Here is a 71046-nt window from a genome sequence, read left to right as displayed (position 1 = left end):
CCAGTAAGACAAATATAATAAAAAAGACAGGACAGCAAATGAAAAAGAGCACTGCACACCAATCACTTCATGTCTCCATCAAAACTGAATAAACGAATACTAACTCAACATAATAAATGATTAGTTGAATAGATTAGATAAATAATTAAAGAAAGAAGGAAATTATGACTTTCATAAAGAAGTAAATTAATACTTAGTATAAGAAGTAAGTAAATGATGGAGTAATCAGTAAAATTATTACAAAAATGATCAAATATTTGATTGAATTATTACATAAATAACTAAATTAACAAATAAATAAATGACTAATTCATTAAATACATAATTACATTATGCGATAACTCATTAAATGATTAAATAACTAAGTAGTTCATAAAATGAATAAACAAGTAAGTAAGTAAATACATAAGTAAATAAGTAAATAAATAAGTACATAAATAATTAAGTAACGAAGTAAATAACTAAGTACATAACTAAGTAAACAAAAAACTCAACAAGTAAGGAAATAAATAAATAAATAAATAAATAAATAAATAAATAAATAAATTTAGAACTGAATAAATGAGTTGAAAACTACATACATAAATTAATAAAAATGACCTAGTAACTAAATAAAAAATAGAAAAATAACTTAAAAAAATAAATCAACAGCCAAACAAAGAACAAATAATTAAAGAATAAATAATGAATGAAAAATTAGTCAATAAATATGCAAAAAAACACCTCAGTAAATAATAACTACATAAATGTAATTAAATAAGCAGGCAAGAACTAAATAACAAATAAACACTTAATCAAGCCATAAATAATGAAATATCAATAAAATTACAAATAATAAATGACTAAATAAATAAATACATAAATAAAAACAGAAATAACACCAATTGCAAAAGTAATTAAATGATGAATAAGTAAGAAATTAATAATTAAAAAGTAAGAATCTATCCCAATCTGAAATACATAAAAAATAACAATCAATGATACATAACAAATAAATAGTAAATAATACATAAAAATAAACAATAAATAGCAACTAAGAATACACATTAAATCAGAAGTAAATAACACAGAAAAAGTAAAAAAGTAAACACTAACTAAAAAAAAGTAAAAAATGATACATTAGTAAGTAAAGACTGAAAAGATAATGAATGACACTTAATAGAAAAAATAAATCAATAAACTTCAAATAAGTAAATAAATAATTAAATACATACACCAGTAAATGAAAAGTAACTGAAAAGACACATTACTAACTGAATAACGCAATCATAAAAAAGCAAATGAGTTAATAATAAATAAATAAATAAACCACATCAACAAATAATACATAAATAATGTGGTCTAATAAAAGAGTAATATGCAAATTGGCCATCACTCCAAGACACAAGATGGATGCCACATGTAGTCAAAGATGGCTGCCCCATATGGATACAACATGGCCACCACAAGATGGCCTGCAGGGGAGGGCAATTGTGGGCAGTTAGGGGTTACCAGGCCAGAATAGGAGGGCAGTTGGGGGTGACCAGGTTGGCAGAGGAGGGCAGTTGGGGGAGACCAGACTGGCAGACAAGGGCAGTTAGGGGTGACCAGGATGACAGGGGAGGGCAGTTAGGGGCAATTGGGCCAGCTGGGGAGCAGTTAGGCATTCATCAAGCTGGCAGGGGAGTGTGTAGGGGGTGATCAGGCTGGCAGGCAAAAGCGGTTAGGAGCAATCAGGCAGAGGCAGGTGAGCGGTTAGGAGCCAGCAGTCCTGGATTGTGAGAGAGATGTCCAACTGACTGTTTAGGCCCGATCATGGTGGGACCATGCCTAAAGGGGTGGTCAGACATCGCTCAAGGGGTCTCAGATTGGAGAGGGTGCAGGCTGGACTGAGGGACACCCCCCTCCCGTGCATGAATTTCGTGCACCAGGCTTCTAGTAAATAAATAAGAAAGTAACTGATTAGTGACAAGCACATAATAAATAGAAAGTAAGTGACAACCAACAAATAAAAAGAAATTAAAAAATAATACATAACAAATAACTAAATGAGCAATAACTACTAAACAAATAGGAAAAAAATTATAAACAAATAAGTAAATAATGAATACTAAATAAATAAGTAAATAAAAAATGAGAAAAATACAAAAAAAGTACTAGATAAGTAAAGAATAAGTAAACAAATGATAACAATGAGGAAAGAAATAATTAAAATAACTACAGAAATATAAATATGTAAATGAATAGGTGGATGAACAAATTATTAATTAAATAAATGAATATGCAAGGAAAGAAGCGAATAAGTACATAAATAAGTACATAGATCACTACACACGCACATCAATGGAAAAGCAAACAACCAAAGGATTGAACAAGTAAATAGTTAAATAAATACATGGAAACATAAGTTAAAAAGTTATGAAATAAATAGTTACATAGGTAAGGAAAGGAATGACTAAATGAACAAAGAAGCACTTAAAGGAATGATTAAGTAAGCATGTAAAGAAATACATAAATAAATAACGAAACAATAAAATAAATAAATAAATAACCTAAAAAATGAATATGTAAATACATCAATAAGTAAATAACCAAGTAAATAAATACACTAATAAATACTTAAATAAAAAAACAAGTAAATAAGCAAACATTTGAGTAAGTAAAAAAACAAATAAATAAGTGACTACATAAATAAACAAGTAACTAAATAAATAAAAAAGTACATACGTAAGTAAGAAAGTAAGTAAGTAAACAAAAAAGTAAATACACAAATCAGTGAAAAGAATTAGTAAGAAAATAAATAAGTAAAGAAGCAAGTAACCAAATACATAAGTAAATACATAAATAAATAAATAAATAAATAAAGCAGCACATAAGAAAGCAAGTAAAAAAATACAAAAATGGTAGGTAAGTAAGTAAAAAAATTGATAAATAACTAAACCAATAAAGTAACTATTTACTTAATCGATATCTAAACAAACAACAACAACAACATAAACTACTTACATAATGAATAACTGGAGAAAAAGTAACTAAGTGAATTAACTAATAACAAATAAAGTAAGTAACTAAATTAATTACTTCATAAATAAGCAAATAAATGAACACCTAAGTAAACAAATAATTACTACAAATAACTACATAAATATCTGAATGAGAAATTAAACAATACATAAATAATTAAGCAAGCAAATTAGTACATTAAAATCAAATAGGTATTCCAAAAAATAAGTAAATAAGCAAGTAAACAAGAAATTTAATAAGCTAATAAGAATGTAAATAAATAAGTAACTATAAAAAGCCTATGAACATATAATTAAATACAAAAACAAGTAAATAAATAAACTAATAAAAAGTTAACTAATTAAGTAAGAAAATGAATAAGTGAGCAAATAACAACATAAATAAATAAATAAATAAGTAAGTAAGTAAGTAAGTAAACAATCGGAAAAACAAATAACTTTACCGTTAGGCAAGTAAATAAATAAATAAAAATAAAAGGACCAAAAAGCAAGTGATTAAATAAATAAATAAAAATTAATTTATAAAAGTAACTGCAAAATTAAAGAAATCAGTAAATAAATATTTGGAAGGAAGGAAGGAAGGAAGGAAGGAAGGAAGGAAGGAAGGAAGGAAGGAAATCCTGCAGAAAGTAAGTATTTAAATCAGAAAGTAATTAAATAGACAAATAAGAAAGTGAAATGAATTATACACAAATAAATAACAACGATAATAAGTACATGGAAAAGAAAGTAATCAGGGTACGTAACTGAAAAGTAAGTAAGTACATAAATACGTACAGGAATAGATAAATAGAGTCAGACATACATAATTAAAAAAGTAAATAAGCAAGAACATAAGCAAATATGTAAAGACAAAAGTACAGCAATACATAAGAAAATAAATAAGTCACTAAATACATAAGCAAATGAATAACTTAGTAAATACTTAATCAAAGCACAAAACTTAATAAATGAATGAATGAATAAACAAATAAGTACATATTTACGTAAATAAGTAACCAACTCAAAAAATATTTAAATAAGAAAATGAATAACAACATGAAAAAGCAAGAAATAAGTGAATAAATTAGAACATAGTAAATGACCAAATAATAAAATGATGAATCATAACTAGAGAACTAAGTAATACATTAACATATAAAGAAAAAAAAGTATGTAAGTAAATAATAAAGTAATACATAAGCAAAAAAAAAAGATAAATGAGTAAGCGAAACAGGAAAAACAGGTGAATAAATAACTAATTACTTAAATTATAAGTTCAGAGAACTATAATAATAAAATAAGAACGTAAATAAGTAAACACTAATTAAATTAATAACTAACAAAGTATATATGCAACTTCACTGTGCCTCCGATACACCAACAAGCCACACCCACAAAGCCAATCAGGACCAAATATTCAAATAAACCCAACCAACATGGCTCCGGCCACAGAAACCATAAGGGAGGATTGGGTTTCCCCAGCAATGGAGGAAGCCAAGCTTTCCTCCTACCCTTGTTGGCCTAGACCTCCACTCAATGTTACAAAGTTTAAACTATAGATCCAAACAGAAATGGCAGCAGCCACAGAGCTGGAACAGCAGGAGGCTAGGGTTACCCCCAGCAATGGAGGAAGCCAAGCTTCTGCACCCCTGACCAGCCTAACCCTACACTCCAGGCTACAAAGTTTCAAGTAAATAACATACATAAATCCCAACAGAAATGGCTGCTGCCACAGAGCAAGCAGAAGGCTTGGCTCTGCTGCAGGCTACAAAGGTGCAATTGTAAAAGAGAAATAAACCCTAGATACCAGGGCCTATGCTTGGGTCTTTGGAGGGGCGTGGCCAGCCTGCAAACCACCACAGGCACCTTACCCAGACCACCCCATGCCCCAACAGAACCCCACCCTGATATGGGACACACTTCAGGGCAAAGCAGCTGGGCTCCAGCCATGCACCAGCCCTCTATCCTATCTAATAAAAGAGCAATGTACAGCTTGACCATCACTCCAACACACAAGATGGCTGCCCCCATGTGGTCAAAGATCCTGCCCCCATGTGGACACAACATGGCCAGCAGGGAAGGGCAGTTGGGAGAGACCAGGCCTGCAACAGAGTGCATTTGGGGGTGATCAAGCCTGCAGGGGAGAGCAGTTAGGGATGACCAGGCTGGCAAAGGAGGGAAGTTGGGGGTGACCAGACCTGCAGGGAAGGGAGGTTGGGGGGGACCCAGGCCTGCAAGTGAGAGCAGGTGGGGAGACCAGGCCTTTAGGGGAGGGCACCTATGGGTGAGCAGGCCTGCAGGGGAGGGTAGTTAGTGTGAGAACAGGCCTGCAGGGAAGGGTAGTTAGGAGGGACCAGGCCTGCAGGGGAGGGTAGTTAGGGGCAAACAGGCTGGCGGTGGAGCAGGTAGGCATCAATCAGGCTGGCACGGGAGTGGTTAGGGGGTGATCAGGCTGGCAGACAGAAGCGATTAGCTGCAATGAGGAAGGCAGGCAGGTGAGCAGTTGGGAGCCAGCATTCCTGGATTCTGAGAGGGATCTCAGATTGGAGAGGGTACAGGCTGGGCTGAGGGACATTTCCCCCCCACCCCCCCACCCCCGTGCAAGAATTGCATGCACTGGGCCTCTAGCATTTAAATAAGTAACAAAGCAAGTAAAGGACACTTAATCAAATACGTAATCAAACAAGTAGTACTTAATTAGGAAATAAAAAAATAAAGTAGAAAACACTACATAAGTAATAAATAAATAACAGGTAAGCACATAAGAAACATATATTACACAAGAAAATGAATAATAAAAAACACATCAGTAATTTACAAAGAATAAGGAAATGGAAAGTAACAATGAACGGATAAATTAGAAATGAAAACTAAGTAGTAACCAAACAGTAGGTAATAAATAAACGAACAGCAAAAAATATACAGTAAATAAGAAGTAAATTGCAAGTATTAAATAAATAATAAAGATAAGGTAAAAAATATGTCACAAATAAGAAAGCACATAATCACTAATAACCAAATAAATATCAAATAAATACCTAATGAATGAATAAAAACAACATAATTACAGGAATACATAAGGCAACAGTAATTATCAGCAAGCAATGAACCTAAATTAATTAAGAAATAAATAAGTAAATGAATAAGTAAAGAAACAAATAAGTACATGCATAAACACATAAGTAAACAAATGCATAAAGTAAATGAGTAATGATCAAACTGAGATAACTACTGAGAAGTAATAAATACGTATATCAGTAAGCAAAGTAGTAAAATTAAAAATAAAGAAAGAAAGAAGTAAAGGGGAAAACGAAAATAGCAAAGTAATTAATAAATGAAGAAGTACATAAGTAAGTAAGTAGTAATGAAGAAAAGAACTCAATAAGCACATAAATGAGAAGGTACATACATGAAATGACTGAACAATAAATAAGCACTTAAGAAACCTAATCAGTAGGCATGTAAGTAAGGAAGCAAATACATAAGGAACATCAGAAGCCAGAAAATAAATGAAAACCAACTACACAAACACATAAGTAAACAGAATAATAAATGAACAAATAGGCAGGCGAACAAGCAAGTCAGCTGGAAACCTGAGTGAAGCCCCGCAAAAGCAGAAGCTGATAGAACAGACCACAAGGCACAGCCACTAACAGGAAAGCAAATGTAAATGTGAAATGCTGAGAAGACCTCCGAAACACAGTGGGGAAATATCAAAGCCATCATAGATAATAATGGAGCAATGCAAGGCGGGAAAACATGGAAGCGAAATCACTTAGTTTCACTAGGGAATGTCAGTTAAACTTAAAGCGACCAGAAACAGCAGCACACAGAGATCAAAGTGAGAGAATTGGACAGCTGTACATGACGCAAGCACAAGCAAATGAGGAGAACAGCACACAGAACAAAGAACGACAAAAGGCCACACTGCAAAGAAACAACAGCACAGCACATCTAGGAGTTCATGTGTAGCTCATGACGCACAGGACAGTTGAGGTGCGCATGAAAACTCAAAACAATAGGACATGTAAGTTGGGAAGCAGCAGGCTCCTCTCTGCAGGCCTAAGGACAGAAGCACATGCTATGATGCTAAAGCTGCACAGAAAGCACACAAAAAGTGAGGAGCCTTGTGCAAATATCAGCGTAACAGCAACAAAGAAAATCACAGAAGCTTGGCACTCTATACTTCTTTCCACCTCCACACGGAAAAAGAAAAGCTATACATGCAGGACTGAATTGTGGAAAATTAAACCATGGATGGTTTTCCCCTTTTCAGGTTCACTGACCTCAGAAGATGCAGAGGTGACACACTAGGCCGGACACACAACGAGGTAGTTCCAAAGCCACAGCATGCTTAGCTGCCAGAACTACCGTGGCAGGGCGCCATGGTACTTACTGCCGCTGAAAGAAAATGCCCTTCCTCAACGAAAGTCCATAAAAGCGGCACAGAGAAAGCGACAGGAGCGTCTAGGAGGGGGCTGTGGCTCCCAAGACAGAAGTGCCAGCAACAGAGTGGAACCGAGCATGAGCAGCCGCAGCTGGTTTCCCCACCAATATGTCGCCTCTCGCCTCACACATCACTGGTAACGCCTCACGCCACGCGCCTCACGCGTCGCGCCTCACGCCTCGCGCATGTGCTGCACGCCTCGCGCCTCGCACCTCAAGCCTCGCGCCTCACGCCTCGCGCATGTGCTGCACGCCTCGCGCCTCGCACCTCAAGCCTCGCGCCTCACGCCTCGCGCATGCGCTCCACGCTCGCCACACACCTCACCCAACAGTGTATGGTCACGACCACCACGGGGCTGACCTCAGCCTCAGCCTCAGCCTCAGCCTCAGGCTAGCACCCACTGCCTCTCCCTGAGGAGACGGCCTTACACCAGAGGCCACAGCCACGCTGCTCACAGGTCACCACTCGCCTCAGGCCCGCCATTGCCTGCCTCCTCCCTGAACCCCGGGAGGCTGTACTTAGGCCACGCCCTCTGCTCAGCTCCGCACCTTTGTTCCCTCACGCTCAACAGGGCTGTCACCACAGTCTCAACAGGGCTGTCACCGCAGTCCGTGCCGTGGCAAGAACGCATATCACACAGGGAAACCTCGCCCATCAATGCCAGGCCACCTCCAGCATGGAATCTAGCCCAGGAAATCCTGCCAAGCTGTCCAACAGCCTCCTTCATGAAAAACCTGTGAGGCTTAGACTTTGTGTCAGATGTGAACCCTCACGGAGGATTTTTATAACTGACATTTGTTAACCAAAAAAACCATTGAAACCTGTAAAGAATTTTAGTGAGTTTATTTGAGGCAAACTGTCGACATATGCCGGGAAGCAGAACCTCAATGAATTGAGATAATGCTTCAAGGAATGGCGGGTTACATCTGTATTTATACATTGCCATCAAAGGAGGGACATAGGTGGGTTACATGAAATTCATTAGTGACGGAATAAGGAGGTGGGATAAAGTCAAACGGTGGGAAACCCCTGGGATTGGATAAAAAGTAAAATGATGGACACATACTTAGGTGGGTACAGGAACAATTAACATGATAATGAAGGAATTTGAAGTATCTGTCCTGGCACCCACCGCATTTGGTTGTGCCCCAGGGGCTCCAGCATAAGAAGGAAGTTACAAGTTACCCAGACATCTCACAGATATGTTATCTTAGAGGCAAAAAGGCAGATGGGCTCAGGAAAGATCTAAGTTGATCTTTGTTAGGGAAAATATCGGCCTAGGACATGACTGCCCACAATAACCTGTCTGTAGTTAAATATTTAATTTTCAGACCATCTTTTGTGGTTACTTTAGATCTCTGAGTTTTCAAGACTGCAACACAGGCCTCCCCTGAGCTTGTCAGGTTAGCAGGTGGCTTCTTTCGTTCACACGTGGTAAGAGAAAGAGAGAGGAAACCCAACAAGGTGCAGCTCAGTGGACAGACCCTCATCCTGCAGAAGGAAGAATCCCAGGCAGAACTGAGGAGGAAAAAAGGGCTAATTCCAATATAGCCCTCCCTGCTATAGTTGACTACTGATGTAAGTGCAGGCCACTAAACTCGGTGAACATTCCTGATGACCTGACCTATGATTAAGCCACCACCTATTTCCCAGATGTGATCTTGCAGAACCGGTTGCCGAAGCCACTGGAATGTGCACACTGCTCTAGCCAGAGAGAGGGCGGGTGAGTCTGATGCCAGGCTAGACCACCAGATATGGCCTGGAGACCCCCAACACTGGGAGGCCTTCTTGCAAGACCCAAGAAAAAGACCGGAAACATGACCCATGCTTGTTGGACAAAGAGCACAGGTAGGGAGACATAAGAGAAGGTCCCATGCCCATTGCCTCACTCCGATTTGCAAATCTGATCCCAAAATCCAGTTGCGTTATTAAATAGTGTCCCTCCAACTTCCTCACTAGCATCCTGGAGTTTCTTGCTCTTCATGAACAGGATTCCAGGCATGACACACATGCAAACCCTTCCAACTGGATACCCACTATGAGCATTCAGAAGTCAAACAATGCAGGGATCCCTCTGGAAAACGCGGTTTCTGCCTACCCCACCTTCACTTCCTCCCTGAAAACAATAAACACCTGGTTTGTTACAAAATGGAAATACAGTGCAAAGGAGAGGCATCGACATAGAGAAACACATGTATTGGTAGCCAGGCACATCCAGCCACCAGTCAGGGAATGAAGGTGGGAAGGAAAATGCAGCTCCAGGACTTTCTTCTTTGGACAAGGCAGTGCTGCAACCACACAGTATGCCCAGAATCAGACAGCATCGCGCTCAAGGTCTGTCCTGCACACAAAACAGAAATCGACTGCGCCCTACAACAGGGCGAGAGAATATGGCCACAGGTCTCTACTGGAGTACTTACTAAAGACCCCTGAGAGGTGTGCTGAAATAGGAAAAGTACTTACTCTCCTGCTACATCCTCACACCATCGAACAACCCCGGGTACACCTGTGCCGTGCTGCCCCGTCAAGGCAAAACATAAACGGAAGCCCAGGTATACTACGTCCTAACACAGACCCCCACTACTCCTTCATAGGCAGTGGAAACCACAACCAAAAATATGACTCCAGCTATCTCCTCGGCCCTTGCCTACCCCAGGACGCCCTCGCCACGCAAATCCAAATCCAAATCCAAATCCATTAGCACACACCAGGCATGGACAATGACCATCCGAACATCTACTGTGAAGGCCTCCTGGGAAGTAACTGCGGTCACACCTACCAGGAAAACACAGCCTCAGGTTCATTTCTGCACACGGGCCTCTCATACAAACCTTAAATGGGAAAGAGAAGGGAAGTGTACTGGCGCACAACACCCATCGATAATTGGTGTACACCGGCACAGGAGCAGAACAGAACACACACACTGAAGCACAACGGAGCTGAATTGCGCAACGTGAAAGAAAATTCATTCAGGGCATCCTGACCTCAGAACTTACTCAGCCCATAACAAGGACTCCGGGCGGCACAGAGGAAATCACAAGACCCGTCAGGTACACACAGCACACAGTGAAAGCAGATTCTGGAGCCCAGAAAAAGGAACCTGGCACAGCACACACAGCAGATCAAGAACCAACTACAAACAGGACACATAAAGCCAGAGCGTGGACCATAAGCACCAAACAGCTGGCGAAAGAGAAGGACACAGGACACTTTACATGAGGACCTGAGCCCACAGCTGCACATGGGCACCACACAGAAACAAACACAAGAAGCAAGGCACACCCAATCAGAACCCGGAAACAACACCAACACATACCGTCCCACAATTCACCCGGAGACCACAGACACCACAATCGAAACTCAGATCTGCATGCAGGGAGTCAGGTACCTAGTCAGCCACCTCACAACAGAGGAATATTACCAGATGATGAACACAGGAGGTAAACAACATGCCCTCACACAGTGTGAATGGCACCAAGACCTAAGTGTCCAGAACCCCTAAAATCTTACCCCCGAACCATGTAACGGGACAATCCTGTGCAGACAACACAAAAATTGAACAAAGCACAGAAAGAAGCAGCAACATCAAAGAGTGCACAGGATACAAATGAGCAAAACGTCCCCGGAGCAAAGTAGACAGGTAGGCAGCATGACGGGATGTAAAATATAACTCCAAAGAACCACACAAATCAAAGCAGGACCGGCTGCCACCTACGAGTTTCAAAAAGTAGTGTTTCTGCCTCGTTGCAAAATTCCGAGCCCCAAAACAGCAGATTGAAATTTGAAAAGCAGTGCTTGCCAACATAACTGCAACAAACAACACCTAAACAATACAGTCACACATCCTTAGTGAAAAGGCGTGCCATTTCAACCGTAGCCACATGGTGGCAGCAAAGGATCAAACATCACAGTAGGACGTTGCAAAGCTGGAAAGACAGGAGCAACAATTGCAGCAATAGCCACAAGGTGGCAGCAGAACATAACACATCACACGTACACGATCAAAGGGAGAAGAGATGGGAACATTGTAAAGGAAAGGGCCTCTAAAGGGAACCCACAAACGGAAAAGAAAAAGTGCTCAGGCAAGACTAATTAACTGAGGACCCCTGAAGGGGCGAACGGCCGCGAAGGCTGAGCAAAGAAATAGGCCACCTTGCTGCAACACGGCACACACCACTCCCAGGGAAAAAATAAAACTGAAAATAAAAATAAAAAATAACAAAAAACGCAGCCAAAACCAATGGGTATCACTGGATGGAGCGTCATCCTGCGGGATAAGAGGTCCCGGGTGCGACACCACTCAAGTACCCAGGGCTTGGCAGCGCTCACAACCACAGCAATGGGTGTACAGGAGGCAAGTAGTCGCTGCTTGTCTCTCATCGATTTCCCTAACTTTGTGACCCTCTCCCTGTCCTCTGCAAAAAGTCCGCAAAATAAATATTTTCTAAAAAAAGGAAAAATGAAGCGCAGCGAAAACTGTGGCTAAGACAGTCAACAGGAAACACGCACTTCAAGTCACACCCAAACCGCAGTTGGCCAACGCACACCGCAGGTTCCCTGCCCATCTCACCTGGGGACTTAGGAAATGAAGCGCGATGCCTAGATCCTACGTGTGAATGCGACAAAGGTGATCCCCCAGGAAGCTTCTATGTCTCCAAGCACCGCACGAAGGAATCATGCCGGAAACAGGGCGATGACAGGCAATCAGCACAGGGGCCTGCCTGGAGACTTTGGAATCTGAACCACAAAGCTAACCTTAGCTGAGCAATGATCTTTTGGCAGCAGAGTTCAGGCAGCTCAAAGCTGTCCGAGCAACTCTTGCCCTCCCTCCTTGAAATGCCCTGAGGGAGGAATGCTTGAAATCTGCATGTACACAAAGAGCTGGGCCGAGCAATTGCCTTGTGCCAGCAGAGACCTTGCCTCTCCAAGATGTGCGGGCAAGGAGGTACTTCCCTCTTTCCGTGGCCCTGAGGCTGTAGCTCTTTGTCATGACTATCAAGCTAATAGCCCACGATCAGGTACCTCAAGCACGCGCCGCCCCTCCCTGCAAGAGAAGGGAATGCCCATCACCCCGCCGCGGACCCCATCGCTACGCTTTCTGAGCGGAGCCCTGCCCCACACCCAAAATGAGGCACCCAATGAATTCCGTGTAAGGCAGTGATGCAGCCTCATTTTGAGGAGAAGATATAAGTGAGCCGCGCGAACTGCCCTTCCGTTCGCCATGGAACAACTCCGCAAGCCACCTTGCCTGCAGATGTTGACAGAGCCAGTGCAAAGCACTCACTCAGGGATGCACGACAGGAAGAGCAGCAAACACCTTGGGTCCACCAGACTCCTCAGAGCAGAGGGAGCATTCCGCAGCAGCTCACCCGGGAACATCGTGCGGAGCGGGACTCGGTGCTCGGATCCAGCCAAGGGCCCTTGCGCCCGGCCGTCTGCCCGTCGGCGGCCTGCGATGCACCTGGGTGAGTTGTCTGTGGGAGGCACGACATTCACTTCTTTCGGGCGAATGTCGGCATTCACTGTAGCCAGCCTCAACGCTAGATGATGACTCGGGGCACCAGTAAGAGTAAGAGGCAGGGGAAACCAGAGCAAGGCCAATGTGGAGGAGACATGGGTGGCTGTGATTGAATGGGAACATGGAAATGGGAATGAAGCGGTGATAGTGGGAGCAGGGAAGGCCCCAAAAATAAGGGCTGAAAGAGGTCAGCTCCGAAGAAGGAAGGACCACATCCTACCTCCTGGGTGACTCCCTGGTGCCCTTAGGGAACAAGGAATCTCTGGGAGGGAGGGAGTGAAGGGCCAGGCCTAAAGTAGGACGCACATGGTCCTATCCTGGGATGATCCTTCTCGTGAGGTGTTGGTGACTGTCTGACCATGAGGAGCGCAAACAGGGCCCATCAGGCCAGCTCCAGCAGACAGGGTGGCGGTTTCAGACAGCTGGCCGAGAACACAAGGCACGTACCAGGGCTGAATCGCGACGTGAGGGGCAAAAGCCTCCCGGAGCTCAACCCTGAAGCAGCACACTGTTGATAGCAAGCCATCGCAACCCTTGGAAATATAAACACAATGCAGTGAACCCCGGGAAAAACTAATATCTAGAGGGCTAGCAATAACAGCACAGAGGAAATATGAAAGACCTTTAATGTTGCCCCAGGAATGATACCTGAGAATCAATTCCCAAAGTAGACACCTTGAAAGTGCAACAGTGAAAAGGCAGGACACACATTCAAAGTGCTATGTGAAAGGCAGGGAGTCTTTGAGGAACACAAAAGCGTTCCTTGGTCACGACAAAGAAAATGAAGGCGAGCATAAACCGAAAGACATTGGATGCTCCAGCTACTTGGGAAGCACTGCAACCATGAGGAACACTAAAAAGATCCACGGGAGTGCGTGACACCCACCGACGAAAGGCTTCAGAAACGAGTAAGTGAAAACAAACCCCAGGGCCCCACCTTGGGCTCTCCACCTGCACTCTACTGCCAGAAATTCCTTGTGCTTTCTCCAACTCACTGCACCCATCCCCCTAATTTAATACGCCCTCAATGTCTGCTGTAATGATGCTCCCTAATGATGTAACGGGAAATGGGGACAATGCTGCCTTTTTGTTTTCGCAGGCTGATATCACCGGGAATAGCAAGAAAGACATGTCTACGGCGCACATGGAATGGCTTCCCTGGCAATACTATCTGCAGAAGCAGCAGAAGGTATAAACCCCCTGCAGCAAACAGGAGCTACAGCACGAAGAGGTGAGTGCCTCTGCGGGAGCACAAAAGAACATGTGCCCAGGTCTGAATGCAGGTGTGGGAGGGTAGTCACCGGTAAGGACAGAGCTGAAGCATCCCCTCAGGGCAGGAGACAGACAAAGACCTCTGCTCCGAGCTGGGGGAAGAGTGGGCGGAAACTATCCAGGTGCACTGCTAGGGGCGCTAGGCAAAGCAGACAGGTGGACCAAGATACTCTCCATCCAGCAGACAAATCCCCTTTGTCTCCCTGGGGACAAACAAAACAATGACGGGAAAGGGAAGGCAGAGTGTGGGTGAGATGAAGGTGAGCCCGTCAGAGAAAACCCGAGTAGCATTGGCATAAAGCACTGATATTCATAAAATGCTCACCCACTGCACAGGGAAAAGAAAGACAGGAGACCATACTGCTGCTGCTGGGGACAGATGACTGGAGGACGGGCTGTGGAGGCCAACCTTGCTTGGACACCACATCCATCACGGCTGACCAACCTGACTGTTCAGCAGCATGCACATCGACGGACAGCACCACGCATCACCATCCAACTACAGACACAGAAGCCAAAGAGCTCATACGTAATACCCGCTCAACAGCTCAGGAAAGCACACATGGACAAGAAAGTACCCATTCACCCTGCCCAGCCACTCAAAGGATGGCCTCTCCACAATCCCTAGCCCTGCCATGCCCCCCTCACACCACCTTGCGCCACAAGTACTCTTCTGTCCCCCCGTCCACAGCCCCAGCACCCTGGTGTGGTGAGCGTCAATGATTTCTTGGTGGATGAGCGACTCCGACCAACATGGTGAGGGGCGGGGGACACGGCATGTGACAGGATGGACACTGGGAGGAAACGGGGAGCGACTGCAGCCAAAAAAGTGAGGGAATACGGTGCGGGTTTTTGGGGGAGGCAGGGTCACACGTGGTGAGTGGGCAAGTTTATCAGGCAAAAGCAATAGTTCTCGGGCAACACCCAGTAGAACAGTGCTTGGATCATGAGAAAAAGGTGGCAGCTCTCTGCTGGCAAAAAGGAACACTCATGAAGCACACACAGCAAGAGGTAACCTATGGGGAGCGGGACACCAACACTTTACTCACTGATGACATGTCGCTGGGTTTATGGCAGGGTAGGAAGAATGCTTGGGACTTTGTAACGGGAAGGACTGCACACACAAAGGCAGACAGCTGGAGAGCACAGGGATGACGGCAGGAAAAGCAAAGACACTCATGTCGAGGGCACCCTGGCAGAGAACCCAGGAAGACTGCATGCATGACGAAAAGAGGGTGTCTGCTGGCTCCCCACAGTCTGCGGGCAGTTGTGAGGTGAAGGTTGAGGACACAGACAGAAATTGACTCAATCACCTTGCACCCGCATTCCCAGATTTATTTGAATGCATGGATCTTACACAAGCAATAAACAACGGTGAGCACATGCTCACACAGCAGTCCATAGGGGGATGGGGGGAAAAGATACACTGAGGGGATGAATTCCGGGGGTGAGGGGGTGGAGTGGCAGAAATCCTGCCTGCACGGATGGGTGGAAATGAACCGACAGAATAGGCACTCTTCTAGAAACCCGGTCAGCGCTGTGAATGTGAAAACATGGTTACAACAGCCCTAGCACTTGTCTTCACAGTGATCAATGCTCTCAGAAGTGGCTCCTTTCGCCAGTAGATGGCAGCACACATGCACACACAATCACACTTTACAGGGTAGTAGGCATTGGACACAACTGACAGATGACCAAAATATCAGTGACCTACCTACCTCAGCAGGCAAGTGCAAGCAATGCAGTGACATGGGACAGTTCCCACAGCCGGGCCTGTAGGTGGCAGCAGTGCCAACAAGGATAGGGAGCGGAGAGGCAACACTACTGTTGGAGATCTAGCGGGATCAAATAGTTCTGGCTGTACTGCCATAACATGCAGCAAGCACTACCAGTGCCTCTGCACACCTTGGGCAGAAAGGTGGGGTGCTTGGAACACAAAGCCTCCATGGTTGGGGTGTAATCAAAAAAAGCAGTGCCAGGATTTCAGCTGCTGGACAGCAGCAAGAGCAGCCATCCATCAGGGCTTTGCTCCGCTACTGTGCAAACAGAAAATGCACTTACTGCCCACAGACTTCCTGTAGCTGCCCAGGTCTGAGGAGCACATGAGAATAGAGGTCAGCAGAAGCAGGTTCCTAAGGCTACACTGACACAACCTTTGAAGACCAAGCAGGAAGACGGGGCCACTACACTCATGGGAACACTAGGGGAAGGGAACAGAAGGAACAAGGGAAAAGTGCACAGCAGAAACACGGATACACTTAAGGCGGGGGGGGGGAGGAGGGGGGGTTGGAGCTATTAGCACACAGACCTCAGGCAGACATCCAAAAACAATGGGCAGACAAGGAATAGAAACAGGAAAGCACACCACTTGCAATGACAAGCACCACCTTGACATAGTCATCCATACTCACGGGTCCCCAGCTCACAAAGATACCCGTACTGAGCATGCAGCAGTGTCAGGGAGTCAATAAGCCCGAGGAAGGGGTGAAGGAATACAGGTGCTGAGGAGCAGGATGTGCACAGGGTGGGCTCTGATTCCACGGCTCAGCAGCACAAACTCCAAAGAAGAATCTAGACACTAATCGGGAACACCAAAAAGAATGACAATACTGACAGTTGGGAGACTTGTGATGCAAACATGAGAGCTTCAATCACGAGCTTCTGTGTGAATCACATGGTGGAATGGGGAAGGATGAGTTCACAGCACACATGGCCAGAATGGCCACAAAGGAAAGGGACATACTAAGGAACAGCCCTGTTATGTACCTCTGCTTGCTCACACTGCAAGAAAACTGGGTGCAAATGAAGGACAAAACAAATGCTGCCGCTAGCCAATTCTACAGGTGGGAGTGACAGGGGTGAAATGATCTTGCACTACACATGGCACTGCAGATTCAGGGTTGACTCTGCTCTGCATAATGCAGTACCAGCAGGTGGTCCCCCTTGGAGAAACTGCAAGGGCAGGATACTTGACGGATGAAAAGCAGTCCAAAGATAAGGCTTTCAGGACTCAGGACAAGGGCACCAGTGATAGCTCAAGACTAGGAAAATGGTTGGGTTACGGGGGAGATGCACTTTGGTACACTGAGGAAGGGGACAAGCTGGTTTGGTGTCAAAAGCTTCCCCTGCAAGTGCACAGCAAATGGAAGCCCATGGAGATTCACCATCTGCAGGGACTGGGCAAGCAGACAGGAGGCAAACATGCTTGCCATTCATCTCAGCAGCATGGAAAGGGGCACAGCAGCCCAAAGGGTTGCATTGGGGGGCGGGAAACTAGGCTAGGACACCGTAGGGGACTGACACACCACAGCTAGAATAGCACCGCAGCTGCACCAAGCATACACTGACACCTGGGGCTGCCCACCAAAAAAAAAAAAAAAACCACCACAGACACTACATGCTCCAATCTGTTCAACTGACATAAAAAAAGCAGTAAGCTAAGCGTGACGGTATAACAGGAATAGACTGCCACTTAGAAGAAATTGAAGACAGGTGAGCGAAGAATGAACAACAAAGGGACACTTGCAGCATGGGAGAGGTATTGCATACAGGATCACACACTACACATGAAGAATCATGGCAGAAATGTCAAGGACCATAAACTGCTTTTTAGAACAGCATCCTTTTAGTGGAACATGAGGACTGGCATCGGAGAGGCAGAGGCACAATCAATAATCATTACCTTTGGAGAGCAATACTAGAAAACTGGAGGACAAAGCCATGTTCTACAGGTGTCGCACAACTGCGTTGGGGTTAAGGATGGGGGACAACATGATGTCGGTTAAATACAGGATCCTGTAGGCACTGCCAAAGGTAGTACTGTCGGAAAAAATATTAGGGGAAAGGGGTTTGAAGAATGCTGAGGCATCAGCCAACACCTGTTTCAGCCTGATGCTGCATGTCTTCCTCCACGATGTGTGCTGAGTCTCATCCCATCATCCGGTATCTGCTGCTCCCATAGGACCGTGGAGTAGGGGATTGGGGGTGCTTGGGTGCTGGAGACTGAATGTCGAGGAGTGGCAGGGAGACTTCCAGGCAGGACTCAGAATACCGGGCCGGTATTGATAGTGATTGCAGCAGCAATTGGGGGAACAAAAGGAGAGTATACTCAATCAGCCAGACATGACAATTGCACTCTACTGTGGCATCCGCACTGCTCAGAGCCCATGAGGATAGAGAAGGTCACACAGCAGGTGGCTCGACCCACAGAGGTGCTCACACATCCTTTAAAGAGCACCCAACAGGGGGGATACTACACTGTGATGGGATAACTTGGGGAAGATTACATGAGGGAAGGGAAGGAAAAATGATCAGCAAAAGCTCCATAGGCTGTAGGGCGGGGGGGGGGGGGGGGGGGGAGCCTTTGCTAGCACACAGGCCTGAGACATCCATACACAAACACAATGGGCAACCACGGAATGGGAAAAGAAAACACACCAATTGAAAGGGCATGCCCCACCTTGAGATACTACTCAGTACTCACAGGTTCTCAGCTCACACAGAAAATAACCTGCCACTGAGCAGGCAGCAGTGTGATGCAGTCAATTAGATCTAACGGAAGGGTGAGGGGGCAATACAGGTGGGGAGGAGGAGGAGGTTAGGCTGTGACTCCACAGATCAGGCACACAGACTTCCAGAAATCCATACACTTGCTTACCTACAACACCCCAACAGCTTAAAAAATACTGAAAGTTGTATAGCTTCATCGCAGATATCAATACAACCATGAGTACTGCTTCAAACATGGTCTCCAGTCTTCACCAGCTCACTCATGGTTAAGAAAGGATGACAGCAAGGCACAGAGATCCCCAGAGCATGTGAAGGTGGCTCAGAAGATGCACACATCACCAAAATAAACACAAATGCTAGGAAAGATGACATGTCCTGCAACCAACATTTTAGGGACTTGTGGTTCACAATGCACAGTGGGTGGGAGGACGGGCGGGCAGGTGCAGCTGAGGATGTGGACACCACAGATGCTGCTGGCATACAGCTCTGAGGGAGGAAGAGGCTGCTGCCAGCACGACGACTGCAACGAGACGGCAATGCACGTCTAACTGCACTTTCTGGGCTCCTTCTGATTTCGGTCTGCATACTCCAATAGCAGCAGGTCCCCACGGGAGAAACTGCAGACTGTGACGGGATGATTGAGGGATGAAAAGCAGTCCAAACAGGTTTGCAAGAGTGACTAGACAGGGATAGCAGTGATACTCCAAGACTAGGAAAATGGTGGTGGGGGGAGCACACTTTGAGACACTTATGTAGGAAGGGGACAAGCTGCACTTCATATCACAAGCTTCCCCTGCAATAAACCCATGGAGATGGACATACGCCATCTCTTCATGCTGGACAACCAGCCAAGAGGCCATACTTGCCAATCCTCTCAGCTGCAGGGAAAGGTGACCAAGAGGTTGCAGTGGGGGTGGGGGACTACGCTAAAGATACTGTCCAAATTCTGGAATCACTGAGTCTACACGAATGCATGATCTGGACCTACTGAGACAATTTAGGATCATGGATCTATCTGCGTTCCCAAGAATGTGCTTCCAGTACCAGGGACATGACAATGAATGGGACATTCAAACCATCATCCAAGGAGTATTCAATCACACATAAGCTCAGAAAATCAAAATAACTTCTCAATGAGTACAGAACCCAAAACATCAAGGTAAAAAAAGGAAACAGCATATTTTACCCAAATAGGGTTGCTAACATACTTCACTACAAAAAACAAACAACACCATTAGGTGGGTGCAGATGACTTAACACTCAACCATTCAAAGGCTCACAAGACCAATACACACACTTCTGCTCCATAACAGGGGGCTGGGGCTGCGCCCTCAGGGGGCCGGAAAAAAAAAAAGTTCAGTTAATAGCACTTTTCACAACAAAGGTCCTCTCATAGGCAAAAGCACAATAGGCCCACTGAACATGAAATGGATCGTCCTCAGAGAAGAGATTACCCGAAGACATAACTACCCAGGAGCAACCCCTTGCCATTTCAACGTTTGCTTTAAAGGACATCCTTGGGCCTTACTTTAGGTCTCTTCAGGAGCGGAGGCTGCCAAGCAGCACTTCCCTCACTTACTCAGGGAAACCTGCCTGAAAACGATACAGGAAACACATCCACGAGTCACCATACTACAAACACACCCATGTGCTTTCTCCTAACAAAAAGGGGTCAACGCACTTCCATGGCATCAGGCAGTGAGGCTGACTCAGCACTCAATCCTCAGGTTCAAACCACAACCTTGGCGAGGGGGGGGGGGGCGATGGGGGATGCCAGCATGTCCAATGGGAGCGACCACTTCATTGTGCAAACCGTACAGACACCACACACCCCAGGACAGGTACTCAACGCACGTGCTCAAACACCTGCAGATAGGTGGGTATCCAACGTGAACCTGGGGGAGAGGGGGACACGGGGACACAGTGGGTGGAAACAGAGAACATGACCTGTTCACATGCTGAGGAACATCACCTCCCAACGACAACACTCGTTCCAAGGAAACAGCTTCACATGGCAATGCAATCGTATTCTCAATGGATACCACACTAGGACTACACCTCTTCCAAATCACACATCATCTCATTTCATTTCCAATTTTTAAATAAAGAACCCTCCCTCCACACAACCGGCTCCTCACAACATTTCCAGATGCTTGGCTCCATTCCTACACACTTGGGTTGGGACAACCAGAACCTACACAAAAAAAGGCACAGGATCACCACGTGCCTCAGGGGAGGTGCCAAATACCAAAACACCTCTTCCCTTACCAAGACCTCACCTGGGGGGCGCTCTCAGGATACCCCCTAAAACACACACCCGCTACAAAGGGGCACATCTGGCCTCACTGCCCCGTCGAGATCCTCACCTTATGGATCACAAGGAAATCAATACAGAAAAAAAAATGCACAAACATGTCTCCTCAGCGAGGACTTGGCGACACCTGCTGGGAAAGCCAGCCAAGGGATTGACAACTGCAGTCCTCTCAGAACCTTGGACAGACAGGAGGGCTCAAACAGAGGTTCCCGACAGAAAGTTGAAAAAAGCAGGGTGTTCTGCTCTCCTACCTCATTCCATTCCAAGCAACATAGTTTCCATACAAATGCATGTTTGCTTTAAAAAAAAAATCTTATTTTTGTAACATAATAGTCACACACGGAGTGCAACAAAAGAAACTGCCATGCAAACCTTCAGGTTTCAAAAAACATCGCTTCTCTTTCATCCCTTTATTTCGAACAGATAGTACATGTGGACTTTGAATGTCACAGGATTCAGAAAATTCATCAACGACTACGTTTCCACATTTAGGAGACGAAAAAGGACACATCCATCCTAAGTGAACAAATGACAAATTCAACTGCAATGCCTCGGGATGCCACGTACTGCAAACAGGAGCGGGACAACTGGATGATGGACACTCAGGGCAGCTGGGAGGGAAAGGGTTCCGTGTCACATCTTTCACACTCAATAGGACCACTATCCCATTCAGAATCACTGTTTACGGCATCAACTTACATCTTACACAACTCAACACTCTCTACTTGACTTTAAAAGGGGAAAATGACCAAGCATCTTGGTCAGGGGGGCAGTCGCTCACCTCACAATGAACTTACATACAACAGTCTCTGGGACGCCCCTTGCCAGCGATGGTATGGAAGAGGTACACAACACAAAGCAGGAACACTGACTTAGAGGAACTCTCCCTCATCGTGGATTCTATCGCAGCATTCACATTTCTCCCTCCTCTCTCTTCCTTTAGGAAATAATAAAATCACTTTTATAAAAAATATATTTTATTGATTTTTTTACAGAGAGGAAGGGAGAGGGATAGAGAGTTAGAAACATCGATGAGAGAGAAACATCGATCAGCTGCCTCCTGCACACTCCCTACTGGGGATGTGCCTGCAACCAAGGCACAAGCCCTGACTGGAATCGAACCTGGGACCCTTCAGTCTGCAGGCCGATGCTCTATCCACTGAGCCAAACCGGCTTCGGCTAAAATTACTTTTTAATAAAATTAAAAACACTCTGTTTCAACAAATACCTATTCAGCAGAATCTTTTTTCTCCACGCAATAACACCTTCACATTATAAAAAATGCATGAAATACCTCAATCAATAAATAAATCACTGCCTCCACAATGGCGACCTCCAGCTCCATGGATGGCTGCTTGGCTCATGACCACCTGCAAGGGACTAACTGCCTCAATCAGAGTGGCCTCCAGGGGAATGGATGCCTCACCAATGGCCGCCTCTCGCAGAGGAGCTCGGGAACAACATGCTCTACACATACCCATACAACTCCATGAACAGACTAGATACTCCACAATGCTGGCCTCCTGACAACTGACTGCCTCAGGAATGCTCGCTTCAAGGTGAACACCTTACATCCTAAACGCAACGGCTCACCGTGCCAGCGCAACACTCCAAAAAGCATCTCTTGGCAGGAATACGGCAGAAAGAGGTGACACATCCACACCTGTGACTTAAGTCCATTCACCCAGGGAATCATTGCCACCCTGGACAGCCTCCAGGATTGGCTGGGGTTCTTTTTTACCTTTTTTGATGTCCACATGGTGGAGACCTGAAATTTCAGCTTCAACAACAGAAGCACAATGTGTGATTCATGGAATGGCCAAAAGAGGCCTGCAGAGGAAAGCTTGGCCGCTGGACTTCACGGACAGGCAGCGACATTTCACGTTTGCTCATACAACCATGCTCTCTTGTCAGTACAAAGACAAGAAAATATATTGGAAATCCGTTACCACAAAGTGGCAACTTGCATCATGCGCAATCACAGGACTTACGACACGGGGTTAGGTCCCTCCCTACAATTTACCTCAGCCTGCCTACAACATGGACAGCCTAGTTGCTTTTCAACACTTCTCCAAGTATTACTTCTACAAATTGTCAAATTCACACACCGAACCCTCTTTCAGGTGGTTCATACACACACAAACAATTTTTATTCTCTCATCTTACCGAGAGACTGCAAGGAAAAGGATGAGCACACAAAAAACAGATAGAAACATCCATGGGAGGAACACACATCCATGATTCCTTGCCTCCCGGAATCACAGGGGATCAAACCAGAATCCCGCAAACATGTCCTTCACAAAAAATCACACAAGGGAGCCTTCCAGATGCAGGCACACACTCGAACCGATGACCACACCGGACACGACACATTCCTGGTTCCTACCTTACAGCATTCATCACTGCCACAACCGGATGCAACGCCTGGACTCTGCCTCCAGAGACACTGTAAGATGGGACCGCACAGCTCAGTACACAGACAGGAAGGTGCTTCTACACATCCTGCTGTTCAACTGCAGGACGTGCTCCTCAAAAGGGGTCGGGACCATAAGAAAGGCTCCCTAATCCCCACCCCGCCTCTCCAATGGACAAAAATGCATCATGGTTGACCTTTAACTGGAACCTACTATAGGTCAGAGTCCAAATTACAGTTATTTTACAAGCCATGGGAATGAAAATGATCTAAGGACACATCCTCCTCAGCGTACAAAACTTACAGATGGTTTGGCATCATTTCATAAAACTTCTATGCTGATCCGTTCATTTACAAGACAAGGAATGCAAAAACCAATAAGGTATTTCACATTTTCAGAAATGGTGAAACGGGCTGAGATTTAGAAAAAGGAAAACACACTTGCAAGAATACAGAATTTCTAAAAATAGAACCACAAGCAATAGCACATGCACAGCTGGGGGTGCTCAGCAGGCTCCTGTGACCAGCCTTAAGACAGAAACCTGAGGCCTTGACGCTGCAAAGGGCAGCCAAGGCTCAGCGCCATCACCTGTGGCCCCCACCGCTCCTCCGTGACACTGTGTCACCTGCCACATCACACCTGGGGGGTTCTCCTCATGTCCTGCCCAGCCTCTCTGATCTTGTGACTCTTTTCCTGGGTACAATTTTTGGTCGAGTTCACAGGGCTTCAGCTGGAATTTCAGGACCAGGGACAGAGGCACAGCGTGTTATTCCTGAAAAGGCCACAAGAGGGCAGCAAAGGATAGTATTTGCCTGACAGCTTCCTTTTGAGGTCCAGTGTCATAAGTCTATGGTTCCATAGATAGACGTGTACAGTATAATCAGTAACTTACTTGAAAGAAAATGAAAACATTTAACTTATAAAACCACTGTATTACCCTGCTCTATGATTACATTCTGATAAATCACAAAATAAGGAGCACTTACTATTAGCACATTTCTATAACTCCCTGCCGAGAGGACGGCGGCCTCCAACCCCCTGGCTGCCTCAGTAGAGGCGGCCTGCACCTGCCTGCCTGACAGGGTAAAAGCTCTGTGCCCACTACTGGCTGCCTGGATAGCGGGGACCTGCGGCGTACAGAAGGTCTCCGCCATGGCGGCCTGCGGCATAAGGCATGGGTCAATTAAGGCGGCTCTCCCGACGACGACGCTGCTTCTCGCGGGACTCAGCACCTCGCTGTACTGACTGGCTGCCTCAACAATGGCGGCCTGAACCGAAGTCACAGTTGTGGGTTCTTCACCGCTTTCTGCTCCCTCCCTGAAAAGGGAGGCCTCGGCTGCTGCTCTGACCTCATGAACTCTTTGGAAACCTAGAAGCCACCAATATTGAGGCAGCCAGTCCGAACAGAGAGGGGTGAGACCCGAGAAATGCAGTGTGGATGCGAGAGGCGGCCTTAATTGACTCATGCTATTCGCTGCAGGCCGCCATGACTGAGACCTTTCATAAGGCGCAGGCCCCCGCTATCCAGGCAGCCAGTACTGGGCACAGAGCCTTTATCCTAGGATGCTTAGGGGCAAATGGGTTACACATTCCAGATCCCCCTTGGTTTAAGTCCCTCTCCAGTGACATTTTTAAAGTTGAAACTGGTCAGAGAATGACCCTGATCACAGTATATGCTCTTTGTAATGCATCAGCATATCAAAGCACACACCTGGGGAGTTGATGAATCCTCTATTGAGATATTCCAATGAAACCTCCCCAAAAATGGTCACCTTTAAAAACTAAGTAAGCCCTATCCGATTTGGCTCAGTGGATTGAGCGTTGCCCTGCGAACTGAAGGGTCCCGGGTTTGATTCTGGTCAAGTGCACATGCCCGGGTTGTGGGCTTGATCCCCAGCAGGGGGCATGCAGGAGGCAGCCGCTCCATGATTGTCTCTCCTCATTGATATTTCTATCTCTCTGTCCCTCTCCCTTCCTCTCTGAAATCAATAAAAATATGACTTAACACCAGGATATTTTTGTCCATTTAAAGAAATATTAATTCAAGACTCTCCAACATTGTTGCAATGAACCTTATCAGGTTCCTAACCACTCATGGACATCTGCCCCTGTATGTGACACCTCCATGTACAGTGGAAATCAAAAGCTTTTCAAGGAGAAAAAGGACAAATATCAAAAATAGCCAGCTATCCTGAGGCACTGACAAGGCCTGTATACCTATGGGTATTATTAAGAATTAGATGCCTGGTGCATGGATTCATGTGTCGTTGGTGCCCCTCAGCCTGGCCTGCACCCTCTCGCAGTCTGGGACCCCTTGGAGGATGTCGGAGTGCTGGCCTGCGGGGATCAGGGAAACCGGCAGTTCAAGAGCCCCTGAGGGATGTAGCAGTGTGTGAAGTGGCAGACGGCTGGGGAGGAGCCCGAGCCGGGGTCAGGAGTTGCTTACGCTCATCCCGGCCCCACTGCTCCTGCCGCTGCTGCCTCTCAGTAGTGCCTCGCTGCAGCCGCGCCTGCCAACCATGAGCCCAGCGTGTGGTACCCGTCGGTCAACTGAGCGGCGGCACTCCCACTGTGGGAGCACACTGATCACCAGGGGGCAGCATCTGCATGGAGCATCTTCCCCCTGGTGGTCAGTGTGCATGATAGCAAACAGCCTGTGCGTGGGGGACCTCGTGGAGGCTAAGTGTGGGCTCCCGGGCCTGAGGGGTTCGTGCTCGGGGAGCTGGAGGGAGAGCGCCCAGGAGGCCGGAGCAGGCGGGGGGGCGGGGAGCAGGGTCGCGGCCGGGGCGGCGAGCCCAGCGATGAGAGTGCCGTGGGCTCCGAGATAGAAACATCGATGAGAGAGAAACATTAATTGACGCAAGCCATACGCTGCAGGCCGCCATGACTGAGACCTTCCCTATGGCGTAGGCCCCCCCTCACGAGGCAGCCAGTACGGGGCTCGGGGCCTTTACCCTGACCGACAGACTGGCAGGTGCAGGCCTCCTGTACTCATGCAGCCTCCTTCCCCCAATCAGCTCCAAACAGCCACTGCTCCTTTAGCCTAAGCCCTCAAGTGTTGCAGCCACACACGCTGCTCCACGACATAACCCCTTGACACTCTGAAACACATTAGCCTCCAGCTGCTCTTCTTCCATCACCTTCCTCACTATCCACCTTGAACAACACCAGCCCTGAGTTGTCCCCTCTGTGAAAAATCAATGAAATATATATTTTTTAAAAATAAATAATAAAATCCCATATATAATCCCATCAATTAAATCCCATATATCTAATCCCATCAATAGAAATCCTATGGTTTTCATCCCATCAATAAAATACCATGTATCTAATCCCATGTATACAAACCAATGTATCTAATCCCATATATCTAATCCCATCAATAAAATCCCATGTATCTAATCCCACCAATAAAATTACCATGACCAGTTTGGTTCACTGGATAGAGCATCGGACTGCGGACTTAAGGGTCCAAGGTTCGATTCCGGTCATTTACCTTGCTTGCAGACGCATCCCCAATACTTACTGTGCAGAGGCAACAAATCAATGTTTTTCTCTCTCATCTATGTTTCTAACTCTCTATCCCTTTCCCTTCCTCTCTGTAAAAAATCAATAAAATATATTTTAAAAAATCACATATATCTAATCCGATATATCTAACCACATCAATAAATCCAATATATCTAATCCCACCAATGAAACTTTTCCCCGACCTGCGGGGTCTTCTAACGGGGGTACCGAGGCGGCGCACCTAAGAGAATGAGAAACAGACAAGGGACGCAAAGAATGGAGGCAAGACAAAAGGGATTCTGATCAAGCCTCAAAATTTTATTTTTACAGCGTTCTTTATATGTGATTTCTAGAAGGGTGGATGCCTAGGAGGGGTGGGGGCTGACCTAGATAATCGGCTAAAGTCGTAACTATAGATAAAGGGTGTGGCAGTTGAAGGGCGGCTACAGAAGAAATGCTTTGTCCTCAGGCAAGAGGAAGTGGGCCTAGTTTCAGTAACTTACTGAAGGTCAGAGTTAATCCTTTGACCAACTCTTGGTTCCTGACATCTCCTCCCTCTCTGTTTAAGAAACGGGAGTGGGCATTAATCGACCGAGGAGACATTGACCTGGTTCCTCCCGTGGGCTTCGCATACCCACCGTGTGTGGCTCTTGACATCTTTTGGGGAGGAGAGGCAGAGCCATTGTTTTTATCGATGTCAACCTCTATGCAAACCAGGTATACTCTCAGGGAAATCCAGAGGAGGTTGGAAAAATATCCCAACCTTCCCTTGCAATGCTTTGCTCTGCACCCGGTTCGATACCCATACCTCTGGCTCTGGCTAGAGCGTAGGTAAGCATCCCTCTGGTTAAGATGCTGTCCCCGTAGGGAAGGAGCGAGTCTTGGTCCGGAGGTGCTCGTGCTCTTGGTAAACCGAGCCCCACCTATTGGCCATTTCCAGGCGTTGATAATGAATCTGAATGGGTTTTGCTAAAGCTGAATCTATTTGCTGTTTTACGAGGTCGGTTATTTTTCTAAATGCCCAAGGGCCAAATGTAAGAATAAGGAGAAAACCAACAAGGGGACAGGGGACCAAGGATGGGGAGGAGGGTAGGGGAGGAGTCCATTCTTGACGAGGTCTTCTTGTAGCTTCTTGATCTTGTCTCGGACGATGCCAGACTTGTTGGCGTAGAAGCAGCATCGTTCCTGTAGAGCCAAACATATCCCTCCCTGTTCTGCCGTGAGCAAATCTAACCCTCTTCCTAGACCAACGAGTAAGGGGATGAATTGGACAGCCCGTTTACTATGCCCAGCAATGTAATCAAGACTGGGTAAGGGAACAGGCTAGATTCACAGGGATTGCCAAACATTTTTTTTTTTTTTAAGAGTAGTTTCTCATGGTTAACTGGAGGTCCAAAACCGCTGTAGGTCATTGGTATTAGGACCAGCAGTAGGACTTCAATAATTGTTTTCATGACCTGTAGATAAATTTGTCTCAGGGATAATTTCCCTGGATGTGAGATTATTTTTCTTTTGGGGGGTTAATTGGCTTGACGAGGCGTTCAGGTAGCCATCGCGGTCCTTCCTCTTGTGTATCATAGACACAGGCGGACCCTCGTCCCCAAATGAGGACCGGATCGGGACCATGCCACTTAGAGGTTAGTGGATCTTTCCACATAACCTTAGCATATTGATTTTTTGTTTCTTGGTGCCAAAGACGGTCTGCAGCAGATTTTCCATTTCTATCTAGTTGTAGAAAATTGAGGGTAAATAATGCGTGATTAAGGATATTGCGGGGAGAGCCTTTTGTAGGATAAATGTTGTTTGTTTTGAGTTTAGTTATAGTATGTTTAAGGGTTTGGTGAGCCCGCTCTATTATTCCCTGCCCTTGAGGGTTATAGGGAATGCCAGTGACATGTTTGATTTGGAATTGATGGCAGAAGTTTTGGAATGCTTGGGAGGTATATCCAGGCCCGTTGTCTGTTTTAATTTTTTGAGGTTTACCTATAGTGGTGATACACTGAAGGACATGTGCTATGATATTTTTAGAAGCTTCGCCTGCTATGGAGAGTGGCGAAGATGAATCCACTATAGGTATCAATGGTTACATGGACATATTTGAGATTGCCAAACTCAGAGATATGGGTAACGTCCATTTGCCATATTTCATTGGGGAGTAGACCTCTTGGATTAACCCCTAAATGAGGGAGTGGCAGGAGGGTAACACATCCTGGGCAGTTTTTAACAATCTGTCTGGCTTGTTCTCTGGTAATTTTAAATAGAAGGCGGAGCGTATGGGCATTAAGGTGATGGAGAGCATGGCAGTGCTCGGCCTTAGCAACAGAATTTATGGTGAGGGAACATATTAGGCGGGTGCTTTTATCTGCGAGTGAATTACCTTGGGAGAGGGGGCCGGGGAGGTCGGTATGAGCTCTTAAATGCCCAATGTAGAAGGGAGTTTGTCTTTTCAGGATAAGGGATTGAAGTTGGTGAAAGAGAGGGACAGCATTAGTAGACGGTTTAATGTAGGGGACTGTTTCAAGTAAAGGGACTGAAAGTGCTATGTAGGCACTGTCTGTATAGAGATTGAAAGGGGTATTATCTAGGATTTTAAAAATCTGTAAAATGGCAAAAAGTTCTACAAGCTGGGCAGATTGGAATGGGGATTTAGTGCTGTAGCACTGTGAGTCTATAACATATGCTGCTGTGCCGGAGGAGGACCCATCAGAAAAAACCAAGGAAGCTTCTTTTAAAGGGGTGATGGAGGTTACTTTAGGGAAGATGAATGGATGTAGTCGGGTAAATTGAAGGAGTTTATGAGAGGGGTAGTGATTATCAATACTACCCTGAAATGAAGAGAGGGATATAATCCAATCATCTTCATTTTGAGAGAGCCAGTTTATTTGTTCCTTGGTGTAGGGGAGAATGAGTTGGTCAGGATCTCTGCCGAAATATTGGCGACTTTTTTCTCTACCTAATTTTATGAGTTTAGTAACTAAGAAGGGTAGTCAGAGTTAATCCTTTGACCAACTCTTGGTTCCTGACAGAAACTAATCCCATCAATAAATCCCATATATCTAATCCAATCAATAAATCCAATATATCTGGTCCCAACAATAAATTCCCATATATCTAATCCCATCAGTTAAAAAACCCATATATTAATCCCATCACTAAAAATCTCATATATCAATCCCATCAGTAAGATCACAAATAGTACTCCCATCAGTAAAAACTCATATACTAATCCATTAGTAAAATCCTATATATTAATCCCATCTGTAAAATCCAATATATTTCATCCCAGTTCTCAGTCATAGCAGCCAGAAGCATACCACATGTGTCAATTCAGGGGGCCTTTTGTGAGCACAATGCAACTAGTGGGACTCAGCACCTCGCTGTACTGACTGGCTGCCTCAAAAATAGCGGCCTGCACTGTACCCACTAACGGAGCCTGAACGGGCTCCATATAACTACCTGCCAAGAGAACGGCGGCCTCCAACCCCCTGGCTCCCTCAGTAGAGGAAGCCTACACCTGCCTGCCTGGCAGGGTAGAGGCCCCAGGCCCCATAATGGCTACCTCGTGAGGGGGGAGCCTACGCCATACGAAAGGTCTCAGTCATAGCGGCCTTCGGCGTATGTCATGCATTAATTAATGTTTGTCTCTCATAGATGTTTCTAACTCTCTATCCCTCTCCTTTCCTCTCAGTGAAAAATAAATAAAATATATATTTTTAAAAATAAAAAAAGAAAATCCCATATATTTAATCCCATCAGTAAAATCCTATATAATAATCCCGTCAGTAAAAAGCCCATATACTAATCCCATCAGTAAAACACATATATTAATCCCATCAGTAAAAATTTCCCACAGGCTAATTCCATCAGTAAAAATCCCATATATTAATCCTATCTGTGAAATCCAATATATCTAATCCCATTCATCTAATCCCAGGTATCACTCATGGCTGCCTGCAGCGAATAGCAAGATTCAATTAAGGTGGCCTCTCCCATCCACGATGCATTTCGCGGGTCTCACCACCTCGCTGTTCGCACTGGCTGCCTCAATATGGCTGGCTTCTAGGTTTCCAAAGAGTTCATGATGTCAGCGCAGCAGCCCAGGCCTCCCTTTTCAGGGAGGGAGCAGGAAGCGGTGAAGAACCCACAACTGTGACTTTGGTCCATCCAGGCATGGAATGAATGCCGCCTTGCCCAGCCTCTCTCATCTTGTGACCCTTTTTTCCTGGGTACAATATTTGGTCAAGTTCACAGTGTTTTAGCTGGAATTTCAGCACCAGGGACAGAGGCACAGCGTGTTATTCCTGAAAAGGCCACAAGAGGACAGCAAAGGATAGTTTTTGCCTGACAGCTTCCTTTTGAGTCCAGTGTAATAAGTATATGGTTCCACAGACAGACGTGTGAAAGGGCAAAGCAAAACTGGCTATCCTCCATTTTGCGGAAGGACCCCCCCCTCCCTTGCTGGGAGTGGCCACAGGAGTGCCAGGAATGTCCTAACTCCCCCAACCACTGCCTGAGTGGACCAATGAAGCTCCAGAGACGCAGCTAGGTCCTAATAAGGCATAACCACAGGATACTCCCTATACATCACTGTTGACCAATCAGGCAACAATGGGGGACGGCTCCAGCCTCAGAATGTACTGGTCACTACTGGTCACTTCCTGACTTTTGTGCTGTAAGACCCTGCTGAAAAACCCTGGCCTAATAAGGCGATCTCTGTAACCCACGTCACTTCCCTAAGTCCACCCAAATGTCCAACCCTTTATAACCCATCGCTCCCCAGGGGTTCACTGTCTCGCCCCACTGCTGTGTCAGAAGGAGGCTGGGAGCCAAACCCAGGTTTGAATAAAGACTCATTGCTTTTGCATCGGAGAAAAGGCTCCCTGGTGGTTGATTATTGGGGACCCTGAACTCTGGGCATAACAGTGTACAGTATAATCAGTAAGATACTTGAAATAAAATGAAAACATTTATCTTATAAAACCACTGTATAATCCTGCTCTATGATTACATTCTGATAAATCACAAAATAAGGAGCACTTACTATTAGCACATTTCTATAACTCCCTGCCGAGAGGACGGCGGCCTCCAACCCCCTGGCTGCCTCAGTAGAGGCGGCCTGCACCTGCCTGCCTGACAGGGTAAAAGCTCTGTGCCCACTACTGGCTGCCTGGATAGCGGGGACCTGCGGCGTACAGAAGGTCTCCGCCATGGCGGCCTGCGGCATAAGGCATGGGTCAATTAAGGCGGCTCTCCCGACGACGATGCTGCATCTCGCTGCACAGACTGGCTGCCTCAACAATGGCGGCCTGTTCCGTACTCACTGCCGCAGCCAGAGCGGGCTCCGTAAAACTGCCTGCCATGAGGACGGTGGCCTCCAACCCCCTGGCTGCATGAGTAGACGAGGCCTGCACCTGCCGGCCTGCCAGGGGAAAGGCTCTGTGCCCAGTACTGGCTGCCTGGATAGCGGGGACCTGCGCCGTACAGAAGGTCTCAGTCATGGCGGCCTGCGGCATATGGCATGCGTCAATTAAGGCGGCCTCTTGTGAGCACCCTGCATCTGGGGGCCTCAGCACCTCGCTGTACGGACTGGCTGCCTCAACAATGGCGGCCTGCGCCATACCCACTATCTCATCCCGAGAGGGCTCCCAATAACTGTCTGCCAAGAGGACGGCGGCCTCCAACCCCCTGGCTGCAGGAGTACAGGAGGCCTGCACCTGCCTGTCGGTCAGGGTAAAAGCCCCGGGCCCCCTACTGGCTGCCTCCTGAGGGGGGTCCTACGTAGGGAAGGTCTCAGTCATGGCGGCTTGCAGCGTATGGCTTGCATCAATTAAGGCATACAGCATGCGTCAATTAACATTTCTCTCTCATGGATGTTTCTATCCCTCTCCATTCCTCTCTATGAAAAATCAATAAAATATTTTTTTTTAAAAGAAAAGAAAATCCGCCGAAACCGGTTTGGCTCAGTGGATAGAGCATCGGCCTGCAGACTCAAGGGTCCCAGGTTCTATTCCGGTCAAGGGCATTTACCTTGGTTGCGGGCACATCCCCAGTAGGGGGTGTGCAAGAGGCAGCTGATCGATGTTTCTCTCTCATCGATGTTTCTAACTCTCTATCCCTCTCTCTTCCTCTCTGTAAAAAATCAATAAAATATATATTTTTAAAAATCCGATATATCTAATCCCATCAGTAAAAATTCCATATTTTAATCCTATCAGCAAAATCCCATCACTCTGATCCCCTCACCCTAAACCCATCACACTCCCGGCATGAGGGCAACGGCAGACGGGTCACGACTCTCACAGCCCTGGGGCTGCCTGGCTCTGGCGAACCGAGGACACGCCACCCCTCATGTCCACGCGGCTCCACCCTCGGCCTCTCTGCTCAGCGGTCACCGCAGGCTCACTCTGATGGGACGGCCCGTCCTCTGCTGCCCCAGCCCGTGGCCTCGGCCCTCAGGCCTTTCCTCCCGCCCACCCACTCCCTCCCACATGTCCATGTTCCCATGTGGCCCTGTATGTGGTCTGCCCAGCACTCGCTACAATGTATGTATCAGGCGGTGATCACTGCAGCTTCCTTCCTCCCATCGGCTCCATGCAGCTTGGTCAGTTTCATTCATTGGCGGTTTCCTGCCCCTGAGGTGGAAGGAGTGACAAGTCCCGGACACAGTGCACCTGTCCCCGGTGGCCTGCTCAGCGGCTGTTGGGGCCACCCCGGAGTCGCCCCATTTCACCATTCACCGGACGTCCAGGCCGCTGTCTCCTAGTGATCGCGCTGACGGGTTCACGAGTCGCCGGCTGTCCTTATGGCTGAAATGTGGGCACCACGATGTGGGGAAACTTTCGTCTCGTTCAGTGTCCTGTCCCTCCAACGGTGCCCGGCACATAGCAGATGCACAGTTCATGTGTTCTGGAAGTTTCTATGGAATGCCCCATACCATCAGCCTGCTTTCCAACAAACCTGTGACTGTATTCCCAGCCGCACCGAGCACAGGCTGGGCACAGAGGTACTTCCGCTACCTGCCGCGGGGAGGGCAGGTGGAGGAGGCCGGAGTCTCCCTTTGAGCCGATGGTTCCTTTGGATACAGGGTATCCAGCGCCCCTCCTGCCCGCCATCCACAATGCCACCTTTCAGGGCTGCGCAGACAGACCAGCTGCCAGCCCTCAGGAGCAGCGGGCCGGCTCCCACAGAGAGGCCTTGTGCTCTGGGCCCTCCACCTGAACCTGCCCGCAGGGAGGGGAGCCCTCCCAGCGCTCAGCTCTGTCACTGGGACTTAAAGTCGAGTCTGCCTTCGGAGGGTGGTGTGTGGTGATCACAGCTCCCCAGCAGAATGGGCCCCCGTTTTCCTTACAATGCGGCTCTGGTCTGCTCCCCTCCCCCTATGCCAGTGACCCCTGGTACCAGTTGCTGGCCCAGCAGATACCAGAATTATCCTCACCCTCCATCTCCTCACACCGGCGTCCCCTCGGGCGACATCCCGGCTCCTGGACTTCACATCCTCAGTGTTTTCCGGCTCCTTTCTAACGTTGCCCAAGCTCCGAAACTCGGGACCTCTCCCTTGGATATGGCAACCACTTCTCCATCAAAGCCCCAACCCCAGCCTTGTCCCTTCCTCCCCGCCCGCCATCGCACCCTGAACGCCTCCTCCACTCATAACGCTCCCTTATATCCCTTATATCCCTATATTCCTTATATCCCTTATATTCCTTATATCCCTATATCCCTTATATCCCTTTATCGCTATATCCCTTATATCCCCATATCTCCATTTCTATATCCCATATACCTTATATCCCTTATATCCCCTATATCCCTATATCACTATCCCTGGTGAGGATTAACCAAAAAAGAAAAAAATTGCAGCACTCGCCCCTGGGGTGGGTTGTGCCCCGGGGGTGTGTGGCAGCCTCTGCAGCTGTGTTGCTCCCCGCAGGTGTTGTATACAGGCCACAGATGCTGCTCAACACCCTGCAAGGCACACAGAGGCCCCAGTTCCCAAACGGATTATGTGTTAGACTCCTGGGCCCCAGGATAATCTTCTCGGATCCGCCATGATGGTCTGGGACCCGGATGTAGTTCTGAGCCCCGGACAGAGGAATGGGTTGTGAGAGGATAGTTTGAGCTAGGGAGTGAAGTCTGGGCCCCGGGGGGAGGTCTGGTACCTCACCTGGACATCTGGGTTATGTTATGATGGTCTGGGTTACAGATAGAGAACTAAACCCCTGATACAAGACTAGATTCTGTGTTAGAGACCCGTGCCCCGGGATAACCTTCTTGGCCCCGCCATGATGGTCTGAGGCCCGGATGGAGGTCTGGGTCCTAGGAGGGCAGTTCAGGTCAGGGAGAGAGGTCTGGGCCCCGGGGGGGCGGTCTGGTACCTCACCTGGACATCTGGGTTATGGAATGGTGGTCTGGGTTACAGATAGAGAAATACATCCCTGATACAAGACTGGATTCTGTGTTTGAGGCCTAGCCCCGGGATAATCTTCTCGGCCCCGCCATGATGGTCTGGAACCGGGATGGAGGTCTGAGCCCTAGATAGAGGAATGTGTTCTGAGATGATCATTTGGGCCAGGGAGAGAGGTCTGGGCCCCGGGGGGCGGTCTGTTACCTCACCTGGACATCTGGGTCATGGAATGGTGGTCTGGGTTAAGATAGAGAACTACACCCCTGATACAAGACTGGATTATATCCCTAATCCCTTTTGTCCCTTATATCCATATATGACCTATATCCCTTTACCCTTATATCCCTTATATTTCTTATCCCTATATCCCTCATATTCCTATATCCCCTATATCCCTATATCCCTTATATCCATTATATCCCCTATATCCCTATCCCTGGTGAGGATTAACCAAAAAAGAAAAAAATTGCAGCACTAGGCCCTGGGGTGGGTTGGGCCCCAGGGGTGTGTGGCAGCCTCTGCAGCTGTGTTGCTTCCTGCAGGTGTTGTATACAGGCCACAGATGCTGCTCAACACCCTGCAAGGCACACAGAGGCCCCAGTTCCCAAACGGATTATGTGTTAGACTCCTGGGCCCCAGGATAATCTTCTCGGACCCGCCATGATGGTCTGGGACCCGGATGTAGGTCTGAGCCCCAGATAGAGGAATGGGTCCCAGGAGGGCAGTTTGGGACAGGGAGAGAGTTCTGGGCCCCTGGGGTCGGTCTGGTACCTCACCTGGACATCTGGGTTATGGAATGGTGGTCTGGGTTAGAGAAGGAGAACTACATCCCTGATACAAGACTGGATCTGTGTTAGAGACCTGGGCCCCGGGATAATCTTCTCGGACCCGCCATGATGGTCTGCGACCCAGATGTAGTTCTGAGCCCCAGATAGAGGAATGTGTTCTGAGAGGATACTTCGGGCCAGGTAGTGAAGTCTAGGCCCCAGGGGGAGGTCTGGTACCACACATGGACATCTGGGTTATGTTATGATGGTCTGGGTTACAGATGGAGAACTACACCCCTGATACAGGATTGGATTATATCCCTAATTCCTTATATCCCTTATATCCTTTACCCTTATATCCCTATATTTCTATATCCCTTATATCTCCATATCCCTTATATTCCTTATATCCTCTCTCCCTTATATCTCTATATTCCTTATATCCCTATATCCCTTATATCCCTATATCTCTTATATCCGTATATCCCCATATCCCTTATATCCCCTATATCCCTACATCTCTATATCCCTAACCCTGCTGAGGATTAACCAAAAAAGAAAAAAAAATGGCAGCACTCGCCCCTGGGGTGGGTTGGGCCCAGGGGTGTGTGTGGTAGCCTCTGCAGCTGTGTTGCTCCCTGCAAGTGTTCTGTACAGGCAACAGATGCTGCTCAACACCCTTGACCCGGAACCTTGAAAAGTGTCCCCCACCCTCTTCCACACACCCTCCCAACCCCCTGCCCCCCACCACGCCCGCCCCCTCCCCGACCACAAACCCCCAGCGCTCAGCCCAAGGCTCTCCCCGCAGGCTCCTGGGCCTCTCCTGCTGCTGGCATCACTGGCACGCGGGCACGGACCTGGGCCCCTGCTTCTTCTTCTTCTTCTTCTTCTTCTTCCTGTTCGCCTTGGCTCCCCCTCTGGGACCAAGGCCTTGGCCAGTGCCCTTGGCCCCCCCGGGGAGGACGTCCCCGGCTGGAAGGTTGAGCAGGCGGTCGGCCGTGCCCCCTCGGTCCCGGGACTGGTGAATGAGGTCGGCTTCGGCGGGCACCGCACACGCGACCTCCCTGAGGTTGGACTGAGGCTTGGGCCGGGATGGCTCCTGGGGCCGTCGCCGCTGCTCTAAGCTGGTGTGCTTGACCGGCGCCTCTCGCGCGGGCTCCTTGGACCCGGGACCCGTGAAGTTGGGGGCACTCTCGGGGCCCCGTTGGGTCGACGCCGCGACCTTGTGCTCAGTCCCGGGGCATGTGGGTTTCCCACCGTCTCCTTCCAGTTCACTGGTCTGGACGTAAAAGAGCACATAGGCGCGTTGGCTCAGGGCCACAGAGGCGTCGCAGGCGGTCACCTGGGCGTCGTCCATCTTGAACCAGCGGCCGCCCGCGGTTCGGACGTAGCAGAAGTAGTGGCCGCTGTGGCAGGTGCGGCCCGAGTGGACCAGCACGGCGTAGAGCCGGTACAGCAGCGGGCCCGCGCGGCGCCCCTGCGACAGGTAGGGCCGCAGGTCCAGGTGCTCCGGGTAGCGCACGTCCCGCTCCACCTTGCTGTCCGCGAGCGCCGAGAACCGCTTCAGCACGAGCGTGAGCACCCTGGAGGCCGCGTGCAGGCGCAGCGTCTTGGTGGCCGGCACCTTCCGGCGGCACTTGCCGCACTGGTAGCCGTCGGCCCCGCCCAGCCGCTCGGGCCTCACCAGCAGCTCCAGGGCCTGGGTCACGCTCTGCGCCGCCTGGATGTCCAGGCCGATGTCCAGGTAAGGGTCCAGGGTGTCGGACACGCCCTGGCAGCGGAGACACTGGATCCGAGATCTCCAGTGGCCTCCAAAGACCCGACGGATCAGGGTGGCCTCCTCCTGGGAGGGCCGGCCCGGCGGCGACGGCGGCCGCTCCTCAGGCACACAGGCCCGCTGCAGGGCGTCCAGCGTGAACAGGAGGAACTCGTGGGCGTCCTCCTGCCGGTACGCGTGGAAGCCCGCGAGCAGCTCCCCCTCGGGCACGATGACGTCCCCGGGGCACAGGAGGGCCCGGGTCACGTGAGCCTGCAGGGCGCACAGGGCGCAGGACGCCCGCCGCCCGCAGGCCCCCGAGTGCCGCCCGGACAGCAGGTAGCGGGCCAGGGGCGGGGTGTAGCTGAGGCACTGCAGGGCCGCGTTCGCGTAGCAGGTGTTGCCCAGGTTCTGAAGCCCGGCCCCCACCGCGTGGGGTCTCCCCGGGCTCCAGCTCCCACTCGGAGGAGGGGTGTCGGCGGGAGCCAGTGGGCCCCGCGGGGCGCACCCGCTCTCCCGGGGCGGTGGTGGTTCCTGAGGCCCGCGGGGGCCCCAGTGGACTTCCGCAGCCCCTTCACCGAATCCAGCGGATTCGACCTTCGGGGGGTGCGTGAGCTGAAGCTCCTCTTCCCGGCGCGCAGAAGCGGCCTCCATGTCCGCGGACAGGGCCTTCGTGAGATCTCTCCCCTGAAAGCTCCCTCGGAGAAGGAAGCGTCCGTCCGGGGCGGTGGAGGTCTGAGAATGAAGGCCCTGGCCGCCCCACCCGCCCTTTTATGGGCCCAGAGCGTGCTGGGAGGAGCCACGAGCTCCACCAATCAGTGGCCCCCACGCTTGATGGGATCAACTTTAGGGTGTGGGCCCTCCTGCCCCAGGCGGACCCAGGCACACCTTTCAGGTGGGATTAACGCAAGGATCTCGAGAAAAGGTGCTCCTGAACAGAGGCTGGACTCCGCGCCCCAAGCCTGGTGTTCCTCGAAGAGAACTGGAGGGAGACGGGAGACGCAGACGCACGGAAGCTGGCCTTGGAGGTCGTGGGAGGCGGACGCTGCAGTTGAAGGCACTGGGCCAGCGACGCCAGAGGCCACCAGCGGCCCCGCCCAGCGACCTCAGAGACCTCAGACGGAAAGGGGTCCCGCTGGCACCTTGATTTTTGACTTCTGCCATCTCGACTCTTGGGGAATGCCTTTCTCTTCTGGTAAGCCACCTCGCTGGTGGTAGCGGGACATGGCGAATCTAGGAAATGCATAGGATGCCGTCCTTACTTACGACGTGCTGCACGACGTCTGTCTCGCAAAACCATTTAATCGAATGAGGTCAGTTTTCCTGTAGATGTGATCAGAATCTCGCGTGAGCGCCAAATATCATACGCAGGCCCGAGCCACGAGGACAACAGCCACGGTGAAGCTCCCAGACGTGGGTCACTCGGCAGAAATCTTGGTAGCCGACCTTGTGCTGCCGCGTGTCCGCGTGTTCGTCCGCGGTCTCCCAGGCACACTCGTTGATTGAGTGCTCTGAACGCATCCATGAGCACGACCCTCCCCCCACCTACCCCCCCCCCCCCCCCCCCCCGTCCCCGCAAGTCCCTGCATTCTCCTAGACAGCGCTCCTTGCAGGACGTTCCCTCCTCCCCAGCACCCCCCCCCCCCCCCGCCCGCCACCTCCTCGGGTCTCTCCAGACCTGGGGAGGTCCAGGCACCTGGCTCTGCTTTCCCCCCCGAGGCTGCGGGGCGGGGACACACACACACACACACACACAACACACACACACCACACACGCACACACGCACACACGCACACACGCTCACGCATTTTCGCTCATCGACCAGCAGAGGGCGCCAAGGGCCTGCCGAAGCGTTTCCTGGGCTTAGGGAGGACTTGGGAGATTCCGCAGGTGCCCGAGGACCCCCGCAGGACACCTTCTCCGCGTCTTGCAGGGCGGCACCACCGTTTGCTGGGTCGGAGAGGCGACCACACATTTTTAGACAGGATCGGTTGGGCCCAGGACAACCCTCTTTGGCAATGGCGGACGGACCCGGCGGCTGGGGGCTGCGGTGCAAAACCTGGAGGACGCTGGGGCAGCTGGTCACACATTTCCCGGCCTCTCCAGGGTGGCAAGTGACAGCCCACCAGGGAGGGGTTGGAAATGTTTTGGGGGCTCTCGTGCGCCACACAAGCCTCCCCGGCTGTGCCGGGCTGCTGATCCTGGGACCCTGGGAGGGCGCCGGGACGTTTGCCTGCGGTCGTGGCCGCCCTGCCGGCATGATCCACCCGGGTTCACATCAGCACAGCTGGGCATGCGCCTCGGGAGGGGGACGTGGAGCCGTTCCAGAGATTAGTCACAGGAGTGGAGACCCAGCTCCTCCACGGGGCAGAACTGGGGCCTGGGAGTGCAGGCAGATCTGGGAAGCGGACGCCAAGGGCTGATGGGCTTCAGGACTCAGGGCGCGTGAACAGAGAGACTAAAATCAATGCGCACAACCATGTTCCTTCCCCTTTTCCCTCCTTCCTCCCCCTCTTCCTCTCCCTCTCCCCTCTCCTCCCTTCCAAATGATCCTCCATGAGATGCACAGTCATAAAAATCATGATGTGCAGCCTGATTCTTGAAGCTCAGTGGTTAGAGAGGTGGTCCTAGGACTGAACGGCACTCCTCGCCTCGTGAACAGAGAGACTAAAATCACTGCGCACAGCCTCTTCCCCCTAAATGATCTACCAGGAGATGTACAGTTTGGTTGGTGGGGCTCGGTGGATAAAGAGGTTTGGTCCTCAGTGCACACCTGCTGTGCCCTCCAGACCTTCCATGTTCTTCCTTGGGAATTTTCCAGAGTAAAATCAATACCTGGACAAGCTGCAGGCTGACACCCACCGAGTATGTGGGCTCGGTGCAATGGAGCGCAAGACAGTTCTTCATGCCTCAGTGATCAAAATCGGGTTTGACTAGGGAAAACGCATAAATGTGGGCCTTTCTTCATTTTTCATGGATGCCAAGCTTGTCTCTCAATAATCCGCAAGTTATGAAGACGATCCTACTTCTCCTGGCTCTTTTCCTCTTTCTGGCCCCAGGTAACATGATCTCCTTTACAGGATAGGCATCTTGGGAGGTGGACCAGAGACAGGCTTGTCTCCGGGAGGAGGTGGCCAGGATCAGCTCTGGAAATCAAGGTGCCCGGGCCCCGTAGCCCTGCAGGGGACCACTGGTTTCTGGAGGTGACATTCCTCTAGTGCCTCTTCTACAAACACTCTGCGTTTTCGGTTATTATCTGGGACGGGGTGTCACAGGTTTGCAGGAACACAGATAAGCCAGGGAAGGTGCCCCTTGACCCCTAATCTCATGCTCACTAGCCAAAAGAAAAATTTGCAAAAAGAAAGAAATGCAAGGGTAGCCATCTATGGGTCCTTTAAAACATGGTTAAGAATGGAATAGCTGGAAATCAAAAGGAATGGAGCTTAGAGACATCATTCGTACCAGTGAGTGAAAGAGTATAACCAGCTGCCATGCCCGAAACACAAGCTATGCAGCTGAAGAGTTTGACAACAACGGCACATGCTGACATGCATTTAGCTCTGCAATGCCAGTGCCTTCCGGGAACTCTGCCCAGCCCTAACTCAGGGAGATTCCGAGCCTCTCCTTTGGTTGCGAAAAACCATTTGACATCCTTTTGCAGGTGTAGACAGTGAGGTTCAAGACGGCTAAGCAGTTGCTGAGTCCTGCAGGTACACAGGGGTGAGCCAGGCTCTGAGACCAGCTCTGTCTGTCCACAGTGAGAGGACTTTTCCGTCACAACCAGAACTCTTGCCACTTTTTCCTGCTCCTGGAACCTCCAATGGCTCTAGTCCGATCCTCCCCAAAATTAAAGTCCAAGACTAGACTCATCCCGGGTTCCAAAGACCAAAGGAGAGGCTTTGCAGAATTCACAGTGAGTCCAGGTGCACCCCAGATGCCAGTGAGCTCTGTGCAGGGCTCACAGTATCCATGCCCACCATGCACACCCCTGTGCCAGGAGGTTTGCAATAAGCCTGGGGAAGTAGATTCTGGGTCAAGGACATGGGAATCGGGGCCACCAATGAGCCGTTCATTCCACTGGCTTTGATGCACACTTCAGACACAGACCAAGGTATCATTTTCAGATCACTCGTGAAGATTGTATGATGTAATTTGATCTGAGTACATGAACATTTGCTATAGATGTGTATTGGTTGCTCACACCTGCACAGAGTTGTATGAGCCTCTAGATGGGCATCTCTGGGAATTCACGGGAGCCTGTGGGCACCAATGCTCTTCCTCTCCCCAGAGGCCTCTCTTTCTGGACCATCACTGGGAGTTGAACCCAATGCAAGAGCTGTTGTCAAAGTGGGGTCCAGCACCCTAGCCTGAGACACTTTACAAAATAGGACAGAGACTACAGACTCCTTCTGTGGGAGCCACAATTCCCTGGTCCCTCAAATGTGGGGTGTTTATCCATATGAGCTCATATGCTATGAGAGACAGGACCAGAGCAAATGGAGCACCAATCCCTCTGGTTAGTGCCTGTCCATACTGTATGTTGACATTAATTGCAATCTTCCCAGCCTTATAGGTACAGCGCTTCCTGGCAGGCCAGGCACCCGGGGGTATCGTGGGCACCTCAAACATTCTCTGTGTCATTTCAGTCTTTCCCCACAAAAACCTGCTGCCAGTCTTGCCTCTTATCCTCAGGTGCAATTGATCACACTGACTTACTTTGTTATTTCAGTGAGAGGTGACCTTGATGCAGACAAGATATGTGGCTATGGGACTGCTCGCTGCCGGAGGAATTGTAAGAGACAGGAATTCAAAATCGGAGTCTGCCCCAACACTAACCCATGCTGTTTGAAAGGACGGATGGCACCTCATTGAATCCTGTGAAATACCCAAGCCCACTGGGGCCTGGTTCCTAGACGCACTGACGGCCAGTCCTCAGAGCCTCCCCTTTATGAGAGCTGACAGCCAGAAAGTCCAGGTGCAGCCCCTGAGCTGGATATTAAAGGAGGGTTTGCTGAGAGGCAGAGCGAGTGTGGCAGAGTTGGGGCAGCAGACAGCAGGGCCTTGGCCTCAGGGCCCCTACCGCCCTTCTCTCTGTGAAAGGAAGTGTAGCAATGCAGGTTAACTGAGTCTCAGCACGGTAAGCCTAACTAACATATATCTGATCAGCCACAGCCTCAGTGTACATCATGTGTTTTGTTTTGGCCTGAGTTATAGCAAATGATCTTGATAACATTGTTGTTGTTTTTCTGATCAGCAGTTTTGCTCAACAGTCATGTATGTCTTTTGTTCTTTACTTTGGAAAATAAATCAATATTAAGGGCAATTTGTTCAGTATACACTGTAATGCAAAACATCAATTTCTGAGGAGGAAAAAAATGAATGATGAGAAGGGTGCAAACCAAAAGGTTGACCCAAGTGCATGTCTGTGAGCATCAAAGCCAACAGGTGGCAGCAGAGAGCACATGCCTTGGGAAATGTTAGGGGGTTGCATCCTCTCACTGTCCCTAAGTAAAAGGGAGTAATAGAACTTTTTTCCTGGCTTTCCCGTCCAAACTGTTTCATGGTAACCAAGAAATTTATGATGAAAAGCTTCTCTCTGCAAAAGTAGCCCAGCTGATGAATGAAATAAGGATAGAATGAGAATGTCACTATTTTGCAGACACCAAGGGGACTAATGATCTAGCCCAGTGGTCGGCAAACCGCGACTCGAGAGCCACATGCGGCTCTTTGGTCCCTTGAGTGTGGCTCTTCCACAAAATACCATGTGCAGGCGCGCACGTACAGTGCGATTGAAAATTTGTGGCCCATGCGCAGAAGTCGGTTTTCGGCTCTCAAAAGAGATTTCAATCGTTGTCCTCTTGATATTTGGCTCTGTTGACTGAGTTTGCCAACCACTGATCTAGCCCGTAAATGTCAGTGGCCACTACAGTGAACAAGAACCACGCCTGGTACTGCGTGCCTCCTAATAGACGTACACGCTGCCACCTGTTAAGCCCACCTGTGCTCTTTGGGCCAAATAGGGTGGATCAGCCCATCTCCCTCACTCACCCAGCTTCATCCCTGGACAAGCCCTCTCCTAGATTATTTCCAAGAACACTCAGATGCCTTATCACTTCCTCGGAAAATACTTTGAAATATATAACCCAGAGAAAAATGTAATCACAGTGCTATTTCCACACCTGGAAAAAACTAGCACTCACTTCATAATATAACTCATCAGCAGTGAGTGTTCAAATGCTCTCATGTTTCGTCAGCGCTCTCGTCAGTCGGTTTCTGAGAATTAGGACCCTAAAGGCCCACATAACCTCGTTGGCCGGGTGTCTGAAATAGCCCCTCCCCCTCAAGTGTAATTTACATAGCCATGTTCATAATGACCACTCTCCTCAGCCTGGACAAAGTCACACTATTTTACAAAGTTGCACTCTTTTGATTTCATGGCTTAATAGCAAAAGAACAAAGGGCAGATTGTTCTAGTTTATTGTTTCCAGAATTAGTAAGACATAGTTGACGCACTGCATACACATTCGGGAACTCAACAGCATTGCTGACTCTTCTTTCTCTGAAGGGTGGGATGGATCTGAAGGCTGCAGTTCGAAATGGAAGACCAATACGCCTTTGAAATTAGCCTCGTGAAAATCAACAGAAAAAAGAAGGGAGTTTGGACATTTTCCACTTTTGAATTATTTGAAGGAGAGGAGAGAGAGAGAGAGAGAGAGAGAGAGAGAGAGAGAGAGAGAGAGAGAAGCAGATCTACACCAAGGTCCTTCCTGGGAAGAGGAACCAGGCAAGGGCGAGAAAGTCAGCACCTCCTCTTCCTGACCTCCAGGTGGAGCTCATCACCTCCTGGAAAACATGAGTGTGAGATGCAGGGACACCACCTCAAGCATCCTCCTTGGCCGGGCAGCCTCTGCCATCTTACTCCCCCTCTCCTTGGTTCAAATGACCTGAGATCTCACACCCTGAGAGGTTAGAGGAGAACCATGCTATGCATTAGGTGCATGGACAACATCCTTTTAGGAAGAGCTAGAAGCAAGGATGAGCTATTCTGCAAGGGTCCGGCTGCCCTCCCCATCAGGATGGAGGTGGCTGTTGGCAGGCAAAGGGCTTGATCGCTTTTCTGGAACACAGAGTGTTGGCGGACAAGAACTGGAGCTCAGAAATCGTTCCTTTAGGGCAGGTGTGATGCCAGTTTCCTCCTAATAATCTCCAGGGCTTTGCCCATCAAACCGGCTCCTTGTGGGAGGGTCGTTCTTTTCAGAAATGTCTGGGAAGCTTGTTTTCCCTTCAGATCCAGACAGGACATGAGAGGTGACTATTTGGGTCTCAATTTTTTTATCTCATTAGATCAAATGATTTTAATGAATCAGAACAACACTTTAGCTGACTGTGCTTATGAAAACACTATGTGTGTGTATACTTTTTTAAGATATATTTTTATTGATTTCAGAGAGGAATGGAGAAGGAGAGAGAGAGAGAGAGAGAGAGAGAGAGAGAGAGAGAGAGAGAGAGAGAGAAACATCAATAATAAGAATCATTGATCGGCTGCCTCCATCACGTCCCCTACTGGGGATGGAACCTGCAACTCAGGCATGTACCCTTGGCCGGAATCACACCTGGAACCCTTCAGCCCGCAGGGCAACGCTCTATCCACTGTGCCAAACGGGCCAGGGCCCTGCTCTTTCTTATTCACAGCCCACACAAGGCATTCAGGCACGGTATTTACTTCCTGAGAAGATGGCTTAGTGTTCGTCCAGCCAGCAGGGGAGGACAATGTGTCCCCATGAGTCCTCTGTGACCGGGACATTACTCTGGAACGCAGCCCTTCTTGGGTACAGGCCACTCCCCCCCCCCCCCCCCAGTCAGCAATAAAGGGCCCCACTGCCTGACAGCCCACCAGGCCCTGTGGCTCACTGTCCCACGGCTGCATGGAGCGACTCCTCCGGCCACAGGCCCTACTCCTGGTGGCCCTGCTGTTTCCAGGTAAACGGGAGCTGTGACCTGGGCCAGGGGGCCAGGGGGCCAGGGTCTCCCCGCTGGTCACTCAGGGATGGGCGTCCAGGCTGAGTGGGGAGACCACAAGCCCTGACAACCCATTTTCTGGTGGGGATTTTAGGTGAGAGTCTCCTGGCTGGCATCCCAGTGGCACTGGCTGTACCTATGGCCCAGGTTTCCCAGGAGGGAGGCTCCAACCCTGACTCCTCTGTCTTCCTTCTCCCATGTCCTCCCCTCACAGAGGAGGACCGTCTCTCTTCTGTGTCCAGGAGAACCTTAAACTCTAGGGGTCAGCTGCACAGAGACCGAACACCCTCCGCTGTGTCCACACAGGGCTGTGCGAGGCCAGGCATGCAAGCCAGGGAGGCGCCGAGGACACCAGGGCACCCAGGGATGAGGCCCTCAGACCTGGAACCAATGATTCTCAGGGGCTTCACCACCCAGGAAAGCGCTACCTTGTGCCACTCACCCCCCCCGCTGGTGGGTAAGTAAGCCTCCTGCACCCAGTTCACCCGCCCCATCCTTATGTCTCCTGAGTCACTGTGGCAACCCTGTGCGTAGGACCTTCCATGAGTAATAATGTTATCCATACACAGCTCTTCACGCTGGCTGTTCTAAATGTTTGGGTATATAGCTTCAGTTATGCAAGATGAATAGATTTTAGAGGTTGGCTTACAGCATGGGCCTCCAAGTAAACAATGCGGTGTTTCCCATTTATAAAGATTGGTTAAGATGGTAGGTCTTATGTTGAATGGTCAGACCACAAGAAAAAAAAAATCTAAAGGACACGAGGAAACTTTGGGAGGTGATGTTCCTGTATTACCTGGATTGTGGATGGTATCGCGGAGGTATGGGCATCATATTTGGGGTTTTATATTATTAAAAAAAAAAGAGTGCTGATAAGAAAACAAAGTGATGAGAAAATAGTTTTAATTGATTGACCAGTTGATTCTTTGGTCTAGCCAAACAATTATATTGCAACTGGCAAAAGAAGTTAGGACAGGAAGAAGGTAACTCCCCTTCACCTTGGATGGGTGTGAAGGTCAAATCCCAAATTGGTGGTGGAGATTCTGATACAATGGGAGCACCCTTAGGGTACAGTCTTCCTCATGGACATGTACCCTGATCTCTGATTCTGGGCCTCTGTTTTCATTGTGTTCATCTATATTTTTAACACTTGCCCCTTGCTCTTATCTATCAGTTATCCTCAAAATATGCCACTGATGAGAAAAAACTAATATTTAATAATTTCAGTCCTTGAACTACAGAGTGAAATATCAAGTTCACATCACTCAAGTCACTTGTCACATGTTCAAGGGACCAAATAGTCTCCCAGGCACTCCCTCATAATGAGGGGAATTTTTTTCCAGTTACATAACACTCTACTCACTGTCTCCCCTGTTCACCTGGCCTAGCCTAGATGTCCCACCTCCCGCACATGGAGGGCTCAGTCCCCCTCCCAAGGGACCACTGCATCTGTACACATCCGATGGGGCCGTACTACTTCCCAGTTTGCCTCAGAGAGTCCTTATCTGTCCCCTTGCACAACCTTCTAAGTCAAGGAGTCACATTAGCTCTGTAACACATCCATCACCATTAGCCTTCCCAGTTGCCTCTTATTTGGCTTTTCATTTTCCAGGGATCGGGAAGGTGATGTATAAGCCCAAATCAAAATCTGCCTTTTCTACTCTCAGAATGGTTTCATGGAAATGTGGGAGAGCATACGCAAAAGACATCATCCATCACCATCCTCCCCATAGCCCTTGGGGCTAAAGTTATTTTTGAGATGGTCTTAAGAGACTAATGTTGGCTATTTCTTTATACAGATTATGAAACAGGTTTCAAAGTTGTCAACTGCAGGAAAAGCGAAGGCCTTTGTCAAGAATATTGTAATTATATGGAAATACAAGTGGGCTACTGCTCTGAAAGAAAGGATGCCTGCTGTTTATCTCAGAATTGAGGCTGCTGACACAGAAGCGAGAGGGTCATCCACCTGCTGTCCTCCTGGGCCATGGCAAAGACCCAGGTGCAGGTCATCTGAGGAAGGACCTGAGCAGAGAGGAGTTGAGCATTGTCACCTGGGCCAGGAAGTCTAAATATGTTATTGTAGAAAAATAAAGATAAAAATGGGCTACACATAATCTTATAGACATGATCTTAGAGAAAGTGACTTGGCTAGAGATGAATAAAATCACACAATTTTTGGTGGTGATGTGGATGTAATAAACTTTATAGGCAAACATTCAAGGAATTCATTCTTTTATATTAAAAATATGTTTTGAGGGTCTACCTTTGTTCTACTCACTGACAAATATAATGAGTTGAGAACATGGATATGTGGGGAGAAAAGCACTGACTAAATAGAAACAATGAAATGCTACATATTCCACCATGTGGATCTATCCCAGTCGATGTGTGGAGAAGATCAGTAGAAAAGCATTAAGAAAGGTTCTTGGAGAAATGTGAGCAGGGTTTTGGAAGATGATCAGGAGTCTGTTGAGTGAAAGAGAGAGGCTGGTGTTTCCAGGCAACAGGTAGAGCTTTTAGAAAGGTGTGGAGACATGAAGCATGGTTTGCTAAGGAAATGCAAAAAGAGGGAATAATTGCAAGGATAAGATGAGGCTGGTATAGAAATGTTGTGTGAAATTCTCAAAGAAAAGTATTATGGTAAAGACCTTGGACTATTAAACAAAAGAAGGTTGCCAGGTGCTCTGAGGCAGTGACATCAACATGGTCTCCAGTTAAGAATGTTTATCCTGACAAAAGAATGGGCGTGGACTGGAAATATGTGAGACTAGAGGCAGGAAAAGGGGTAAGAGATTAGGGCAATGGGTGGAGCTCACACTTGCTGACTAAGAGGACACAGTGGCCGTGAAGAAGGAACAGTGGGGGGAGGGATAACTGAAGAGACTGACCTCACAGGTTTTGTGACAGAGGAGGAATGACATTGGGTGGGGAAGACTTGTGTTAACTGAGGCAGCACACAGAGGAGAAGGGGAGTGGGAGGAGCAGGGAGAAGACTAGATTGGCTCTGGACACATTAAATTTGAAAACCTGAGACATTCACCCATGGATTCCAGGAGAGTGGAAGAGACAAGAAGTAAAAGAGTAAAAGTCTTTTACTTATTCCAGCTGGTGTGTCTCAGTGATTGAACATTGACCTAGGAACCAAGAGGTCATGGTTCGATTCATGGTCAGGGCACATGCGGGGGTTTCGGGCTCCATCCCCAGTAGGAGGCATGCAAGAGGCAGCTAATCAGTGATTTTCTCTCATCGTTGATGTTTCTCTCTCTCTCTCTCCCTCTCCCTTCCCCTCTGAAATCAATAAAAATATAGATATTTTTAAATGTAATTTACTTATAGTTGGAAACAAAATCTTGAAAAAGTCTTAGAATTTACCTGTCACCCAGGGATACCTTCTAGGAGTAGAGGGAAATGGTGAAGAATGCTAAGTGAGGCACAGGAATGAGGAGTTGTGGAGGGAGATGAAGAGGGCTCTGAAAGGGGAGGAAGAAGAAAGCTCAGTGGCATGGAAAACAGTCCAGGGAAGAAAGTGGTGTCTGAGGCAACAGGGAAGATCTGGAGAAAAGTGAAGATTGCTATCTGTCTCCACGTTTTCTCAGATGCATCTAGTTGAGAGATTGGACATCAGGGGACCCTGGTCCTAGGTCAAGGTCTATCAGGAACGTAGCCTTGGATAGTAAGCCTGAGATGTCAGTATCTCCTTCTAAGTGATAAGAACAAAATGTATTAAAGGAAGTTTTCTGTTTGTTTTGGCATAAAGATTAAAATAGTGATTAATTATAAGTACAAAATGGGGACTAGTGTGCATGTAAGGGGAAGCTTTGAAAGAAAGAATAAAGCTGTGATGATTGATAAGGAGATGGATAAAACTAGAGTCCTGTCTGCAAAAGCATATCTAAATAGGTCATCATTCTCCTAAGTCTCTCTAGTGGTACCCCTGTTACCAGTCCCTGACTCATTCACTCATACATTCATTCATTTATTCTTTCACTCACTCATTCTTACAAAAAACATGGAGTAAGCATGCACAGTGCTCCAGGTACTGTTCTAGATTAAGGAAGTCCAGTAATGAACAAAATCCCCACATTCATATAGCTCACATTCAAATTTGGAAGACAAACAATAAGCAAGATATGTCAGTAAAAATATGATAGATTAGAACGTGATCAACGATACGGAAAAAATACTGGACAGGGAATACAAATTGTGAGGCAGAGGGCGGCATTCTGGAGGCAGGAGGGAGAGGTCTCACTGAGAGGTAGCCTGGGAGTGAAGACCTAAGGAGGTGGGGGTGGGCCCTCTGCGGTCTGTGTTTGGTGGGCGGGGGCATCCCAGCAAGAAGCCACATGGCCACTGCCCAGAAAGGAGCATGTGGGGGACTTAAGGAATGGCAAGAGGGGGCCAGTGTGGTTGTAGCAAAAGGAATCGGGGCAGAGGGGGAGTTGAAGACATTCTATACTAGATTTAAGTTGCATCAAGAAAGTCATAAATTTAACAGAAGAAAGAACTTTCAGGGCATTAAGATTATAAAACAGTAACACCTGTTACCCAGAGAGATTTCGGATCCTACTTTAGGATTCATAAGAAAGAAGTAAAATCTGTGTTGTTGTTTTTTTTCCCCCCTATCATTCTGTAATAATTTATGCAGTTCTGCTTGGATGGCCTCAAGGGCTCTCCGGGCCATTCTGGGCCAATGACTCTGTTGGTTACACTGTGTGGTTCTTTTCAGGAGTGCAGGGCGAGCAGCAGGCTTGATGGACACCAGCTGTGCCCCTGGTGGGAAGATAGCCTTCAGCCCACCAGCCTCACTCAGTGTGCTGCCTCCACTGCACCCGGAGCCTTCGGGTGCTTTGGTCTCTCTGACCCAACCACACCCGAGCCCCTCTGTCATCAGGAAGTCTACTTCATCCTCAGTGCCCAAGACCTGCTGGGGGGTGGTGGGGGTGGGGGAAGACAGGTGGGCTGGCTCAGTCACTCATATCCCCACTTGGCTCCTATGACTTCCACAAAGGCTACATCTGACCTTTCCTCCCTGTGCACATGATCCTGCAGGCATGACTTGCTCTGAGGTGGCTCACCCTTACCTCTTGGGTCAGAGGAAGAGACCTTGGCAATAAGAACAAAAATAAAAATGAGTCTGTCCAAACAAAGAGACTGAGTTTCTTAACACACTATATGTATGTTTCTTTGTATATCCTGTAGTGAGAAGAGTAACGTTAGGACCTCAGGGACAGGATCGAGCCTGGCTGTAGGGACACTAAGCCCAGCCATGTTGTGAGGCCGGGTCTGATTTCTGGTGGATGGGACTGAGTCTCAGGGTGGAGCAGACAGCCTTGGTTTCCCATCAGCCCCGCCCTAAGAAGCCCCTGTGTTTCAGTGTCCTGTGGCTATGGCTGCATGCACCTCTGAGAGAAGGCTGCTCTCGAGTTTCACCTCCTGCCAGACAGTCCATTTTCTCCTCGAATGAGTCTGGGTACTGGAACTAGAGTTCAGTGCAGTCAGGAGGTTTTTTTCCCTCCCAAATGAGAAAGCTAGCTGTGCACTTGCTGCCCGCCCTCTCCGCGTGATGCGAGTAAGCCAGCTGTGTATTCAGCTGCCTGCCCTTTCTGCGCGCACGGGTCTCTGCACCTCCACAACTCCTCTGAGTCTCAGTGTCTTTTTCTCTTTCCTTCTAGTTGTAGAATTTCCACTCAGCCAGCTTTCCGATGGTTCTGTATGATGTCTGCTCTCTCTTCCAGCTGCAGTTTTGAAATTGTTGTGCAAGGCAGCAGTATAGGTGTTTACCTATGCCACCATCTTGGTTTATCCCCTTTTTCCCCTCATAGCTCCCCTCCACCCAGTTCCCACCCCACCGTCTGCCCTTACCTCCTCCCCACTGTCCTCATCCATAGGTGTACAATTTTTGTCCAGTCTCTTCCTGCATGCCCCCATACCCCTTTCCCCCTGAGAATTATCAGTCCACTCCCTTTCTATGCCCCTGATTCTATTATATTCACCAGTTTATTCTGTTCCTCAGATTTTTAATTCACTTGATTTTTAGGTTCACTTGTTGATAGATATGTATTTGTTGTTCATAATTTTTATCTTTACTTTTTTCTTTTTCTTCTTCTTAAAGAATACCTTTCAGCATTTCATATAATACTGGTTTGGTGGTGATGAACTCCTTTAGCTTTTTCTTACCTGTGAAGATCTTTATCTGACCTTCCATTCTGAATGATAACTTTGCAGGGTAGAGTAATCTTGGTTGTAGGTTCTTGCTATTCATCACTTTGTATATTTCTTGCCACTCCTGTCTGGCCTGCATAGTTTTTGTTGAGAAATCAGCTGACAATCATATGGGTGCTTCCTTGTAGGTAATTAACTGTTTTTCTCTTGCTGCTTTTAATATTCTCTCTATGTCTTTTGCTCTTGGCATTTTAATTATGATGTGTCTTGGTGTGGTCTTCTTTGGATTCCTTTTGTTTGGGGTTCTGTGCACTTCCTGGACTTGTAAGTCTATTTCTTTCACTAGGTGGGGGAAGTTTTCAGTCATTATTTCTTCAAATAGGTTTTCAGTATCTTCCTCTCTCTCTTCTTCTGGTACCCCCATAATTCTGATGTTGGTATGCTTGAAGTTGTCCCAGAGGCTTCTTACACTATCTTCAGCTTTTTGGATTCTTTTTTCTTTTTGCTTTTCCAGTTGAGTGTTTTTTGCTTCTTTGTATTTCAAATCTTTGACTTGATTCTTGCAATCCTCTAGTCTGCTGTTGGGTCTCTGTATAATATTTTTTTTATTTCAGTCAGTGTACATTTAATTTCTAGTTGGTCCTTTTTCATATCCTTGAGGGTCTCATTAAATTTATCAGCCTTTTCTAGGAAATTCTTGAAAAACCTTATAACTGTGGTTTTGAATTCTATATCCAGTCGTTTGTTTTCCTCCATTACTTTCATTTGTGATCTGTTTCTTTGTCTCCACATTTTCACTGCTTCCCTGAGATGATAGGGTAGCTTTGTGTGCTAGGTTTCCTATATGGCCCAGTGGCTTGGCCTCCCAGTCACCTGAGGTGGACACAATTGGTACACCCCTTTATGGACTGTGTGTACAGCCTTGTTGTAGTTAAGTCTTGATTATTGTTGGTATCACTGGGAAGAATTGACCTCCAGGCCAATTGGCTGTGAGTATCAGCTGTGTCTATGCCGGGAGACCTTCTGTGCTGGAGACACCCTATAGGACCAGACTTGCAAAATTGCAAAAGCCTCTGTGCTCAGCTTGGATGGGCTGGAGTCTCAGGGCTGAGCAGACAGTCTTGGCTTCCATTCATCCCTGCCATTGTGTGTGTGCCTCCAGACCTCTGCCTTCCGCGGCTCCCCTGAGTTTTCGCCTGACAATCCAGATTCCCCCCGTAAAAGCATGGGTCCCTAGGGGTTTGCCCAGAACTGGGGTTCAGTGCAGTCAGAACTGGGCTCAGGAGCTTCCAACTCCCTTCCACTAGGGAAAGCCAGCAGGAGTCTCCATAGTCAGTCTTCTCTGCGCGCACTTTCCACCAGACCCCTGCCCATCGAGGCTCCCCCGAGTCTATGAGTCTCCGTATGCCTTTCTCTCTACCTGACAGTTCAGACTCCCCCGAATGAGCCTGGGTTTCACCCAGAACTGGGGTTCAGTACAGTCAGAACTGGGGTTCAGTGCAGTCGGGGGCTTCCTTCACCCTCCCGCCAGAGAAAGCCAGCTAGGCACTCAGCCGCCCTTCATCTCTGTGCGCATGTCTCCATACCTCAGCCCTTTGCAACTCCTCTGATTCTCCGTGAACTTTTCTCTTTCCTTCTAGTTGTAGAATTTCCACTCAGCCAGCTTTCCTGTGGTTCTGGATGCTGTCCGTTGTGTCTTTTAGTTGTAGTTTTGAAATTGTTGTGTGGGGCAGCAGTTTAGGTGCTTACCTATGCCACCATCTTGGTTTCTCTCCCAATTTATGATATTGTTAATAATGGCATTTGGATGAAATATTTCCTGATCCCTTGAATATTTTAGAACAAATTTTTCTTTTAATAAAAGATAATCATCCTTGCAAACTCAACAGTGCCTTCCTCATCCAGCATTTGGAGGAGGGTAAGAAATGCGAAGGCAGGCCTGCTTCTGGTCGCTTATAGGATGCCCAATTTCCGTAGGCTTCTTTTTTCCTTCTTATGTATGCCTTAACTATGTCATGAGGGCAATTTAACTGAAATTCTCATTTTATTGGTTTTACCTGAAAATCTGTAAGTCTTATGAACTGGCTCATTCTGGTAATTTTCTAATTCATAAATGGTTTTAAAATAGTATTTAACATTCTCTTTAAAATTTTTTCATTTTAATGTGCTAATAACACATCACAGGATGTCTGTCCTCTTAATAATTTTTCAGTGTAGCGTACAAGACTGTTGACTGTGGCCCCAACCTTGCAAGGTCTCTAGTAACTCCTCACTTCCCTTCCCTTCAGCCCCTGGTAACCAGCATTCAATGTTATTTCTTCTTAGAAAATTGTCTGTTTCCTTCCCAGAACTTCCATAGCCTTTAAGGTGACTGTCCTTCCTCTGACTTTCATGTCTCACATTCTCTAGTAGCTTTGGTGTCTGTCTTTTTCCTCCTCAGTCTGGAATGTCAACCCAAGTGTGATCCTCACATTATTAATTCAACTTCCGAAGCATGAACTTTTCCCTTCTACCAAAACATTTCTTTACTTTTCAAACTTGTTTTTTTTTTTTTTTAATCTTAGCCTGCTGTGGCTTTATTTCACCTTGCTTTCTCCTTATTATTCATTTGCTTCTAATGACTAGATGCTTTTTTTTTTCAATGTGAGACAGAATTGTCCTCTGCTTGCTGCAGTGGATCTTCTTCAGAGTTCAACTCTTTTGCTCAGTCTTCTCAATGATATTTCTTTATCTTTAATGTTTCAATATTTCTTTCTCATACACTCCAGTACAGATTTGAGTTCTGTTACTGTTGGATTATGGATTCATTCCACAGATATTACTAGTGTAAGGTTTGAGGCACAGGAAACTGGAGTCGGGAACGACCAAGTCATATTAAAGGAAGGTTTATTCCACAGGAGGGAAAAGAGCAGGGACCCAACTGGGCTGCCTCCGCAGATGGAGGGGGATGGAGAGAGAGGAGAACAACGCTTGTGGGAGTGTGGAGTGGCCTTTTAAGGGAACAGGAAGAGGTTGGGTCCAGGGTGGAACTGGAGGGGTGGGCCCCAGGGCACTCGGCACGCACTGATTGGTGGTTCAATGTCTTGTGGCAGATGCCAGTAACGTCATAACTCCACCTTGCCCCCCTGCCTCGACCTAACAACTAGCACTTATTGTAGGACAAGCACTGTTCTGGCAGCTAAAGATTCAACAAAGAACCAAACACACAAAAACCCTGTCTGCACAGAGCTGACATTCTGTGGGATAAATAAACAAGTGGAAAGAGTGAGTGACTTTGCTCACCAATTATTTGAGAATAGCAGAACCTTAACTGAGGGCTATCTGGATGGCAGGAGTCCCAGCCCAGTTCCATCTGTGTCTGGGCACTCATTTACTAAAACAGTGAGACTGAAATTGGAAGTGAAAGCCCTAGAACATGTTGTGTAGCAGAAGTCCAGCCTTGAGGCTCCCAGCAGACCCTAACAGAAAGTGGGCCAAGACCTCTGCCTCCTGAGCCACAGAATGCCACGTGGTTCTGGAGCCTGGAGGCTTCAGTGCCTTTGTGTCCATGTCTATTAGAAGAAAGCACTCCTTTCTTTAAATATACATGCTTCTTTCAGGAGCATGGACTGGGCTCTGGGTCACCACCCCAGCCCCAGGAGCTGACTCATGCACTGTGTAGCCATGGCCCATGTGGCCTTGGGTTCAAAGACTTGGAGAAAGGGCTGATGCACAAATTAATATGTAAGACAAGAAATATAAATTTGGAAATTATGGAGGAAGCCAGTTGTGATTATGGTACAAGGGACCAAGTTCCATCTGCTTTTATTTACTAGAATACACAATTGCCTTTTAGGAATGCAAACACATATCAAAGGTGATGTTTGGTAAACATTAAGATGATCAGGTTGGGGGAGTTTGCTTTAGGCCATTGAGTGATCAGCAGTAGTTAATAAAATGCAGATGTTCATCCCAGTGAATATCAAAAAGCCCCATTCAGCCTTCTGACTGGACTTCTCACATTTATAGTAATTACTGTTGATCTTGGTTCCCAGCAATGTACCATATGCACCTTATGGCAAACATGGTTCTTAGACTTTCAGGTACCACAGTTAGAGCCCCAAGCAATTTCCTGAAGCAACTCTCTCTGTTTCTCTTACCCAGATCAGGAAACCAAGAGGAAAATCAATGGACAATTGAATGCTTGGTTTTTAATGAGTGCAAGTTCTCTTTTTAGGCCCTAAAGTCATAGCTTGGTAAGAGTGGGGCAGTGAAGAGACCTCCTTTCTTGTAATCTTTTATAGTGACTGTGTGTCACATCTGTAATAAAGTATGGACTATGTGTACCAACTAGCTGGATAGAGTTTCTCTTGCCAAGGAGTTCACAGGTGCTTGGCTATTACTATTAAATGTCTGTGAGTCAAGTGACAGCCTAAAGCAACAAAATCATGACAATACATGATTAACACATGTGAAGGAAAGGGATGTGTGTGGAGACCAAATAAGTGGAGACAAAGAACATGGCACCAGAATCAAAAGCCCCTGCTACAAGGTAGAGTTGTAGGCTGTACCCTCCCTCCCTGGGCTTCCATTTCTGAACTATTAGAACTGGAATAATGATAACGCACCTGATGAATTATGGAATTGCTGAAGAGAGACAAAACTTGTTGAATGTAATTTTCAATTATAAAACATGCACAAAAGCAAGGTATTATGATTCATTGATTCCATAAAATAACAAATAAAGATTTTTCTATTTGATCATCATCATTTAACTTCTAAGTCATTGCCTCATATCTCCCACAAGGCCAAATAAAAAGTTCAGAAATATCATGGAAATACACACCATTTTTTAATCCACAGTACAGTTTTATTATGATGGTATTTTTCCAATAGGAATCTTTCTGACAGTTAATTATATGTAAATTTCATTATTGCTTATTATTAACAATACACTTTATAGATAGAATCAAAGAACTGCCTAACTCAGAGTCTAAGAGACCTACAATCACAACACTTTACTCTGCAGATGGAAGAATCCACCACCCAGAAAGATGAAGAATCTGGCCAGAGAGGCTGTCACATTTATAAGACTTTAGAGGCTATTGCACTGGGTTTGACACATTCTTCATTGTATAAGATCAGTGATTTTTTTTTTTAACTTTGAAAATGTGGCCGATACCCAGTCCTTTCCTCCTATTGGGTTTTTAATTAATTGTCTCAGGGAGGCATTTGCCCCAAGTCCAGTAAGACCCATGTCTTGCTTGCCCCCTGTTGACATGACATTGAAGGTGAAAGGGTTTTATCTTGGGTTTCACAGATATAATCCGCAGGTGTTGTATTGGGCATGGTGGTGGGTAGTTTGTGCCTGCCTGGGTGTGTCCACGTGGCATTACCGCTCATTGCGTTAGAAACCCCTGTAGCTGTTCAAAGGCTGGTTCCTAAAATTGGAATGAACCATTCTGGCGAGTCATTTTCTTTAAAAGGAGGGAAATTGTAACAGCACAATTGCTCATGGCTCCCTTCTGTTCTGATATTATGTCATTTCAAAAATCCTCGAGGTTTTCTCTTTTTATTGTAATAACATACACATAATACAAACATATGCCACTTCCAAGTGTGCAATTCAGGGGCATTACCTATGTTCACAATGTTGGGCAAACACCATCACTGCCTTGTTCCAGAACATTTTATCACCCACTGAGCACACACTCCCAAGTCCCTTCCCTCCAAGCCCTTGGCAACCACGGATCTGCTTCCCGTCCAGTGGATTTGCTGGTTCTGCACATTTCATAGAAATCGGGTCACACAACATGTGGCCTTTCGTGTCCACTTTACTTTGCCTAGCAGAGTGTTTTCAAGGTTCATTCCCCTGAGAGCATGTGTCAGGCCTTCATCCCTTATTATTGTTGAACGACACCCCAGTTATGATTGCACCACCGTTTGTTTATCTATTCATCAGTTGATGGACATTTGGGTTCTTCCACTTTTTGGCTATTGTGAATAGTAGTGCTGTGGACATTCACGTACAAGTTGTTATTTGAATATCTGCTGTTATTGTATATGTAGATACAGATATTAGCTAGCTTATGTGATAACTATGTTTAACTTACTAAGGAACCACCAAGCTTTTCTATAGTGGCTGCATTGTTTCCATCCCCACCAACAATGGATGAGGGCGCCCATTTCTCCACACCCTTGCTAATACTTGCTGTTTTCCATTTCATAGTTGTTTTCTCATGGCCGTCCAGTGCCCGGGAAGTGGGATCTCTTTGTGGTTTCAATCGCACTCCCTAATAACTATCGATGTGGAATGTGTTTGTTGGCAGTCTGTATTTCTTCTTTGAGGAAATGTCCATTCAAGTCCTTTGCCCATTTGATTTTTTAATTGGGATGTATGTCTAATAATTATTGAATTGCATCAAGATTTTCTTTTAATATACATGAATGCTTTTACGACTGTCAAATGTTTGCAAGCCCAAGTGTATCTTTTATCTCTCCTTGTTTCATCTTCTTTTATATGAAGATCATGCCCACTAGAATAATTTTCATCTATATTGGAACAAACTGAGCCTTGGTTCCTTTCAACCCACAATTTCATGAACCTGTGAACCTAAGACCAGATTAATGGGCTTAGTCAGGGAGCTTGACTTTCTAGCTTATCTTCCTGGGGTTGGCACGCCCGAGTCTCCAGAACTATTCATGAAATGTTTCCTTAGATGCTGCCTTCCAGGTCTGTGACTGGGAAACAAATTCATGTACGGAATTTATGGATGATAAATCCTGACAGTATTCATTTATTTCTCCCCCAAATGAGCTGACTCTCCAACATAGCTCATAACATTTCCAAACTATACAGAAAACAATTTCCCAACTATCATTTCACAACATTTGAGCTGTGGCTTCACTGCTAGGGGAAAAAGATCTTCAATCTTTTCTAAATCAGCATAAATAGTGATATTGCATGCAAAGCATAAAACCTACTTTTTATTATCTCATCCACCAAGGTACCTTTCTAAAATGACCCGTATACTTCGATAGATACATTGTAGTATTTTTACCAAACAATAGTTCTTGCTTCTCATAGCTAGCTATGCCTTCTCCATCCGCAAGGAGCATGAAGAATTATAATTATAATCCCAAAGGGCGAAGCGAACTGCTTATGCCCTTTTTATAGTGGGAGGTTCCAGAGATGTGTGAGAACAAATGCTCCTTAAGAAAAGAACAGCCCTAACTGGTTTGGCTCAGTGGATAGAGTGTCGGCCTGGGGATGGAAATGTCCCTATTTCGATTCTCAGTCATGGCACATGCTTCGTGTTTCGGGCTCCATCTCCAGTAGGGGGCATGCAGGAGGCAGCCAATCAATAAGTCTCTCTCATCATTGATGTTTCTATCTCCCTCTCCCTTCCTCTCTGAAATCAATAAAAATATATTTTAAAAAATAAAAGAACTTCAAATAATAAACAGATTTATTAATTGGAGGTTTATTCCTCTCTGAAGTAAAGGGAGACAACCAATCAATGTGTCTCTCTCACATCAAAGTTTCTCTCTGTGTGTCTCTCCCCTGCCTTCACTCTCTCTAAAATCAATGGAAAAATACCCTTGAGTGAAGGTTAACAAAAAAAAAAAACAAAAAAAGAAGAAGACTTTGTCCAATGAGAGAAGAGTCTACCCTCTTCCCCAGAACAGACAGTTTCTTGACTTTTCACACACAGATTTGATTTACCACATTTTAGAAATAATACTGTATGTTGTATTGGGCTCCCCTCCCCGGCCCCCCCGCCCTCCATCTTAAGCTAGATAATGTTCAGTACGTGCATGATGGTGGGATTCTGTCCTCACCGCCGTGGGGGTGCCAGGGCCCCCTTACTCTGCTGTGACTCACTTCTGTTCCTGTCGGTGGTTATGCTGGACGAGGCTCCCACAGATGGCCTTGAGCCTGTGTCTCTGTGCATGTGGGCCTGTCTGTTGGGAGTGTGTCTGAGAGCATCCGGTGTCCACCTTCTGGAGTCAGGCAAGCCGTCTGCACGTCTGTGACCCTGTCACGGAGCCTAGAACCAGGGGCTACGCCATCGCTCTGGCTGCAGGCTCCTTTCCCACATCAGGGCTGGTCAGCCCCCTCCTCTGAACTCTGAACGTGGAAAGCCTGTCTATTTTTAGGCAGAGGAGCGTCCTGAACCCTCTGCCCACAGCCGTACGCAGTGGACCAGGTAAATGTGCTCAGGGCTGACGCATGGCCCGAATCCTATAAGGGCCTCTGTGCCCGGCTACTCTCTGCTCCTCCACACCGTCATCCATTCGCAGGAGGGCTGGGCACTCAGGAGTTTGGCCCCATGAAGTTCTTCTTTTTTCTCACTGTTCTCCACTGCCTGATCCTGATGAACTCAGGTAACCCTGTCGGGCCAGGGAGGAATCTGGGAAAGGCTGAGAAGGTTGGGGAGGCTGTAGGAACTCACGGACATGTCCCCACAGGTCACCCCGCCCCCCTTTCCCTGGGGCTCAGCTCTGGGCTGTTTTCATCTCCCCTGTGAAGAATGTTTTAAAGACAAACGTGAAATCAGGGTCCTGCCAAAGGCACAGGGTACTCTGTTCTGGGACAGCCAGGAAGCGGACACTGCAGGGTGAGGCCTTTAGAAGACCAGGGCAGGTGTTCCTGGCAGAGCTGGGAGGGACGCGACCCCCAGGGACAGCTCCTCACTCTCCGGGGAGAGAAAACCTTCTGACTCACGTTCTGCTGTTTGATGGACAATTACAGGCCTGGTAGTCAGTCACATGGGGCCCATTTGACAGATGGGAAAATGGAGGCAGGGCCGGTGAAATGAAAGGTCAATGGAGAAATAGTTCGTTATTGCAACAGCAAGACTAGGATCCATTCTCCAGGTCACTAGGCTCTGGACCCTCCACCTTCATTACACAGGAGCCGTCTGCTCACTTCACTGTCCTCCCCAAATCTGACCCCAGCCGTGCCTCCTGGTGGCTGAGGCTCGTCACGTGCAAGGTTTCTAATCATGCCAGACCTACACTGCGGGACGGGAGTGGGGATGGGGGAGGCAGGGCTCTTTAGTTTAGGTGTGTGTGTTTTTAGTCATGACAGTTGGCATTTGCAGGCCTGACATAAGACATTTTTTTAATTCTCTCATTCCAAATGGCAAATGGTTTTTATTATTCTTGAGGATAATTGACCTATAACATTATATTAGTTTCAGGTGTACAATGCAATGATTTGCTATTTGTGTATATTGTGAAATATTAACCACACATGTCTCTTTAACATCCATTGCTTCACATAGCTACAATTTTTTTTTCTTGTGACAAATATGAAATGTTTTCCTAATGGGGACATAAGGTGCTTGTGCCTGACCTACACACACACAAGTTAGGGTGAGGAGAGAGGCTTTATTTTATGTCTTTCATTGTAGGATATAAAACTGAAAATTGGGCCACAAACTGAGGGTCAGAACTATTTCCAAGTTTCCTGGTGACCAAGACCCACCCTCCATTCTTCCACTCTGGTCACCCCAACTCTCTTTTCCCTCCCTAATGGGTGAGCTCACACCGTCCCCAGGAAGGTTGGAGTCAGTCAGACCCTAATAACCTGGAATAAAATGGACAAGTCCAGGCAACACTTTGAGCTTATTGTTCCTCTTTTAAAGCTGGGAAACCGGAGCTCAGGCAGCCTGGAGCTTGTCCCGAGAAAGTCAACGCTGTGAGAACACAGTCACCACCTGGAGTTGGGCTGCGGGCCGGGCTCCGCCTTCATTCTCTGTGTGAAGGAAATGTCAGCTCTCTTCTATCATATCCACAGGCGACATCCCTCCTGGAATTCGGAATATTATCTGCATGATGCAGCACGGAACCTGCAGACTCTTTTTCTGCCATGGCGGTGAGAGGAAGGGGGAGATCTGCTCCGACCCTTGGAACAGGTGCTGCATATCCACTGCAGAGGAAGAGAGGAACAATAAACTGGAGAAAAGTGACAAAGCTGACATGGAAACTTCCGGAAGGCGGCCAGAACCTTCAAGTCCCCCAAGGGCTTAGAAGGACATGTGGCTTACTTAGGTGCTCAATAAACCTTTCCTGAATGAGTCCAGCACTCAGGGTGGAGGTCTGATGAAAGAATTTTCCTAAAAGTTTTCTTACTTTGTCAGTGTTTTTTTCAAAGAGTCTCAGAATTTGGGCCCTGGCCAGTGTGGCTCAGTGGATAAAGCGTCAGCCTGTGGCCTGAAAGGTCTCAGGTATGATTCCGGTCCAGGACATGCACCTCAGTTGCAAGCTCCTCCCTAGCCCTGGACGGGGGCGTGCAGGAGGCAACCAATTGATGTGTCTCTCTCATATGGGTGTTTCTCTGTGTCTCTCCCTCTCCCTTCTACTCTCTCTAAAACTCAATGGAAAAAATATCCTCAGGTGAAGATTTAAAAAAAGTCTCAGAACTTTGTAGTATTCTACTCCCTTTCCCTGTTTCAGAGGGTGTCTCCTACCTACCCACAGATGGGGGGTGAACTTGAAACAGAGGTCTAAACCATCTTATCTTCACAGGGACAGAATTACAGCCAACCCACCTGCTTCTTGTCCACTTGAGTGACCACATCAAACCCAACATCAGCTCGTCCTATGTGCTCCCAGACCTCAGGGAACTCTTGGCCCTTCCCCTGGCCCATCCAGCAAGAACCTCAGGAGGTCTCAGGTTCCTAGGACTGTATTGATTTCACACATTTACTCTTAGTAACCTCCCTTGGTTAACCCAACAATCTATTGTAGCAGGGAAGTCAGGAGACTAAACGCACTGCTCAGGTTAGCCATTCCTAAGTGGGATTCTCAGCATACCTGCTGGCCAAGGGCTTGTTCTAGTTGCCCCTTAGGGACATACTTCTGGGCAATTAAAGCAAGGTGGGGTGCCTGCTCATCGGATCCCTGGAGCTTTCTTTTGTGTGTGTGTGTGTGTGTGTGTTTAAAAAATCTTTTTATTACATTGATGGGGTGGCAGTGGTTAATAGGATCATATAGGTTTCAGGTGTCGGTTTCAGTGTTACAGGATCTGTATATTGCATGTGTGCTCACCACCCAAAGTCCAATCTTCTCCCATCACCATATATTAGGCCTCGTTCACCCCCATGCCCGTCCCTCTGGCAGCCGCCATCACACTGCTGTTTGTGTCCACGAGTTTGCTTTGTATCCCACACATGAGTGAAATCATGTGGCTCTTCCCCCACACGTATACTGCCTTGAGCGTTCCACCCTCCCTTAGCTTTCCTATGGATCCTGCTTGAGCATGCCCTTCGTAGCTTACCTCTGAGCCAGTCGATCCCAGGGCAGTGCATAGCGACAGGTAACACATATAAAAAGAGAATAAAATCAAACGTGCTAATGTACAAGATCAGGTGCCCAGCTTTTCTAGACCCACAGCTCAACAAGACACCCTGTTTCACTGTTTCTGTCCACGGCCCGACCCAGATGCCCATGAATCAGCTGAGCTCGCCTCCGGAGTCCCTGGAAAGCAGACTTTTATTGCCTGTCTCCAAACCCAAGTGGGGTGAATGTTGGGGTAATGCCTGGGCCTCTCCCAGACTTGTCAGCACTCACTCCTAGCTTTATTGCCTCAATCTCACAGGGTTTCGCAGCGGACCCCTCCTATCTGCGGTCACCCCTGGGGAGCCCTCTGTTCCCTTCTTGGAGCGTGGGGACACTTTAGACCAGCCATGATGCCTGCATGTGGACCAGGTAGGCGTCGGCTCCCCAGGAAACGCACATCTCAGGCTTCAGGACATCTAAGGGGTCCGGCTGCCTGTCGCTGCTTCAGCCAATTCAGCAGAGACAGGGTTGAATCCTATATGAGTGTTCATTCCAATCCTGCCTGCAGGTGGGAGAGCAGCAGGTCATCTACAAAATCTGCTCTGCCCTCCCCCCCCCCCCTGCCATAAGCCAGCTGCTTACATTGGGTAGAAGGACAAAGGTTACCTGGGAAGTAGGCAGAAGGGTGAACCAAATGGGCTGTTTACAGGTGATTTGCAATGGCCTGTGGGTATGCAAAGACTGGGGGTCTTCAAAGGCTAGTGATATGCAAAGGGCTGGGGTCTTCAATGGGCTGGCAGCTCTGGTTTCTGGGACAGGTTGTTAATCTTTCTATGATAATAGGCAGCTCCCTGGTGGGGAGGATGGGCTGCACTTCCAGGTGAGCTCCCAGGTCCCATCCCAGGCAGGTTAGAATGTACCTTCTTTAATCAGAACAACAAAATCACACTTAACAGAGCAGGATTACTATTTCTTACAATTAGCTGGTCCCCGATATTCTATTCCTGCCCTATCAGGTGGGCACACACAGGCTCTGCCCAGAGCATTACCATACCCCACTCCCCGAGTAAAACCCAACAAAACCCATGGCGGGGGAGGGGGAGGCCCGGGACGGGCCAGGCCCAGACACTGGGAAGCGGGTCTCCATCCCTGTCTTCCGCTGAGAAGGTGCCATTGGCAGCAAGCCCCTTCTTTGGCCTCATTTTCCTCCAAAACAAAATGAGGCAGCTGGTCCAGACACTGGACCCTCACACTCCCAGGCTATAGAGCAGGCTCAGCACTACAGCAGATGTCCTGGGGGTGGGGCTCCATCAGGGAGGCAAGGAGAGGCTGGCTCTTCTGTCTATGGAGGGTCAGGTGACAGACAGCCTGCTGGGCCCCAGGCAGAGCCCAGGACCCACTGGCAGGAGATTTGCATGAGGCCTCCTCTGCACCGTTTACCTTTCCTGATGGAAACTGAAACATTTTCTCATGAAAAGGGGGCCTGGTAAGGCCTTTGGTGACAGCGTCAGGCTCTCTGGCAGGAGTGCTGGTATACCCCATCAGATGTGGCAGGGAAGAGGTGCCCCAGCGCTGGCTGGCACAGAGCACTGGCTGGGGCTTCGGGAGGCAAAGGTGCTGGGCAGGGAAGGAAGGCCGGGTGCCAGTTGTCTTCAACGGCTGCATTGGAGTCAATCCGACCCTTTACTTCATTCTGGATTCCAGTGTTTGCACTGCCTCTCTGAAATATGGAATAAGTCCCTTCATCTTCTCAGCATCCTTCCCCCTTTTTTAAAGTATTGAGTTGAATGTGGTCCTAAGAAGCCCTGGTGTGGCTCTAAGAGAACAAGACGCCCAAATGCTGACCATTTTTCAAAGCAAGAAATTATCTTGGCCACATGCAGCCTGTTGATTCCTACAATAGCCAACAGAGGGCGCACTGCCACCTCCAATGCCTCTGACTGGTTTTGCTAATGGCTTGTGGGGTCCCAATGGCTAAAGCAGTGATGGGCAACCTTTTGAGCTTGGTGTGTCAAACTTCGCCAAAAAACTGAGCATAACTCGGGTAGTGTGTCACTTTAAGGAAAAAACTAACTCCAAGACTCTAGTCGCAAATGTTTCATCCTCAGGAGCAGCAAATGTTTCATCCTCGGCATGCGGCCACGTGTCATCAGAAATGGCTACGCGTGTCAGTGCTGACACTCGTGTCATAGGTTTGCCATCACTGGGCTAAAGAAAGAAAAAGGGGGAGGAGTTGAGAAGTACAGATAGGCAAATACAAAATAGTCACAGGGACGTAAAGAACAAAACAGGGAATATAGTCAGTACTATTGCAATAACTAGGTGGTATTAGACTTGGGGGGGTGCCACTTTGTAAGTTATATAAATGTCTAACCACTATTCTGTACACCTGAAACTAATATAATATTATATGTCAAATGTAATTAAAAAACAAAAAAGTAGGCAGCCCATATAGCTCACTGGTTGAGCATTGACCTATGGACCAGGAGGTCAGGGGTCAATTCCCAGTCAGGGCACAGGCTCAGATTGTAGGCTCCATCCCCAGTGGGGGCATGCAGGAGGCAGCTGATTGATGATTCTCTCTCATCATTGATGTTTCTATCTCTATCTCTCTCCTCTCCTCTCTGAAATCAATTAAATATATAAAACAAAAAATTAAAAATGAAGAGAGCAGCAGCTGGGAATCAAAGTCAGGTTGAGCCTGAGGGAGCCTGACTTCCCAGCATGCCTAGCCTCCTTTATTGGCAGGAGTTACACTGGAATGCCTCATTGGTCTCTTCCCAGCTCCAAGTTCGATTGCAGTTGTGTGGACTGCATGGGTCAGCCTACCATTAAAGCATCGCTGTTCACCTCTTCCTACCTGGGAAAGGGGCCAGGCCAGCGAAGCGCAGTGGACAGTGAGGGCCAAGCCTGCCCCTGCCCCTTGTGGAGTTGAGATGCCCCAGGGCCCAGCACTGAGCACTCTCAAATGTGGGGAGGAAGCTCAAAGCAGCGGAAATCACTGGCTCAGAGGAGGACCCAAGGGTGCTGCACAGGTCTGTCACTCGCTGTGCCCTGCGGCCACCTCCCCCGGGGTTTCTACAGGGACTGGAACAGGATCACCAGCAGGCAAACGAGTAGAAAGCAAGAGCTGTGTTCCCTGCATCCCGACCTGGGACCCTGGTTCCGCTCCGCATGGGGACCCACCTGCCTGTCCTTGCTCTGAGACACTGCCCTGTGTGGGGTGTCAGACCTGTGGGGGTATCACTGTACGTTATATCCCCTCCAGCTCGCGGTGGGAGGAGGTGTGGGCAGACCAGGGACTTTGCCTCTGATCCTGGTGGAAGTGGTCCAGGGTCATGCACCCTCTCCGACCCAGGAGGGGTTGGCCGTTCTGGGAGTGGTCTGGGGCCCAGGGAGTCAGCGGGGGTGGGGGCAGGGACTGGGCTGTGTCCAGTAGGGTCCAGTGGTGAATGCTGGGCAGGTCTGCATTCTCCCCACAGTGGCTCATCCAGCGGCAAGTATAATTATCTCCACTGTCCCTCCAGGAACTTCCTCTTCTGAGCTGACTCAGGGAGCAACCAAGAATGAGTGACAGGCATTCCTTCCTGAAACCCCAAGGGGCTTGGACACCCCTGTACTCAGAACCTTCACCCACTTCCTTCACAGCCAGAGCCTGTCTCATATGCAACGCTTTTTCTTGAACATTTAACTCTGTGTCTACTGCATGGCTGTGGAGGGAAAAAGGGAGGAGAGAGGAGGAAAGGAGGGAGGGAGGAAGGGAGGGAGGGAAGGAGGGAGGAAGGGAGGGAGAGAGGGAGGGAGGGAGGAACAGAGAAAGAGGGGGAGGGAGGGAGAGACAGGAGAAATAAGGAAGTAAGGAAATGGAAAGAAGGAAGGAAGGAAGGAAGGAAGGAAGGAAGGAAGGAAGGAAGGAAGGAAGGAAGGAAGGAAAGAGGGAGGAAGGGAGGGAGGAAAGAGGGAGGAAGGAAGGAAGGAAGGAAGGAAGGAAGGAAGGAAGGAAGGAAGGAAGGAAGGGAGGGAGGGAAAGAGAAAGAGAAAGAAAGGAAGGAAGGAAGGAAGGAAGGAAGGAAGGAAGGAAGGAAGGAAGGAAGGAAGGAAGGGAGGGAGGAAGGAAGGAAAGAAGGAAGTTGAGAGCATGCCCAGTGGGTGGCACCTGGCAGGGCCCTGGCATTCGTCCACCTGAGCAGCTGACAGCCAAGCATCACGATGACTCAGGAAACTGAATGCTCAGGCGTGGCGCTGGGTGTGGTGCGTGCAGTCACAGACAAGCACGGCCAAAGGAACTGGAAAAGCCACAGTTCCACTCGATTGCTATCCTGGCACAGCCACAGGGGGAGCCCAGAGGAGCACAGCTGGTGGCCAGCACCAGGCCAAGTTTATGTCTCGCCAGGTGAGCGCCCTCCCCACCTGGGAAATTGCCTTCTTCCAGTTCAGTGGCTCTCAGTGCTACCCTGGCAGCTCTTAGGAATCGGGTATAATGCCTGAGGCTCCCCCTGCGGGGAGGGGTCTGACAGGCTTGGGGCAGATCTGTGTAGTTTGTGGAGCTACCTCAGTGAACCGGTGCCACTTGAGGCAAGTTTGAAATTTGTGTTCAAAGTTAGAAAACAAAAAAAGGAAGAAGGTTTGCACCAAAGGAATAAACAGATAAAGGTGTGAGGTGAAGGGTGTATCACTGACTACATGGGGGACATCCATCAGGCCATGCAATTTTAGTGTCTCACCATTTGGTCAATTATACCTCGATCGAGTTGAGAAAAGTATCCTGAATTCTGACTCTGTGATGTGCTTATAACAAAGCACAAATAGTCCCATGGTACAAAATAAATGTTCCATCACAGTCACTTAAATATGTATGTACATATGCACACTATATACAGTATAAGCTGTATTGTTCATGAGGGCTAGTGCCTAACATGCAAAAGAATGAGAATAAAGATGCAAACAAAAGAAGTCAGCAGAAAAAAATGTATGTACCGTGATTGTAAGGGAGGACCTGGGGGTTGAAAGGAAGAAAATGGAAAGAGAAAAAATGAACAGGAAATAGCAAAGGACAGAGAATCAAGGATTGATCGGAGCTTTGTTTGAGGGTAAGTTCCATCATGTGTGAGGGCAGTGAGGTCCTGCAGGCGGTGGAGAAGGGGAAGCATTTCTGGGCTCTCAAATCAGGAACAGAGGGATCAGACGACTGAGGTGGGCTCTGTATGAGCTGCAGTGAATACTGTGTGTGTGCACGCACCTGTGAGTGCACAGGGGAGCGACCAGGGTTCTCTGGGTGAGTGGCAGGGACAGAGGAGACCATAGGCCCTGTAGGGAACTGGATGTGCCCCATGCCCAGCTCTGCGCTGGGTCCTCTGAGGTCGATGGGGAAGTTAGGACACAGAGAGTCTTTCTCAAAGAGCCCGTGTCCTGCACTCAAGATGTGACCAGAGGTAGGAGAGCACCTTGGCTCTGTTTTTTGGGAAGATCTGAAAGCAAGATGAAGTATAATTTAAGCAGCTCCCTAAAGTCCATGTTAGCCAGGCATCCATCATGCAAGTGAGACAGGTCAGGGAAAGGTGGGTGGGCCGTGGGATCTGTGGAAAGGCGTGAGCGATCCAGTGTTCCCATGTAGGAACATGGGCCCTCTTGGCTCAACCTTCACATTTTTCTGAAGAAGCCACACATATGGATTTTTATGCAAAATCTTTAAATGTTGGCAATTAATATCACAAGTTAGGGGCTGTATTCCATCCATGAGTTTCCAATCCATGTCTGAGATTTAGATGCAAGAACCAGTTTGACTCATTTAATGAACTACAGGAATGAGGCTGTGCTAATCTCAGACACCGTGATTCCTGTCCCTTTGCAGGCACAGAGGGTCCGTTGCTAACCTAAATTCACACGGTCCATTTGTCACACAAATGCACAAATCTGCAAATCCCTTGAAGAATGTTGTTTGTGTTACACCTTATTACAGTAGTTACCCATTGGGGCATAACAGATGACCCCAACCCTTAATGGGTGAAAACAACCCTAATGACCTGACTGTTTCTGTGGCTGTGGATGCCATGCCTGACTCAGGTTGCTTCTGGATAAAGGCGCTCATGAAGTTGCAGTCATACTGTTGGCCAGGCTGCCGCTTTCAGTCTTTGCTCCAGCCAGAGCGCCACTCCTGTAGCTCCCTTCACCTCCTCTGCCCTCCCCCTCATAGCAGGCATCCTGCCTTGCCCAGCCACTCCGTGCCTGCATGCATGCTGCTCAGAGGCCCGGAGTGGCTGGGGGGTGGGGCCACCACCATCTTTGTTGGGTTAATTTGCATACTCACTCTTGATTGGCTGGTGGGCATCATGGAGTGACAGTCAATTTGCATGTTTCTCTTTTATTGGTATAGCTCTTTTATATTACATTATTTTATATTATTTTATATTATTTTCAGGTGTACAACATTGTAGCTTATATAACTTACAACTCCCTCCATAAATATGGACAGCATACATAGTTATTACAACATCATTGACTCTGTTCTCTGTGCTGTGCTTTACATCCCCATGACTATTCTGTAACTGCCAATGTGCACTTACCAATCCCTTCACCCTTTGCACCCATCTCTCAACCCCCATCCCCTCTGGCAACCCTCAGTTGTTCTCCGTGTCTATGAGTCTGTTTCTGTTTTGTTTGTTCATTGTTCTTTAGATTCCACATGTAAGTGGAAGCATATGGCATGTGTCTTTCTCTGACTTATTCCACTGAGCATAACGTCCTCTAGGTCCATCCATGTCATTGAAAATGGTGAGACTTCATTCTTTTTTCAATCATGTTGACCTTGATTCTCCCTCCCAGGCTCCAGCTCCCAGGTCTGCCTTTTCATCCCATTGTCACTGGAAGCACAGCCTTTCCTTCCGCTCTCAGTCCCCTGGCCTTACAGCCCTCTAATCCGTCCTCTAATCCGTCCCCCATATCACCTTTGCTATGAGTGTTTGCTAAAATGTAAACTTATCCTGCTGTAAATCCTTTGTTGACCGTGCACTACCTGCTGCTATTCCTTCTCTGCCTTAAATCTGGGGTTAGTTCTCCTTCATGATACTGTTTCCTAGTTTGAAATTATCTCCAGCTATTCAAAGGATGGATGCCATATAGAGTTGAGTATCTACTTTCTGATAACATGGACACAAATGGAAAGATGGCATCTGTGAAAGGTGATAAGAAGTACTCACCAACAGTGAGAGTGTATGGCATTCACCACAGAGTTTGGCAATAGCTCTGAGTGTGGAACGAATATATTCTGAATAAATGCAGCATAGTAGCGATCATGTTTAACCTGGGTGATCAGGATCCTGAGGAGCTGGTGTTGGACTGGGCTCTGTCGATTGTGCAAACCAGGGTGTAGGAACTTGGCCGAATGCTGTGAGTGGTTGTATCTGAGCAATTAGGACAAGCGAAAAGTCAGTTTCAAGCCTCTGTTATCAAACAATTAGAGAGTGATGGTGATGTTTATAGAAAGAGAGAAGGCTTTGATGACACACTGAGGTGAGGTAAGGTGCTAGATATTATCAAGATGGTAATGATCTTCACATGGATGTAAAGATCAGTCAGGATAATTGGACAAGTGTCCCAGACTAGTGATAATAATAGAAGTCATCTGCATAGAGGCATGGATAACACACACCAAGGGTTATGCATGACCAAGAGGGCCAGGAGCACAAATGTAGTATGTAATTA

At 47.8% G+C, this 71046-nt stretch overlaps 4 protein-coding genes and 1 long non-coding RNA gene across 5 annotated transcripts; 3 read left to right on the top strand and 2 right to left on the bottom strand.

Moving 5' to 3' along the window:
* Window positions 1–36974: 36974 nt before the first annotated feature.
* Window positions 36975–38549, bottom strand: LOC103304249 (ubiquitin carboxyl-terminal hydrolase 17-like protein 6). Its single transcript, XM_008161181.2, has one exon. It carries the CDS (start codon window positions 38547–38549, stop codon window positions 36975–36977), a length of 1575 nt encoding a protein of 524 aa, XP_008159403.2.
* Window positions 38550–40887: 2338 nt separating this feature from the next.
* LOC129147000 (beta-defensin 104A-like) lies at window positions 40888–43092 on the top strand. The gene is made up of 2 exons (XM_028138480.1): window positions 40888–40955; window positions 42626–43092. The coding sequence occupies exons 1-2, from the start codon at window positions 40907–40909 to the stop codon at window positions 42766–42768; spliced, it is 192 nt and encodes a 63-aa protein (XP_027994281.1). The 5' UTR covers window positions 40888–40906; the 3' UTR covers window positions 42769–43092.
* Window positions 43093–45807: 2715 nt separating this feature from the next.
* LOC114229524 (sperm-associated antigen 11B-like) lies at window positions 45808–48121 on the top strand. Its single transcript, XM_054720343.1, has 3 exons — window positions 45808–45876; window positions 46222–46368; window positions 47715–48121. Exons 1-3 carry the CDS (start codon window positions 45822–45824, stop codon window positions 47846–47848), a joined length of 336 nt encoding a protein of 111 aa, XP_054576318.1. The 5' UTR covers window positions 45808–45821; the 3' UTR covers window positions 47849–48121.
* A 12208-nt stretch (window positions 48122–60329) lies between these two features.
* On the top strand, window positions 60330–62136 carry SPAG11B (sperm associated antigen 11B). Its single transcript, XM_008161180.2, has 2 exons — window positions 60330–60444; window positions 61862–62136. Exons 1-2 carry the CDS (start codon window positions 60390–60392, stop codon window positions 62092–62094), a joined length of 288 nt encoding a protein of 95 aa, XP_008159402.1. The 5' UTR covers window positions 60330–60389; the 3' UTR covers window positions 62095–62136.
* LOC129150134 (uncharacterized) lies at window positions 61217–70604 on the bottom strand. The gene is made up of 3 exons (XR_008556864.1): window positions 70542–70604; window positions 65420–65553; window positions 61217–61993 (listed from the first exon to the last, which is right to left on the bottom strand). It is a non-coding gene; the product is annotated as an uncharacterized LOC129150134 (long non-coding RNA).
* Window positions 70605–71046: the final 442 nt, after the last annotated feature.

Source organism: Eptesicus fuscus, chromosome 8, assembly GCF_027574615.1.
Source record: "Eptesicus fuscus isolate TK198812 chromosome 8, DD_ASM_mEF_20220401, whole genome shotgun sequence".
Lineage (NCBI taxonomy): Eukaryota > Metazoa > Chordata > Mammalia > Chiroptera > Vespertilionidae > Eptesicus > Eptesicus fuscus.
Note: the sequence above shows the minus strand (reverse complement) of the source record. Positions and strands in the feature narration are given on the sequence as shown.

Excerpts from the sequence above, each read along its gene's own strand:
- LOC103304249 (XM_008161181.2), bottom strand. The coding sequence starts at position 38,549 with ATGGAGGCCGCTTCTGCGCGCCGGGAAGAGGAGCTTCAGCTCACGCAC.
- SPAG11B (XM_008161180.2), top strand. The coding sequence starts at position 60,390 with ATGAAGTTCTTCTTTTTTCTCACTGTTCTCCACTGCCTGATCCTGATG. Across the intron at positions 60,445-61,861 it reads CCTGATCCTGATGAACTCAG|GCGACATCCCTCCTGGAATT; the intron begins GTAACCCTGTCG and ends TCATATCCACAG.
- LOC114229524 (XM_054720343.1), top strand. The coding sequence starts at position 45,822 with ATGGAGCGACTCCTCCGGCCACAGGCCCTACTCCTGGTGGCCCTGCTG. Across the intron at positions 45,877-46,221 it reads GGTGGCCCTGCTGTTTCCAG|GGCTGTGCGAGGCCAGGCAT; the intron begins GTAAACGGGAGC and ends GTGTCCACACAG. Across the intron at positions 46,369-47,714 it reads GCCACTCACCCCCCCCGCTG|ATTATGAAACAGGTTTCAAA; the intron begins GTGGGTAAGTAA and ends TTCTTTATACAG.
- LOC129147000 (XM_028138480.1), top strand. The coding sequence starts at position 40,907 with ATGAAGACGATCCTACTTCTCCTGGCTCTTTTCCTCTTTCTGGCCCCA. Across the intron at positions 40,956-42,625 it reads TTTCCTCTTTCTGGCCCCAG|TGAGAGGTGACCTTGATGCA; the intron begins GTAACATGATCT and ends TTGTTATTTCAG.